The 60,985-nt window shown below is 42.7% G+C and overlaps 1 protein-coding gene and 1 long non-coding RNA gene across 2 annotated transcripts; both read left to right on the top strand.

Moving 5' to 3' along the window:
- Positions 1-9,892: 9,892 nt before the first annotated feature.
- Positions 9,893-30,328, top strand: SLC35F2 (solute carrier family 35 member F2). The gene is made up of 8 exons (XM_063148959.1): positions 9,893-9,975; positions 15,948-16,123; positions 16,654-16,781; positions 21,807-21,966; positions 23,455-23,611; positions 24,400-24,452; positions 25,126-25,280; positions 28,990-30,328. Exons 2-8 carry the CDS (start codon positions 15,979-15,981, stop codon positions 29,206-29,208), a joined length of 1,017 nt encoding a protein of 338 aa, XP_063005029.1. The 5' UTR covers positions 9,893-9,975; positions 15,948-15,978; the 3' UTR covers positions 29,209-30,328.
- On the top strand, positions 10,410-14,643 carry LOC134414411 (uncharacterized). Its single transcript, XR_010026718.1, has 3 exons — positions 10,410-10,426; positions 11,263-11,330; positions 14,593-14,643. It is a non-coding gene; the product is annotated as an uncharacterized LOC134414411 (long non-coding RNA).
- Positions 30,329-60,985: the final 30,657 nt, after the last annotated feature.

Genomic DNA, 60,985 nt, shown 5'->3' with positions numbered 1-60,985 from the left:
CAGCCTCGGGCTCTGCCGGGCTGGAAATCCGGGATCGCCTCATGGAGCTGAGCGCGGCTGGGGAGAGCGAGCGCCTCCTGGGACACTGGCGGCCAATGGCATCCTGGCCTGGATCAGCCAGGTGTGGCCAGCAGGAGCAGGGCAGGGACCGTCCCCCTGTACCCAGCACTGCTGAGGCCACAGCTCCAATCCTGTGCTCAGTTCTGGGCCCCTCAGTGCCAGAGAGACATTGAGGGGCTGGAGCGTGTCCAGGGAAGGAGGCACAAGGGCACAAGTGTGCTCAGGGACACAAGTGCTGGGAGGAGCAGCTGAGGGAGCTGGGGGTGTTCAGCCTGGAGAAAAGGAGGCTCAGGGGGGACCTTGCTGCTCTCCAGAGCTGCCTGACAGGAGGATGCAGCCAGGTGGGGTCGGCCTCTCCTCTCAGGTAGTAAATGGCAGAACAAGAGGAAATGGTCTCAAGTTGCACCAAGGGAAGCTTATACTGGATTTTATGGAGAATTTTTTCCTTGAAAGGGTGGTCACGCATTGGAACAGAGTGCCCAGGGAAGTGGTACAATCGCCATCTCTGGAAGTGTTCAAAAAACCTGTGGCTGTAGCACCTGGGGACATGGTTTAGTGGTGAACACAGTGGGGTCAGGTTAACAGTTGTCCTATATGATCTTACAGGCCTTTTCCAACATCAACCTCAACCATCCTACAATTCTATCATTTTAACACAAAATTACAGAAAAACTCTACATTTTACCTTCCAAATCTACACCTTGGCTTAAAACACATTGTCTTTAGCCTATTGTGTTCTATGGAACACACTAGGTTTATGTGGCTGCATTAGAAATAATTAAACATAGTAAGAAGTTGTAATGACATGTTGTGCCCTTTATGAGCTATGCCAGAGATGTGTCTGCATGCACCAAGGGCATTTTTAAGATGGGAAAAACCCAAACGATTTGACAAAGTTCTTTTTTTTTTTTGCTGAAGGCAAAGGAAAAAAACCCTTGGTGCTGAGGAGATTCTCACTGATTTTCAGGGTCATACTTCCAGATAAGTTTATAGATGGATCATTTTTATAAAAAACTTTTTCTGGGAATAAATTTCAATTGCTGTGATTAGAATATGTTTCCTACTCTCTCCTCTGTGATGTCTTTGGAAATGACAGTATCATGTTCACTGCCCCAACAGGAACACTGTCACGAATGTAGTTTAATACAAACAGTTGTCCATAGTTTAGAAGACAATTATTTATCAAATAGTTTAGAAGACAATTACCCAGCTGTTTTTAAGAGGGAACACAGGATAAACATGTCCAGCCTGTTGTTTTTTTCTGGGAGGTGCCAAACATGGGCAGGTCTCTTGGCATTACAGATCAATTACCAGCTCACTTCAATCCAGACTTGAAGATAAAATCTATTTCGCTTGGTCAACATTTATTAAGCCTCATTAGTCTTTTTAAACATTCAGAATTTATGCCAAACAGTTGAAATGACAATTTTTGTGGGTTTTTTTTTTTTTGCCTTCATCTAGTAGTTACAGCTAGCTAAAGGCAGCTGGCAGGCTCAGTTGCCTGGTCCTTTGATTTGGGTCATTTTTCTATGCAAGGAAAATAGAGTGTGACTAGATCAAAGCTGGAGTTCAGATATATATGTACAGTCTTGGCAGCCACCCTGAATTTATTCCAGTCTAACTCAAATCAAAATCTGGCTTGTGATTTCCAAATAGCAGAATGCCTTGTTCTTTCTTTTGGTTAAGTTCTGACTGACTTGTAAGGAAACGGGAAAAGGTGTGACTGTTCCAGATAGATCAAAAAACAGAAGTAAGTGCATATTTGACTACAAATTTAGGAAGTTTTTTTAAAATGTGCATTGTCTAAGATATTGTACTATTTACAGCCCCAGGAAACACAATGGCCTTTTCATAATGCAAAAATAATCAGAGCTATTTGAAAAAGTCTTTAGCTCACTGTTAATGCAATGGAGATAACAGGAGTTCCCTCCTTAGCATGCTGAGAGAATTGAACAACCATTGGTTTGTACATACTGGCTATAGAATCAGAGGGTGAAATCAGGTCTTGGAAGTGGTCACTGTAACCTGAGACATTTGATGTGACTGCTGAAGTTATGGCTGATATCACTGGTTTGGAGGGATGGGCAATGCTGACAGGGGTTTCGTGGTGTAAGTGGGCTGGGTGGTAGCGGTGGACTGAGAGATATTGATGGATCAATATCTCTGATTGCTGGGGAGGGGGGCAACATGAAAATGTGTGTGCCAAACAGAGATCCCACACAAAAGAAATGTAAACAAAAGAGGGCGCACAACAAAAATGACAGTTTTCATAAAGTAGTGACTTAGTAATAATGTCGTGCATATGATTTCTGTAAATCAGTCTACACATTCTTCTTCTTTCACAGATGTTATGCCAGTTTTCAGGCAGTGGATATTTCATTTATCATACTCCAACAGCATGAAAAAGCAACATTATAACACCCTGCTACACCATGGTTGTTCAGTTTTGGACACACACTCTCTGCCTGTGTATTTCCTGTGGAATTACCTAACTTGTAGCTTCCAGGACTGAAGACCAGGTAAGAAAAAGTTCTAAGAAAAAGAGCAAATAAAATTCTGTTCAATGCTATGATTTGCAAACTTATTACTACCTTACATTGTTATAAAGATGTAAAAATGTGAAACACAGAGCACACTTTATCATAAAACAGCTAAGCTTTCAGATAAGTGCATGTATTTTTAAATCTTCCCCCCCAAAAAGAGTGATTTCCTTTTCATTAACTTACATTTCAGCATAGCACTCAATTTTCTAAGGTTGCTTATATATTAAGGCTATCAGATAAAGAGATCAATCTTAATCCTAAAATATCTAAGTCCTATGATGGAATCATAATAGAAATAGGAATGAGTAAAATTATCTGGTTACACTTCTTGGTGAAAAATGTTTAGGAAAGCACTTCAACATATGAAGCTAAGTGGGTACTTAATATTTTCTTAACCTGGCAACTAAGCTCTGCAAGTGTCTCAAAGACCAATATTTTCTGACAGTCATATTGAAAACAAACAAGCAAACCAACCTGATCAGCATTGCTTATTTTGTGTCAATTTTTGAGAACAACTAAAAAAATTCTCTTGGAATGTATATTAAACCGTAGTTCAAAATGTCTTACAACATCTTCCCACAAGGTGAAAGTTCAACTGAAGTAATGCTACAATCAAGGTGCAGCTTGCATCATTTACTCATTAGTGGAATGCCTTGCCAAGATTAAAACAGAGAGTGGAATGCAGCTCCACAGGTCTTGTTGAAGCCTAACCTCTTTGCCTTTTATTCTGCTTTTGCAAAACCTTCCCCTCTCTCTCCTTGCTTAAAGAAGGTGTTTAGGAACTGTTCAGAATAAAAATACAAACTCCTAAACTCCAATATGGGTAAAAGAACAGAGATATTTACCCCACCCCCCAACTTTCTATGCTTAATACAGAAAAAAAAATCTTGAAAAAAGATAATTATTTTTGTGAGAAGGAATAATTTATTATTTATTATTTAACTAAAATAGTATTTAACTAAAATTTCTTCAAGCTAGACATTTCAATGAAATGGCTTTTGGATATGTAAGAATTGAAAAAAAAAAGAAGTAAAGCTTCTTACTTCTGCATTATTTATATAATATCTTTTCTCCACAGTATCTTTTTATATGTAGAATAGTTTTATTTTACACCATTCAAATGGTTTTACTTATGCTTTGTTGGATTGCCAAAAACTAAAAAGAAGAAAAAAAATTTGGTCTTAGTTTCACACTGAAGTTGATACTCAATTTTTGCTCTTCCTTTTGTAACACCTCATATGTTACAGAATGCTTTTCCTCCAAGTATGATTTAAAATGTCAGAATGCATATTTTTATTTCAAGAACAAAGTCTGTCCTAAGAATAAGTAACACTTCTTTCAATGTGCACAAAAATAATGAAGAATTAATAGATCAGTAAGTGAATGTGAGTCTTCAGAAGGGAGCTGGCAGAATCCATGTTTCTGAGACAATAAATATTAAAACTGCTGAAATCACTCTGCATGATCACCTTCATTGCTGTGCTCAGGTTTGGTGTCTCCAGAACAAGAATGACAATGGCATTTAGGAGGGTGTCCAGCAATGGAGATGGTGAGGGGTCTGCAGCATATGACAGCCAAGGTGGAGCTGAGGGAAGCTGGAGATGAAAAGGGGGGGTTTTTTGCACTCTTCACGTTCCTGACGGCACACGGCATAAGGAGAAAGGCTGACAATCATGATTTGCAACAAGGGAGTTTCTGAGTATGGAAAAGGATTTATATATTTATTTTGTATTGTGTATGCTTATGTCTAAGTAGGCTCTTTTATTGTGAGCATACTTAGACACTGGAAAAAGAACACAAAGAATTGTGAAATCATCAGCCTTGGAGATATTCAAGCTTAACAGGCGAGGATCCTGAACAACCTGCTCAAGAAGACCCTGCTTTAAGCAGGGCTTTGGGCTACATAGCCTCCAGGGATCCCTTGGGGGTTTGGGCTGCATAGCCTCCAGGGATCCCTTTCAATTTGAGCTACTCTGCAATTCTGTGAAAATCTTTTGATATACCCTAGGGTCCCTGTCTTCATACTATTGCATTGATGCAGCCCAAATCTGCAACAGTGCAAATCCAGTTGGATGAACTGCTGTGTGTCTAGCTAAACTCTTTTCAAATTTCACTAGTTGATTTAATTAAAGGATTTCTTCTCCCTGGAATACATGTTTTGTTTGTGGTGAATCATCACAATGCTGCCTTAGATGATGCTACCTACAACTTTTTCATCAAGGTGTGAAGGAAAAGTAGCAGTGCCAGTAAAGTGTAAAAACAATTATGGAAAGATTGTCCCAACTGTTCTGTTGGGTTGGGAGTGGAAGCAGGGGTCTCACCTGCCTGTAAAATACTATCCTACCCTCACACCTGTTTTAGCTGGGGCCTGGCTCTTCTCAGCCCTAGTCTGTGAGTGGTAAGATTTAAAGATGCACCACACAATGCAAAGTCTGGCATTCACATTCATGCCGGGAATTGTGGATTCTAGCCTTCACTACTCTAAGTTTAGTCTCAATTACTCTAACAATATCCCAGCATGGACAAGCAGGCAAACTGAAATTAATACTACACAGTCTTAATCAAGAAAGATCTCAGACTGGCAAATTTTGCAATTCAATTTACACAGATTTTATTTTTCATGTAATAGCAAGGCTGAATGCAGTGTCATAGGGTATTCTGATAAAAAAAAATAAGTCAATGTAGTAAAATGACTATTTTCTTTGTGATTTTCTTCTTAAGACTAAAATCCCAAACTATTCTCTATAGTCCAAAGAGCCAAAGATGAATGTTATAGAGGATCTACTGGATCCTGCAGATGCAGAGACAGAAGTATTCCATGAAACCACTGTGAGAATGCAATTCTTTTAAGAGAAAGAAATCTGTCAGACAGTTGAAGAATATTTTCTTTTATTTCAGGGACAGAGAGTTTTGATTAAAAAAAAAGCCTTCAACATGTGCTAAATAGGCTTAAATTTTGATAGTCCTTGGGCTTTATTATGTCTGTCTTTCTGAGACTGAATTCATGGTTTGAAGCTGTAATGTCCAGTTGTCCCAGTAGCTCTTTCAATATTATATATGTTGTGTCAGTGCTGGAAGGTTAAAGATTAGAGTGAGCTCTGTTTGGACTGGTACAAAACCAGAGTCCTTTGAGATTTTGCTAGTTATTAGTGAAAGTAACACCCATGCTGGTTTATTTAGGCCTTGGAAACACTAAATTTGCAATAAAACCCCACCTTTTTTTTTTTTGTCTGGGTACGGTTGTAAGCAGGGGGTCACATTTCAGGTGAGTGGGAAGTGAGGATGGTGTGTGAGATCAGAATTACAGATGCATAGACTTGTGTGACCTCATTCTGATTGCCTCCAAAATGCATCTGTTTTACCACTTCTGTTGGCTCTGCTGATTTTCAATGCAAATCAAGTACCTAAACTCCATTCTTTATATTTCCTCGTCAATAAATCTCACCACATATTGACATTCTCACCTCTCCTCATTCAGTTGCTTTTGCTTAGTAGATACCTTCTTTGACATTACAAAGTGAAAAGACATCTTTCTTCACATTTCCTTCTTGGTAGAGACAGCAGAACCACACGTGCACCCCAGGATATGGCAGTGCAGACATAAGATGTGTTTTTCCACTAAATTTCTTACTGTGACATTTCTCAGATTAAATTTTTTAAGAGAATTTTAGAGAATATTAGCGTATTTTAATTTTAAAATAGTGATTTCCTTTATCTGCAGATTTTCTTTTTTAAGATACAGGATAGTAAGGAGTCTTTTGGCTATCAGGGCCTTTGCAGTGAACCCATGGCAGTGAACCCACAGATCTTTTTGCATCTTTCTCCACATTTGTCCTGAATATGAGTAACCAGCACATACCCCACCTTTCATTAAAAGTTCCCCCAGGACTTTTACAGAGTAACACATCTCAGTGTTGATTCCAGCTGATGCATTCTGTGATTCCATTTGACCTTTGTGCAGATATCAGGCCTTTCCAGCTCATGACCATCCCAGGAATATCAAGTAATTCTTGGCCTTAGTTCCTAAACATTTCCAGCTAATGAGCTATGGTTTTTTTTGTTACTAGTTTCCCAATAAATTACATTGTGTTCTGTAGTGATAAATTTAATGTCAGTCCCAAGGCTGCACAGTTCTTCCAAACAATGTTCAGACATTTTAAACCAACTTCTAACCAGGAGAAATAAGAAAATAATGACACAGCAGAGAAAAATTACCTTACATCTTGTTTTATTGTTCCAGTTGTTTATCCTAATTTCACTCATTATTTTGACATTTGTTTCCTTCCTTTATTTTTCTAAGAGAAAAGTGATTATGTTGAAGATGTGGTATAAGACAATGAAAAATTGTAAATTTAAAAACATGCAGTTAGTGAAGTGAAAATAAATAACATTTATTATTTCATAATAAAACAAGAGCTTTTACTGAATAAATGCTATCTGAAAAATCGTATTGGTATCTTCCCAAAAAAGGCTTCATCACGATAAAACCACTCCATTATTCTAAGAATTTAATACATTAAACCAAATAAATATCTTTAGAAATCATAATTCTCATATATACCATGGATAAAAGAAAAAAGCCCTCCCAAAATGCTGTGGAGGAAAACATAAACTGACCATGAAGGACCTCTAGTGGCAAATATACTTCCAATCAGAAAAACCCTGACATTATGCTTGCTCAGCATTTCAGAAAGAATCACTTCTGCAGTTTCAGATTTTGACTTCAGTTCATGTAACATTTTTTTGTCTTTCCTTCAGTTGGCACAGATGTAAAAAATGTAATTTTGTTACACTAATGTACACAAAGTGTCTCTCTGAACAATGACTTTGCCCTTTACTTTTTGTCATTGTTATCTACTTTTATCACCTATTCAAACTTATGATTTTCTCAGCAGGAGGGACAGTCTGATAAGACACACTGAAATGAAATTGTTTAGCAAAAAGGAGTTGAAAGCAGATGAGGATACCAGAGCAATGTCTGTCTCGTATCTGTTATGGCTTTGCTAATTCTTTTATTTGTCCTCAGTGCAAAAGTTTGTTTTTTTAAAAAAGAAAAACAGTAAAAAAAGCTATGCTGGTACTTTTGAGTTATCCTTCATCCATTCTAGAAGATATCCAACTGTAAGAAATATTTGGATTCTTAGTTCCTTTCAGTCACACTTCAAAATAGTTTGATAATTTAGATGCAACTTTTGAATATGAATAATTTATTTTTAAAGAATTCAGTAAATGTATTGCAAAAAATTCTTAGTCAAAAAGGAGAAATATACCTACCTCTTAGTCTAGGCCCCCAAGTTCATTTGCAATTAGCTTAGTCCCCAATGTCTAACAAACGGCACTTAAACAGTTGTTGCTGGGTTTTTTTTGTTATTATTGTTAAAATTTAAATTAAAAAGAGATCAAACTTTATTTTGTTTCATATTTTTAGAATTCATAGATACCCCTCTGGCACTGCAATCTTTCTGCAGCTGAGCAGTCCAGGGTAAAGCTCTGGCCTGGCAGTGTCTTTTTGGTGTGAGGCTGCTGCAGCCTACCTGTAGCGAGGAATTCCAAGAGCTGAGCTTAAATGGAGACAAAGAGCACCAAAGGCAAGATTCCGCATCTCTGGAAAACTGGCAGCAGATTGCAGACATAGGATGAATTAAATGTGAAGATAAGAGAACCACAGCTGTGGAACTCAGATATGACTAAATACACAGGGTCCGATAAGTCAGTTTCTTTTAAACTTTTCTTTAGTTTTGGTTGTGAAGAATCAGGACCAGCATGACCAGATTCATAACTGTCATAACACTGAGACTAATCTTGGCAGACTGATTTCTTGCAGGAGCCAGAGCAGGACTTTTATTGGATTAGGAATTTAAAATTTAAATACCAGTAAACTATTCTGTTATACAAGTAAAGGAAAAATACATAAAAACTCAGTTGAATAAACAAATAGGTATGTATGTTATTAATATAGAAGTATATTTATAAATGCTTTTAAAACATGTAATTATACAGCTTTTCTTTCATAATGACCTTTAACATTACACCATCACAGAGTCAAAGAGGGTATTTGGGGTCCTCTCCCATATAGCCAATACCTTAGTAGGTATTTGAGCCTGGACCCTTGGGGAAAGGGGAGACTAAAATTCACCTTCATTAATGACAGGTACATGGAAATGTAAAGATAACCTGAAAATGGCACAGTAATGCCTCTTTGACTCCTAAATCTAATCTTATGAGGATGAATTTGAGGAGTAGAATAAATAAACACAATGTGAATGAGAGAACTATGACAGAGAAAAACGTCTGAAAAAGAATGTTATAGTGTTGGGGGGAGAAAAATTAGATTGTGGTGCCCTGTGGGGAAAAGCTGAAGGTAGAGACCGACAGTGTCTTGTGACAGAAAATCCTTTCTGCCGGCTCAGCGAAGACAGTGATAAATATTTGCCCCAATGAGGGCCGAAGGTTGCTCTTCCTGGAGACACTTTTGGGGTTCAATTCCACCACATACAGAGCATCATTAGAAGTACTGTTAAGAAACCCACCAAAGTATGCAAAATGTCACCAGGTTCTCCAGGTGAGTTGCCCTGAGATGCAGGTGAAGACAAACAGGATGTGAAAAATCCAGAGGCATGGCAAAGAAGCAGCAAAGAAATGGGAGACGTTAGAAGACGCGAGGCTGCGCAGAAAGCTGCGAGAAGTTGAACTCGAAGCGTACACAGTAATAACTCCTGTAACCGGCGGATGCGCCTGAACTGTCCGCCCGGCGCCCTGCGGCTGCTGCTGCCAGGCTCCCGCGTGCCCTGGGGCTCGCTGCCTGCGCAGGCCCGGGGGCACAGCACGGCCCCGCACCGGGGCACCGGGCCGGGCTGCTGCCGGGGGGCCCGGCGGGAGAGCGGCAACACCAGCGTGGCGCTGCTAAAGCTCCCCACCTGCACCCAGCGGCTGAAGGAAACTGCGGGGCCGGAGAGGAGAAGCAACATCAGGAGAGCTCCGACCCCCCGTGACCCTCCCGGGGGCGGCCCCTCGGCGGGCACAAAGCCGAGCTCGGCCGCCCTCCGGGGAGCAGAGTGCTGCTGTCCCGGTGCTGCTGCTCATCCCTTCCTTCCGCCGGGTGCCGCCTTCGCAGCGCCCGCCCTCCATCGCTCCCTGCCCGCTGCCGGCGGGCGCGGGGCCGGGGCAGCCGCGCCATGGAGGAGGCGGCCGCTGCTGCCGGGGCGCCGCGGCCCGCGGATGCCACTGCCGATGCTGAGGCTGCCGATGCTGAGGCTGCCGATGCTGAGGCTGCCGATGCTGAGGCTGCCGATGCTGCCAAGCCATCGCCCGGGCCCGCCGCCTCCTCTCCGCGCCGGCTGCTGGCGCTGCTTGGGGCCAAGCTCTGCACCTGGTGAGTCCCCGGCCTCCACGTGGAACCGCGCGGCGCCGGCCTCCCCGCCCGCCGGCTTCCGGGCCGCCCGCCGGAGCGAGGGAAGGACGGGAGGAGAGGGGAAGCGTCCGTGCCGCTCTCGGCGCTCCGACGGCGGCGCGGTCGGGATGCGGAGGCCGCTCTGCGCCGCCGGGAGCAGCCGCGGGGAGCCTGGACCGGAGCGGCCGCCGGGTGCGGGCCCGCGGTTACGGCCGGGGCTGCGCGGGGCTGAGCAGAGCCCGGAGCCTTCGGCCGGCCCGGCACCGGGGAACCCGGGGGAGCTCTGGCCGCTGCCTCCGGAGCGGGTGCTCTGATACCGGGGCCGCTCCGGGAGCGCCGCTGAGCTGCAGCCTGCGGATGCGGCTGGGCGAGAGCGCTCGGCGTCGCCTCGGCTGAGCGCGGAACTAGCGAGTGACGTCTTGACTCTGTTGAAGTAGGACTGTGCTCTCACACCTAAACACATGCATTTGTATTTTTTGTTCTTCTGTTTTCCGGTTTTTTTCCCTGCACTTTATCTGTTTTGTAGTTCTCGATCATTATGAAGAACAGGTCATGGGGGAATAGCAAAGGTAATAGAACAAAATAACTGAGACGAAGTGTGGAGTCCAGAAAGACCAATATCCCCTCTTTCTCCTTCCGTAAATCAGCTTAGGATAGAGACTCGTTCAGGTATATCTCTTGAAATATGAGCACTAGTTAAGCATGGAAAACTTGTGGAAAAATACCTGCCAAGCTGTACAGACCAGCTGGTACTTCAGAAGCACTACCTTCATGAGAGCAGGACTGCATCCTCAGACTTCTAGACCATCCATTTACAGCTTCACTTTCCCTCTAAAGGGGGAAAACAGTCCCTGTTTAAAAGGCTTTTTTATAAGTTTGGTCATTAATAGTTATTGCATAGGATTTGTCAGCCAAGGATGTGCTGGCTTTCCTGGCAGCTGCGTGCTCATAAACTGTAGTCTGGCTGCTGGACTATGAGATGGTGTATGCTAGCCAAGAAGAGCCTTATTCCAGTGAGCAAAGTCTTATTTTCCCTGTTGGTTATAAGTTTTTCTCTTTTCACTCCTCATGCCTGTGAGGAGAGACCCAAAAGGCAAGACAGAAACTTGAGTTGTTCAGTAATGTCACCTATGCCATTAGTTTTGCCAGCGGCTACACTAAGGGAGTCTATGGAAGGTATTTGAAAGAAAATCAATAGCTTTCACTGAATTTTAAGAAGTGTTGTCTGAGATACTGAATTGATATTTTTTCTTATTTTTTTTCCTCCAGGTGACAGCAGGCTCAGCCACTTCAGTTTTGTTTGAGGCCTTTCTGAGTCGTAGGAAGGTTTAATAGTTGTATGTAATAAACTAGGCTGGGTCTGGGTTTTGCTGTGGGGGTTTTTTTCTGCTTTTTTTTTGTTTTTTTGAGTAGAACCATTAGAAAATATATTTCTGATGCTTTTCTATTTTTTACCTTTTGCAAATTAAATTGACGTCAGTTTCAAAGCAGAACATGGAAAAACTAACTTGTGATGATATTAGTTCTTAAAAATATATTCTGTTCTTCTTAGTTAATTACTAATTATGTTGCAATATGGTTTGGTCTGAACCTGCATTTTCCCTTAACCACTAGCATGAAAAAGTATGATCATTGAAATTAAAAGGTCACTTCCCTGTTTAGGAAGGCTTCAGTAGTTAAAGCTAAGTGCAAGTACACTCCATACATGAACAGTGTTGCCAGGCTTTGCCATGTCAGTATTAGATTAGTGGCAGAATTAAAATGAATATTTGATTAGCTGTATTCTTTATAAGTTAAAAATTCACATTAAAGTTACAGGATTTAGTTAACTAATTGCCAGTAAAATTGTTAACTATGGTCTTACTAAATTTCCTTTAACTTCCTCCTATATCAATTGTACTTTAGTATCTTGGTGTATTTTTTATTCTGCATTTCACATGGAGCCAAGGAAAGCCAGCCTGAGTTTCTCATGATGTTGAGAGCTGCACATTGTTCAGGGTACACTTTAGACCAATTTGTGGCAAACTTTGATGCCCTAAAAAGTCCCAAAATGTCATTAGTTTTGCTCAAAGCCATAGATACAGCTAGCTAAGATAGGGTGGCTGAAGGGAGGGAAGGACTAATCTTAGTAGCTTGCTACCAGGCATTAAAAGCCAACAATAACTCACCCCGCCCAACTATGAAATGAAAGGCCTTTTCAGAACACTTACCTTGCATCATCTGAGACTCCAAAGTGAATTTGTCTTTTCCAGTGCATTAAAAAAAAAAAAAAAAGCTGAGAGGATTAAGTTCTGGCATGGAAAAGTTAATAATTAATATATTTCAAAATCTGATCAATTATTAATAAGAAAGTCACTGTCATTGATACTCATATCAATTACAAATTGAATGGAAACTTGTGTCTTTAAAACATTTTTCTCAGAAGAAATTGTCATGCAAAATGCAAACAGTAGGATTTAAAGTTTGCTCTCAAGTTTAGAGAGGATCAAACATATTTTTTAAGATAGGCTATGAGCCCAGTGCATCATGCCAGGAGCATGGTGATGTCATCTCAATTTGAAGAAATTGTTTTTCATGCTTTGGCAAATGGTACGAGAGAAACCATTGCTGCTTCCTGCTGAGGCTTCCACCTGGCACTGGGGAGCAGTCAGGGCAAGAGGCTGTTACTTTACACACAGCTGAGAAAGCTGCCAGGTATGGAGCATTTTGGGATTCACAGAAGACATTTTTGAGGGCAATTTTCCACTAAAGACTAAGTCTTTCTGTGTGTTTTTTGATGTTAATATTTTGAATCTGTTCAGGCAAGAAAAAATTTCCTTGAATTAAAATAGACAAAAATAGAGAAGGGCATGAGGTGGGATGAAGCCTGCTTGCTTTGTCACACACCTTTGTTATGTAGTACTGCCAAGACATATATTAACTAAATAGCAATGATTGCTAGGGCAATAACCACAAAGCAAACAGTTCTGGAGGTTCTGGACCTGCCTCTGTTCCCAAATGCAGAAATGCAAGGAGATAATTCCTTAGGTACTTTGAACTGGGGAAATTTGATCATTAGAAAAGCTGAGGATTAGTGGAGTTACTCCACTGCAAGAGGGCAGATGGGTCTGTCTTGTTTTCAGTAAATGATGGTTGGAGTAGCTCAGTTGTTAACAAATTTGAGTGGCAGCAGGTTTTCCCCATTTTATCCTCCCACTGGAACATGGTTGCTGTCCAGTTTGCCAGAGGGCTGCACGCAGAGTCCAGGCCTTTGCTGTAGAGATGGTGCTGTAGTTCAGGAGGAGCAAAGTTGCCCCTTGCAACTCATATCCTAGACAAAAATGTTTAAAGCCCTACCACACCGAAGTCCATGTTCAATGAGCCTCCTTAAACAAGCCTGTGGGGTGGTATTGCCTGTGCTTCTGCCCTTCTCTGTGGCAACACCCAGCAGGTGGGTGGAGGGGAATTTGTGTCCAGATCAGGGCTTCTGCCAGCCAGGGCAGCTTTGGGCTCTCCTGGTAGCATACTGACAAGTGCAGTTCATTTTGTGCAGCACACAGGCTTTGCTCCAGTAAAACTGCAGCAGTTTTGCCCAGTCATGCCTCTATTCATGTCTGATCCCAACCTCCACACTCTCCTCCCAGCTAGTCCAAATGCAGGATGAGTTTAGTCCAATAAACTGCTACAGGCTTGCTATGTTACTTGAGTGCTGATGGTGAAGAAGAAACATTTTTCTGCTAGTTTGGGGCAAGAGGCTTTATTTCAATAATATTAAAAATGTGTATATTTTTAAATGCCTGAAAACAAGTTTTGTATGTTGTTCACCACAGGGTGTCTTCCTTTGAATTTCAGTGGGTCTTCTGTCATTTTACCTGCTGCAAAGGAGCCAGAGTTTGCAGGGCTGGCAAAGGGCAAGCTGGAATCCTCATCCATGCCTGCTTGAAATTTTAGCTAACTTATATCACATTTGTTCTAATGGCAACTGGTTAAATTCTTTACGTGACTATAAAATAATATTTCTGCATCAGCCAGAATAATTAGCCAAAATGTTCACTAAATAGCATAGACAATTGACAAGAATATTAAGAAATTAAAAACATATCAGTTAAAATATAACAGAAGTGAGGTTGCTTCAATTTTTTCTCCTGCTGTTTTTAATGAAAACCACCCACCACCCCCCACCATATGTATTTTAGAGATCCGTTTAGAAATGAGAATGTTTTTCTTTCACACACCAGCAAGAGTTACTCAGATGAGACTGGACAGTACCTTACAAGATTGTCACATGATATATAATACTTGGAGTGTGAATGTGCTCCATTCCTGGGATTGGCAAGGCAAGCTGTAGCAAACATGGGATTCAAATCTCTTGGAAGTACAGTGTGCCTGGACTTTGTAGAGATTTGCTGTCTCATCAGAATGGACTTGGAGAGCAAAATGTGCCCAGCAGCATTTTCAAAGTCAGAAGAGCTTGGTGTCAGGCTGAATTGATAAACAGGAATCGTGCAGGTGCATTGGAGTCTGTGCTAGGAAGATGCCTCCCTTCCAAAAGGAGGGATTGATTGCATGATTGTGGTCAGGTTTAGCACTGTCAAACACACTCTTCTAATTGCCTGGCAGCTGGATTGCACAGCACAGCAGGGTGAGCTGGTCCTTACTGTGTTGGGTCACCCACCTTGGGAAAACAGGCAGTGATACTCTCAGGTGCTGTGCCTGACACGTGGGTGGCCTGCCAGAAGTCAGCGTGGAGAGATGTGAGCACAGGGTAGGTGCAGAATCCTAATGAGGCCCTTTCTTTCCTTGCTTGATTAATTTGAGTGGAAACAAATTTATTGATTCTGCAGACAGTTAAATTGTCATCAGTAATCTTCAGAGTAAACAGATTAAATGTGAACTTTGCAGACCTGTACAGATAGCGCAGGGCTGACCTTCTGTCACTGTGTATTGTGCATGTGCAGAGCCTTGGGGTGGTACAAATTAGCATAGCTCCACTGGCAGGAGAAAGAGCAAGCCAGGAAAACCCCATAGAGTTACATGCCCCTGTTTGTCTTGGAGCATCTGGAATAGGTCATCTTATATTAAGTGAAGAATTGCTACTAAAAGAGCATGAGCTTTTTTTTCCCCCTTTTTTGTCCCTGCTGGCTGTGGGTGGGACTTGAGCTGTAAATGCAAACATGATCTTACCCAAAATGCATTCTTAACTCCATCCTCAGCTGCAGCAGAACATGATGTAATAGAACTGAAAAAATCCACAATAAATATTGATTATAATAATTCATGTTTTAAGCAATATTTATTTTATGGTGAGAGCAAGCAATCACTGGAATGACCTCTGCAGGAATGTTGTGGAGTCCCCATCACTGGAGGTTTGCAAGATGCAGCTGGACAGGGTGCTAAGTAGTCTCCTCGAGGCTCCCTTTCCCAGGAAGGTTTGGACCAGATGATTTTTCAAGAGCCTTCCAAACTGAACTGTTACTTGGTTTTATCATTAATACTTTTGTGTTCCACTGCTCATCTTAAGGTCTCAGCTCACTAAAACTCAGGTCTCAGACGAGCCTGAAGGTAGTTGTGCTTTATCTCCTTGTTGTAGATCTTTGTAGATGAGTCAGGATGGAATTCGGTGGAGACAAAGGATTTAACTCAAAAGTTGCCTAATAAGAATAGGAGCTGCTATTGGGTAGAGCCTGCCCAGGTGACCTGTTTGCAGATCTCTGCGAGTAACTGCAGTCTCCATGGCTGGTGGCTTGAGCTGGCCTCACTTCTCACGTGGCTGTTCTGAGGTCAGGCTAAACCTTCTGTGCACACAAAACCCTGCTTACCTGTAGCTAACAGGACAACATTGGTAGGGAGTAGGAAAAAAGAAAAAAAAGCGTCAGTCTAAAAAAAAGCCATTTTTCTTGTAAAACTAGAAAATATTTTTTTAGAAACATGAATGTTTAATTCTAAGCTTACTGTTGTGTCTTTTATGTTCACAGGCATATTTGGAAAACTGTAATTCTGGGCCAGATGCTCTCCATGTTTATCTGTGGGACTGCTGTTACAAGCCAGTACCTGGCAGACAGATTCCATGTGAATACTCCAATGTTGCAAAGTTTCATCAGCTATAGTTTGCTGCTTCTGGTTTATACAACAACGCTGGTATTTAGGACTGGTATGTGAAATACGGGATGGGAGATTCTCGTTCACCTTTTTTTTTCTCTCTACATTTTCCATTCAGAATTCGAAAATTAAGACCTCAATACTCCTACTAGTTTTTGAAGTTCCTGCTTTATAGCAACACATGGAAGTTAATTTCACAGGTTAAATGTGCATTTAATTTGATGTAATGTCATATCTGTTCAGAGTTTTGTGCTCTGTGGTTTGAAATCTTATGTTATATTAGGTAAAATAAGTTTTGTTTTAACGCACTTTGTTACCAGAGGCTATTTAGTATTCCTCCTGTTCTTATTAATTTACTCTTTAGACAACTCTAGTCTTGCTGTGTTTAGCGTCATGTGGAAGAATTTCTGTGCTTTTCAGCATTTGCATTGTCTCCTCCCAGGCTGTGTTTCCTGTTATTGTGTCTCAAGCAGGGGCAGACAAAGTCAATCTTGGTATTATTTATGTTTCTAAAAAGCAAAATTCCCGTGCAGTGTTTGGTTGGAAAGAAACACATATTGATTGCTGCTTTCTTCTAAACAGGCAGTGACAGTCTCTGTCAGATTTTGAAACAGAGGTGGTGGAAGTATCTTATTGTGGGACTGGCTGATGTTGAAGCCAATTACACGATTGTAAAAGCCTACCAATATACAAACCTCACAAGTGTGCAGGTAAGGACCAATCTCTCTTTTTAATAAAAGCTGTTGCTTTTATTACAGTTTTGGACTGGTTTCTAAAATGAGATTCATAGGACAGACATGGAAGCTATTTAAGCCTGAAAAGAACTTTCCAGCATCTTTTTCTCTCTGCAGTACAGGGAAGAGCATCCTGTATCATGAATAACCTTTCCAGGAAGCAGAGAAGATTGGCTGGTAGAGCTGTGCCAGCTCTTGAGTTGAACCCTAATGATTTAGATAAAAGCACTTCTAAGAGTTTGCTGACTGCCGCTCAGTTTTTTCTCGTGACACAAAATAAAGATTTATGACCAGATACAGTCGCTCAGTGCAGGTTCTTGCTGATGACAGTGAGGTGGATCTTTTGCCTGGAAGCTGCAGGAGGCATTGTGAGATGCAACCCCACCTGTGAGACACACTGAGTGTCAGCTGGTGTTGCTGCCCATGCAGGGGGGTACCAGCCTTGTGGCTTTTGTATGTGGCAGTTCAGGGCCCTCTCTGAAAGAGGTGGAAGGAAGTTCAGCATAAATAAAGTAATAGTAGACATCCTCTCCAACACCAGTGCTTGATGCTGCATTGCTGCATTGGGATAAATATTGTGTTCTGAAAAAGCTCTGTAAACAGAAGGGCTAAAGCTGGGGTTTCTCTGTCACACTGCACAGACAAAAGCTGCTGGAAGAGCCAGTGCTTTCCTCCTTCAGTCTTCTGAGCTTGCAGGGGCAGTTTCCCTGAACAAACTAACTCAGAACACTGAGCAAAGTGGGAGTAAACCCTGCCTTTGGCTGTACTGTTAGTGAGCTGTGTCAGGCCCAAGTGTACTCACTGTGTGAGTGTGGTGTAGGGAGTGTGTCCATGTTGTGCCAGTCCATGCCTGCTGTTACCAGTGATGGGGATCTGTGGCTGGGATCATGGCCCCACTTGACTGAATAAAAAAAAATAGGTACATGAAGACTTGGCTGTTAGTTGGAAAGGAGCCAGTGTTTTACAGAGTCAGAGTAATAGGGGTTAATGTTTAAGAGAATTACCTGTAAAGCAATAAACTCCTGCACTCTGGGCTCCCTTTAGAGAATTGCAGTAAATTTTCATTGCACTACTGAAGATCGATTGTGTCTCTTGGGTTGTTTTGTCACATTTCCACTTCATACTTATGTGTTATGACTCATTAGATCTTTAATCTCCTTACAAATAATGCCTAAGAAATCAAAGTTTTAAGAGTGACTTGTTTCAGTCTCAAGATCGAGTTAAGCTGGTAAGTTAGACACTATTTTGACCTTATAGTTCACAGCTGAAGAAGCCAGGGCTTTGATCCAAGTTCTCAGAAATAGTGAAGCTATTCCCATGATTTCTTTCATAGAAATTAAGAAAGAATATATATATATATATAAAATAGATTGTCCTATCCAAAAAACTCAAGCTTTTTCTGAGCCTTTTTCACTTTTGGTAACCTTGCAACTGATCAGTTCAGTAATTGCGATTTTTTTGCAGTTGCCCTGAGGTTTCTTGCACATTCTCTGCAGTCACCAGTTTCTCTCCATTGTCAGAAATGAGATACAGTGAAAAAAAGCCCACAGCAGAAGCCTGTGATTTGCTTTAGTGCGAGGCATTTTCTTTTTGTTTTTGGCAAGCGATTTTCCAGCTACACCAGTGGTTCAGAGCCTGTGGTTCAGAGCACCCAGCCTGATGGCCTGTCTGCAGTACTGGCTGTGAGTGGATTCCCTGGGACCATAAAAACAACACAGGGTTTATGGCACCTTCCCAAAAGCAGTGTAATCATTGTTAAAATGCTGTCTGGCTGGAGCTTCAGCTCACCACCATGAAACGTAGCTTCAAAGATAAGTTTTTTTCAGCTCAGCAAGGAACTTCCATGTATTTTTCTCACACACACACACACAAGCAGAACTGGTTTCCCTTTAGTTCTCAAATACCAGCATTTTACAGGAGGGGTTTGGAGATTTTTAGGGTGGTAACAGTGGGATGACAGCTCTCGTTTCTTGGTAAATACAAAGACTTTGGTCCACAACTGAACTGTTTGGCTGTGGCTGAGGCAATGCCAGGATACTCCTTGCTGCCAGTGTCCTTTTTTGCCTGTGGCAGGACTTGACTGTGCTGCAGTTTGACTGCCTGTTATGGCATGGGGCTGAATTGGGAGAGGTTGAAGAAGTTGGATATCAGGAAAAGATTCTTCCCCCAGAGAGTGGTTGGGCACTGGAGCAGGCTGCTCAGGGAAGTGGTCACAGCACCAAGCCTGACAGAGTTCAAGAGCATTTGGACAACAGGCACAGGGTGGGACTCTTGTGGTGTCCTGTGCGTGGCCAGGAGTTGGACTTAAAGATTCTGATAGGTCCCTTCCAACTCAGGATATTCTGTGATAACAATTATGTGATTTATATTAAAAAAAAAGCAGTATAGCTGTGGTTTGATGTTTTTAACATGTTATTGGGCACATTTACAATTTGCTTTGTAGATAATTCAGATAGAAATGTTTTTCAGGCAACTATTGACAAATTGTCAGCTGATGGGAGAGTGCCAGCCTCAATAGGAGAAAATAAAGGATGAGCCCCTGGGGCTCAGCTGGAGGCTGCCCTTGGGGAGCCTTGTGGGGAATGAGCAGGACGAGCAGTTGAGCATTCTTGCTTACAAAGCTGTCTGAAGCTGGCAATTATAAGCAAACCAATGACCTCCAACTGTCTATGATAATTTATTAACCATTATATTAAAATGTCTTTTAATAATTTACTCTACTTTTAAAACCTCCTATAAACATTTTGGCCAAAGTGTGGCTTGAGTCAAAACATTTGTAAATCAAATCACCAGGTTATCTGGTTCCCTCCCCCCACCTTGTTAAAAATACAGGCTAGAATTGAATAAAATGAGAGTTTGAAGAGGCTATACTGAAGTAGTAGTCAGTACCACAGTGTGTTGTAAATGTTGCAAAACCTCAATAAATAAACTTTATTTTTTAATTGGTTCCATTGATACAATTCATTGTGGTATTACATCTGCTTTGCACTTCTTTGATCTTGATCCTGTACAGAAGAGCTCTGTAATGTACTAGATGAAAGGAAGGTAAGATCCAGTAGATGGAAATCAGATTTCATCTGTAATTGAGGGTAATTGTCTCCTGGAACAGATTACCAATGTTCTTCATCATTTGGTGCCTCTGTGCCCTGGCTGCAAGTCCTCTAACCATGGTACTGTGGTTCTCCAGTGTGTTCTTGGTCTGGGTGCAGCAATTCCCCATCTTGCATTACTGAATGAGCTTCTGGTTCATTATGTACTACTCTCTTATATCCTAATTAAGATGTTTTTTAAAAGGTTTCTGCTCTTTCTGTCTAGGTTAAAAAATTGTTTGGAGGTTGGAAGACTACATGCTAAACATCTCAGTTAATGAGAGTGAAAGCTTACTTATTAGTAGAAGAGTTATGTCTGTTTTTACCCCTCTGGTAGATATACCACCAGAGGGGTAAAAATTTTGCTTTCTAATGCTTGTAGTACTTCTTGTTGTTTGATACTAGTCAAATTTGAAGGAAATTTTAGAGGTTTTCTCAAGTCTAGATTAAAGGTGAGATAGAGAACAAGACCTGTGGCAAAATAGAAGGTCACAGTGTGATATTTTCCATGGTGTTGTATTGAAATACTTGGTATCACATACTGAGACTTAAGTACTTGTAATGTCTCATAATATGGCCTGAAGAAGTACTTTTACACTTCATAGACTTTACAAACTGGACAAGCTGGAGGCAATCCAAGGAGCAAAGACAAATAGATGGAAGGATTAGAGGCACTGTTAGGATTTAATCTTTAATAGCTGCTCTTAGCACTATGCTTCTAAGACTTTACTATGTATAGTTATGAACAAGTAGAACCAGACTTATCATCAAAACGTTAACAAGTTTGGTTGAAGCCCTTGGGGAAATGACACAGCACAGAAGTTAACTGCAGTGGTGCACTGAGGCAGGCAGAGTCTGGAAATAAACATTAAGAACTAAGAGCTCTTGTCATGATTGCAGGGATTATACCCCAGTCCTACTGATCTGGACATATTTTGTTGGGGCTTCAAGAAGCCAGGTTTTAAGGAGTGACATTTGAGAGTAATTTCTCAGGAATCTTTGGGAAGTTGACTGTATGTACTGCTGTAGGCTGTTCCCTTATGTAGTTCTGTGGCACTTTACTGAGACAGGTCAGGAAATACACCTTTTCTTTCCTTTCAAAATTCAGAAACAAAATCTATTTTGTTGAATTAAATATTAAACCAATTATGATTAGCACAGTGGTCTTGATGGTATTTGATTATTTTAGAACAATATGCCCATTTTATGCTGCAGTGTTTGTTCTTCTGTATTAAGTACACAGCTGAGTTCCTGTCCTAAAGGGGAATAGGTAGAAGATCCTTGGAAGTATCCAAGGCCAGGTTGGAGTGGTTGAGTGGAAGGTGTCCCTACCCATGGCAGGAGGGTTGGAACTAGATGAACTTTAAGATCTCTTCCAATCCAAGCAGTTCTGTGATTCTGTGGGTGGGTCAAACAGCAAAGCAAAGATACATAGAAACTTGTAGAGAAAAAATAAAGAAAGGAAGGATAAGTCAGAGCATCAAACCCAAAGCTGCAGGGTCAAGTCCTTGTCACAGTCACATCAATGTAAAATTAGATTACTCGTACCCATCAATAGTTCCATATTTTTGCTTTGTGTGCATGGAGCCCCGGGGAGCAATGCTGTTTCAGAGCAGCATCCTAGCATTCGTTTGTGAAGCTGCAAAGATTGATTAGATCCATCATTAGAAGAGTTTCTAAATCAGTGCTTTCCCACCAAGAGAAAGAGGACCCCTGTTCCAGCTCCTTCTTCACTTGCAAAATGCTTTTAATGGTGAAAAATGGGTCTCATCCCTCTCTTCTACTGGGGCTGCTTTGCAGGTTTCATTAACATCGGATGATTGGAAGTAAGATCCTGTGCATTTCCTTTCAGGGTGTTGCAGTCTGGATTTGGGGTGAGTTTCTAACTCAAACAATTTTTCTGTACACACAGCTCCTGGACTGTTTTGGGATTCCTATACTGATGGCTTTGTCCTGGTTCCTTCTCCGAGCAAGATACAAGCTGATACATTTTGTTGCTGTTGCCATCTGTTTGCTGGGTGTGGCGACAATGGTGGGTGCAGACATTTTGGCAGGGAGGGAGGAAGGTGAAGGTAAGGAGTCGTTTATTGTTGCGGGGGAACAGCAAAGAGATGGTTCCTGCTCTGGACAGGAACTTGTAAAGCAGAAATAGTAGCAGATACAGTTCTGTTTTAAAAGAGAACATGTTGCTGTTTTTATTTCTTGTCTGGGAAGAGGAGATGTTGATTTTATGGGGAGCTGTGGAATTTCTTTGCTTGTATGTTTGGAAATTTCTACCACCTTAAAAAAAACCCCACTTGTGTTAAGTTTAAATTTTGCTGTTGTTCATTAGACAATGTGATGGAAAGTCTCATTCCCAAAAGCTTGGTCACTTTGACTCTCATGTGAGATGGTTTAATAGAAGAAATGGGCTATGCCTGCAAGCCTTGTCTTGTTTATACAGTATCAACCTGCTGGCAGCCAGACTTTTCTGATTTGCAATTCTCTGGGTGCAAGTAACACATAAAAAGTTGCTCACAGCAGCTGACTTCTCCTGGGACCTCTGTGAGGGTGGCTGGGCTCTGGGGCCGGGAGCCAGCAGGGTGCAGATAAGGGCAGGTTTTGTTTTTTCTGACAGATGCCTAAATCAACCCCTATCATAGTGATCTTATTTTGAATAAGAATTTTGAATTTTCAGAGCCACAGGCTATGAGAGAAGGTAAATTTCAGGGCATTGCCTTCATCAGGCAGCATAGAGATAAGAAAGTGTGCTGTTATTTTGGGGTCTTACTGTAGGTAAGATAGGACAAACTGAAGTTCAGCTTTACTACTATGTGGTACAGGTATCTTGGAGGGAGAAGAATATTCCCCTGAGACATTAGGAATTTGTGCTTTATTTGCTGACTTGAGGATCCTTACTGCTGCTTACCCTCATATTTTAGACATATTTTCTCAGTGATTGCTTAGGGAAGGAAATTTTAAACCAATCGAAGGATTTGAACAGCAGTGATCCTCTTGCTATTTAGCTGATGCACAGAGACATTTAATGGTGAGTGGTGGTAGCACAGGGAGTCCCATTTGCAGTATAAATACATTGCAGCAGGACACACAGTACCACCCCTCTGCAGTGCCCACTTAGGGCATGTCATAAACCTGAAGCTGAGTCCAGGTCCCTCAAAAATCAGTGGGCTGATTGTAGCAAGCCTTGAATCAGGCCTTACTGCAAGAGTGGGGACAATATTCCTGAAATGCAGAGAGCATCTCTAACTGGGATTGCTCAATTCCCTACAGGGCCTGAGGTCAGCAGAAGCAGGATTGGACCGGATGATACAGCAGGGTCTTGGCTGGGATGAGATGTAAATGCTGGGTTTAGCTCCCTCCACACTGTGCAGGGTGAGGTGAGCAGGCAGCAGAGTCTGTGCTCAGACATTCCTCTGCACACACAGGAAGGGTTTCCTTCCCCCTTCCCCTGGAATGAGCTAGGAAGATAGAGATGTTGAAGATAAATTTGCTTGTTTTTTAAGGAAAGTTAAAAAGTATTTGCGGCATTACCCTTATTGTGGATTAATATTTCTGTACAGGTAGTGACGTGGTGATTGGAGATGTCTTAGTGCTTCTTGCTGCTTCTTTGTATGCCATTTCTAATGTGGGTGAGGAATACATTGTGAAAAATCTGAGCAGAGTGGAGTTTCTAGGAATGGTGGGCTTGTTTGGGACTATTATCAGCGGTCTACAGCTGTAAGGATCTAATATTTATTTTAAAACTAATTAAGAATATACTACAGATGATTGCTTGTATACCCTGAAATGATGTTATTAAATTCTTTGTTGCATCTCTATGTGGCCTATATGGGAGTCCTTCCACTTGAATTGATTTTTGTTGCTGATCAGCATCTGTTTCATATCCTTTTTATTTGCATTGCTCCTATTGCAGCAGTTCTAAAGCTAAACTCCTGCAGTTGAACACATAGGATATTTGGCTGTATTTTTTATTTTGTTGATGTTTGTGAGGACACTCAGTATGCTGAGGACTGTTCATAGGACTGTATTTCTTAAAGAATTTTCTCTGTGGAAAAGATTAGGAGATAATTGTTAGCAGGAGATCTTCCATAATAAGCTCAAGTTTAAAATGAAGCCATGTATACTCTTACAAATAACCACATTTGAGTAACAGCCCAGATGCACTTAAGTCTGTCTAATGAATTCTATAGTCCTCATTTCTCATCATTATAGTTAATAATTTCCTCAAATGGTATATCAAATAAAACTGAATTGCTGAAGGATTAAAACGCCTGTGAAGAAGGCATAAAAATTAAATAACAGTGCTCTTGACTTTCAGGCACTTTAATTTTTATGTCTTTTTTCATGCTTGTTAGATGTTTGAGCTAGTGTCATTCAGTAAAATTTGAAACAAAAAAATGAATGGCTTATAGATTAAAAGTTTCTTATATATTTGGTAATTAAATTCTCTATTTTAGTATGATTTTTTCCTTTTTTACTATATTATATCTTTTCTGTAACTCTAGAGCCATTGTGGAACATAAGGAGATAATGAAAATTCAGTGGAACTGGAAAATTGGTATGTGTATGACAAAATAATGTGCATGTTACAGAACACTGGGAAATGATAATCATTTAGACTTTGAATGGTGGGGCTTTTCTTTCTCTGAATAACAAGCAGCATTAATACTGTATTCAGCAAAGAGAGAGGGTCTGCAGGATTGAACATTAAAACAGGTTTTGTATTTTGCATATAACTTGAAATAATTTTTCAAAATAAATTGAAATTAGTAAAAAATGAAACCTGTTTAATTACTGCCATGTTTGTTGTTGAAACATCACAAGAACACTCTTCTGTTGTCCGTCCTAAATGAAGTACAGGAAAAGTGGGCACATTTTGACTTGAACACAACTAAACGTTATCAAGAAGTGTGGCTCTACATGTCTTCGGTCAGCTCTTAGGTTACGTAGGAATGAACAAGAACTTACGTGTATATATACATCTACATCTATATATATATATACACATCTTGTATATGTACATATATATATATATATATATCTTCTATACTGTCTTGTATAGGTACAGTAATTCTTGCAATGCAAGGTAGTCTTTCATGCTTCTCTTGCATGTACATTCCCATATCTTGTAGGAGATAGAAATGCATAGCTTTAAGGCATCTTAAGGATGTCAGTGGTCTATAAAATCATGGTTCTGTGCCTGAGGAGTAAGGTGTCACCTTGCTTTGCAGCTCTGCTGTTCACAGCCTTTGCCCTGTGCATGTTTGGGCTGTACAGCTTCATGCCAGTTGTGATTAAAGTTACCAGCGCAACCTCCGTCAACCTGGCGATTCTGACTTCAGATCTCTACAGTCTCTTCATTGGGCTTTACCTGTTTTTTTACAAGGTGAGTACATTCATTCCTCCACTTTGACATTCTTTCAGTTGCGTTTCTACTCCAGAATGATGAATAAAGTGTAATGTTGTTAAAAGCCCGGGAAGAGTTGTTTGCACCTGCACATTTCTGCAGTTTCTGTCATTCATTGTTGGCAGGTGTCAGTCAGGAGGAGTCATGTCAGTTAATGGCAGAGCCTTGCACCATTAGCCAGAGAGCCACTCTCAAACCATTTCACACTTGAAGGGATAAGTTAATGTTAAGAGATAGTAAATAATTTCCTGAGGTGTAACAATAATAGAGTTCCCACTGAAAACCCTTTGTGGAATTGTATGTTAGATCTGGTTCATTACTCCCAAGTGTCGAAGGAGAGGGTTTGAATCTCCCTGTCCTGAAAGGCATTTTGTGTCTGAAAGAGGACTGGTTTGATTTTCAGAAAATAATACTTTGTTTCAGAAGTTTAATCTGTTCGTTTCCAACATTTTGGGATGAGAATCAAGCTCTCTTAGGGCTGCTGCTAAGGAGAGACTAAAGGATCTGAAAAAATACAGATAAATGTATTATTCTCTACACTCTCCAAAAGGCAGTTACTTCTGTTGTGCTCTAAAATATTTTTGGCAGTGTCTGCTCAAGTTAAATGACAGTGCTGAAAGGATTTCATTCCACCCTCCACTTTCCATCCAGAATCACTTGTGAGAACTTAGTTCATTAAAGTAATTGGAGTAATTGAGTCAGCTCGGTGACTGGAAGGGCTTGTGAGAGTGAGAAGCTTGTGAACTTTGCTTAGGAGCTTAATTTGTATTATTCCATGTGGTTGCTTTCTCTTCAGCCAGAAGCTTTTAGGTCAGATTTGTTTTCTGAAAATGAAGGCAGTGCAGAGTCTGGTAATGGTGGGGTCTGACAGCAGCTAGATTTTCCTTTTCAAGAGTCTCTTAGCTCAGTTTTCCTCCCTGTTTTGGGTTCCAGACTTTGCTCCAAACTACAAAGCATCCATTAAAAATGAATGCAGGAAGGAAACCATACTTACGGTGTAACAAGTAAATCCTTTCTGAGTCATTTCCAAATGTGGATTTTGGTGCCCAGATAGCTTAACTCAAGAAGTGATTATAGATTTATATTCATTATAGTGAAGAGAAAGAAGAGCTTTGGGGGAGATATATTAAATTTTTATTTTTCATGCTTTTAGCTTATTTTGGAAGGCGGTTTTTCTGGGAGCAGGCTATCTCATAATTTTTAACAGTGAGGTAATCTGGTACCAATAGGAAAAATGAACAGATGAAGACTTTGGGATTATGTTGAGAGAACTTCAGGTATTTATTGAAACAGGAACTTGGATCTGGGATTAGAAACAATGAAGTAACAAAAAGGGGAGCAATAGTAATGCCACATCTTTAGTGATCAGAGGATCTGAGATAAGTTATTATCTCATCTGTTATCTGAGATAATCATGAACTAAGAAAGCCTAATTTTGACATGGCTCTCAGCAGTAGAAAATCTTATTGCCAAGTTAACCATATCGTTTCTTTACCTCTGGGGCAAAGGAACCAAGTAGGATGTTTGCTGGATTAAAAAGCACTCTGGATACAGGAATCTACAAACAAAAAATACAGGGAATTATTATTCCCTATTAATTAGTATTCCCCATTATCAGATGATGTTCTCAACAAGCAACTGGAGGCTTGGCTGGGCTGTAGAGTGGAGAGAGCCATGGAGAGCTCTGAATTGCCATGGTCTAAACCTGCTCTGAAACAAGCAAACAGAACCACAATCAGTGGCTGCAGCAGAAACCAGGCCCAGGAATTGATAAAGTTTTGATTTGTGCACAGTGTTTTGCTAATGCACTTAACTTTTTGGCCCCAGCCATGTCAGTTTCAAGTGAAATGTGAATTTTTCATGCTGGCTTTGAACTCTTTTTAATTTTTTCCTTTTACTCCATAATGAATCCTTGCTGTGCCTCCTAATGAACTCATTATATAGATACCTGTAATCCCTCAAGAGATACTGAGAAAGATCTCATCCATTAGCTGTATAAAGCACTGTAGAAGGGAGAACACATCACAGACACTAGATGGAGATACAGTCCTCCACTAACATTTGAAGTACTCTCTATGCTCAGCAGTGGGAGTGAGGATATCAGCTGCACAACCTATGACTGAAATCAGTGTCTGAAGCAATCAAGTTGTTGCAATATATGAAATTAAAAAAAAAAAGAAGAAAGAAAAATCCCAGGAAAAAACCACTAAGTTCTCCTCGAAAGGGGAAAAAAAAATGTAGGTCTGATAGGGCAGCATGGGTAACGTTCACCTGTGTCAATAAATGTAAAAATACAGGCAGGCCTTGAGTCACAGCTACACTGCAACAGCTTTGGCACTCTGCCTTGGTGACTGTATCCACTCCTGGAGGAATTGACTCATCAGGATCAGAGACACTTCCAGGCTTGTGGGCACTGTGCTGTGAGGGATCTGCAGTTCCAACAGTTCCAGTTCCTGCAGTTCCTGTGACTACCCAGCCACAGGTCCTTGCACACAGGCACATGCTCACTCAGGGCCTTAGGCTGGAGAATTTGTGGTTGGATACAGCCCCAGGCTCTGCCCATTTGCTCGGAACAGGTCAGTGGGAGATGTGACCATGGGCGGTCCTGCTGCCTCTCTCAGTCTGCTTTTTTTTTGGTGTGCAGCCATCCAGGAGTTTCCAAGCCAAGTGACTGCCAGCTAGGAATTGCAGTGCCTAAATTCTAGATGCCTTAGTCTTTTTTGGAGGAGAGTCCACTGTCTAGGTCCGACCATTAATTTCATCCTGATAAACTAGAACATATTTTTCAAGCATGTCTAAGGAGGCTAAGGAAGTTAGAGGATATTGACAGAGGATATGCTGGTCCTTCCTCCTAGTATTTAATGTGTGTGGTTTGACAAAAGGAATATGGAGGATTTTAATAAACCTGCTGAAAAATATTCTTTTCTGTGGATAACTTCAACACTTGGTATTATTGAATCTGGTGTTATAAAGTAAGTATTTGTCTTTCTGTCAAGGTGGATGAATCTTGGCAATTACTGGAATTTTAACAGGCAAGTGAACAGCAGAGTGCCTGATGTACCTCGGCAATTTGTACTCTTTAGCTCTCACCACTCTTCAGAGCTTGCAAATGCCAGTCTTGTAAAAGGAGCCCCAGCCTCTGTCCCCTCAAGTACCTGTTGGGTGTAGGGAGCAAACTGGTTTTGATCAAGCAATAACACTCATCTAGCCCTGCAGATGGCTAGAGATCTGTGCAGAAAACTAACCTGGTGGCTTGCAATAGCACAGAGATTCATCTTTGCCAGAGCTTGAAATACTTGCATGTGCTGGAACAAAATTCTCGTGGGGGTAGAGTGTTTCAGTATTCATGTGAGTAAACAACTTTCATTCAGTATGATGACTGTGTTTACACCCATTTGTTCTCCCTGTTAAGATTCTTGTGTGTAGACCCCAGGAAACTCCCTGTCCAGCTGTCTTGGGAATGAGGTGCAGAGAAAATCAGCCAGTGGCCCAAGTCTTTGAGTAAATAGAGCTGTTGAATTCTGGTTTTCAGACCTGAATCCAGCTCACGGTGATAATCCTCATCAAAATAATTTTTACAAGGAAGGGTAGCTTTCACATTCTTGAAACAAGGCAACATTGTGTTCTTACCTGCCGCGTGTTCTCACATCAGGCGAGACTTAATGCATCTCTTTTTCTCCTCTGCCAGTTTTCAGGTCTCTACATCGTGTCCTTTGTTATCATCATGGTGGGCTTCACACTGTACTGCGCCGCCCCCCCTGCCACGGCAGAGCCCACGGCCGTGCCGCAGCCCGGCCGCGCCGGCCTGGACAACGCGGCCCTCAAGCTGGAGGAGACCGACGGCGAAAGCCCAGAGGTGGCTGTGCAGTCCTCCAGGGAAGAAACTGAGGTGCTCGGCACCAATTAAAGGAATGGCAGCACTTCAAAACAGATATTTTTTTTTTAATTGCCAAATTTCCCTCAGTATTAGTCCAGAGAACTGTCCTACTGCCAAGGCACATGTCATACTGTGCTGGGTTTAATGCACTTGATAGACTTTTAAGGCCAGATCCTCAATCAGTGAAACTGTATTGATTTGCCCTTGCAGAAAATCTGGCCTTTAGATGAAGACAGATTATGTGAGTCTCTGGAAAGTGAGAGACTGTTATTTTTAAATGCTTAATTAACTTAACAACAAATGCTTGGGGGAAAAAGCTTAAGCCAAAGCAAGCTCCCAGGTCACTTAATGGGAGCAAATATGTTTTATATTGCATTAGGGACCTAAATCTGCACGATGCTGTCTGAGGGCTTCATGATTTCCACCCCTCACTGCAGGGTGCCCTCAGACAGCATCTTGCAAAAGCTGCTCAGCTTCTCCCAGGACCTGGTTCAGCAAGCCACAGTACATTCACACACCGTCTACGTGCCAGTGGACTTCATTCCTCTGCAGAAGGATTTGCTGCCTACATTCCACCCAAATGTTTGTCTCTTCATATTGCTGCAGTCCCTGTTGCCACTGGGGCTGCAATGGTATTTTATTTTGAATTTTGCTAGTATGGGAAGTTTGAGTATGTGTTTTTATAATTCTTCCTGTTTCTCTCTGTGGCCTTTTTTTTGGTGCATTCCTGTTAGCTGTGGGGGAGGCAAAGGCAGGCTCTTCCTCGCTTCAGTAGAACTGAAAGTGGGCTTTTTTTCTGGATGAGGTTTAATGGAAGTTCACTTCTCAGTGAATTTCTGCCTGAAATGGGACACATTTCTGCTGAAAGAGTTGTAATAAAATTGGCATTTCTTCAAAAAATTGAATCAACAAAGCCAACTCTCATGGCAACAATAATGACATAATATCCAAAAAGTTAGGTGCTTCCAGTAGATACACTAGCAATTTTCATACCCCTCTTTATATTTACAATAAATGATGAAAAAATACAAGGCTGCAGTTTTAAGATCAGTAAAACCATACTGGGGTTTTATTTTATTTTATATTTTGTACAAGCCTTAAGAGCTCAGGTGTATGAAGTAAAAAAAGAATAAAGTATTCAGCAACTGGACACTTGGTCTTGGTTTACTCATTTTTTAAGCTAAGATTTCTTTACTGTTCAGAATTGTTTTCATTAATTTTGCCAATTAAAGAAACCTTTTACTGGCTAAACTTCGCTCTAGAAGGAAATGTGACATTTTCTGAAGATACTGGTGATCAAATGACACTGAATGGGTTTGTGCTTCTGGTTTATTCAAGTAATATTTTCCTGGAAAAATCTTACCTGGTTGTTATTTACAAAAGGAAAACAAAGGTTCAACAGATACTGCAGCAACAGTTGTTGCTTTTTCACTGTGTCATTCATGCACAGAAGTGTGAACAGGTGCTGTTTTATGGAAAGCATTTGGGTCCTCTCCCATGTAAAATGCTCTTTTTGAGGGGGGACGGTATTTATTTTATTTTCTAAAACGATGTGGTAGTAACATCAGAACACAAAGCAGTGTAACATAATGTAGATTTTATCTGAAAGTGCATGGGAGTGTGTATTGGCTGAGGCTTTGGTCTTCAAAACATGGGACCATCTTGTGCTGTGGTGAGAGTGCTCAGGCAGCAGCTCATCTTCTCAGCATATAGACCACTGAAACCAAAATTGTGTAAAACATGGCTTGGATATTTTAAAATCCACAGCCTAGCGTTTTTCTTCCAAGGCTTTTAAAATCTGACTGTAATAACAGGTTGGAATCAGATTCAAGCAAATTGGGCCAGACAGGACTTCTGCAAGGAGAGTAGAGTAGTGTGGGGCAGCTTAGATTCCCCAGCGTAGACATTGGGACACCTTAGTGATTTGACACTTATATTCTGAGTTGAAAACTTTAAAACTGTTTCACAGATACAGACTGTGATTTAATTTCTTATGCTGTGATTTTACTGCATGCAAAAGAGTTCCTGGAATATTGTGGGGCAGCTGAGATTCATGTGTGCTAATGCTACCAAGAAGGTCTTTCAAGCTCTCAGTGAGGACAAGGTTGATATTTTTTGTCAATCCAATCAGATGACTCTGTGCTCTTGCCATCCTCATGAGGGCTCCCATTTATCTCCTTGTGATCCTGCTGGATGCAGACACCTCCTGTGGCAGCCTGGGACAGTGGCCAGCCACATACTGGTGGTCATGCACACCTAGTGTCCTGCCTTTCATCACCTTAAATTTCTACTGCATCCCCATGGAATGGCTGTCTGGGTGGAGAGGAGGCAGAGTTGCCTTGCAGAAGAGTTCTGCATCACAAACCAGCACCATGGTGTGGTCCAAGCTCTGGGCACATGGGGTATTTGAAGCCTGACCTTAAAGGGTCCTCAGCATGGGGTGCTGGCCCCTTGAACCTGCTTTGTGTGGGAGGGGGCCAGATATATCAGTGGTCCTTGCTGTCTGTCCCATGAATTAGAAGGAAGTGAGTGCAGACTGTTGAAGAAAGATGCATTGCTCCAGAGCACAAGTGACACAGATATTGCTCGTGGGGAAACAAGGAATCACATATGCCAGATCCTCTGGTACCTCTGAGACAAGGTGAGTCTTTAACATAAATCTTTCTGGAATATTGGAATAAGCTGGAGAAAAAAAAATAAATCTATCTGTCACTTGCATTAAACACAAGAATCCAAATAAAAATGTGTGACATCCAGCCTTCCTCCAAGGTTTGGTTACAAAACAGCAATAGTTATCTGGCATCAAAATGTCACGGTGTGTTGGGAAGTAGGAAATTAGTGTGGCATTAATTGAGTCCTAACATCTCTAGAGCTTGAGGGAGAGGATGGGCTTGTGGACATCAGCTATTTTAAGGTTTTTGACCCTTTCTAGGTCGCACATACTCAGTTCTGTACAATGTGATGTTTGGAACAAGCACATCAGTTCTTGTCAGCACCACTCATTCACACTATTTATTGTGGGATATTTCATTGTGTTATATATATGCTTGTCTTGGAACAATCTATTTCAGTCAATTTAGGAGGTTTGACAGAGAGAAACTGCACATGCTCTCTGATCAATCATGAACAATTTTGAGCAGGCAGACAGAGACTCCAGAAAATGCAGAGTGAAGGATGCTGTGACTGGTTTGGTCATTCACCAAAATACAGCCTTCTGGCAATTTCAGTGTTATACCTGATGAGAATCCAATGAGCTGTGATGTTGGAGATTTAATGTTTAACTTGAGGCTACACCTAAAAATATATTCATCAGACAAACAGCATCCAAGGTATTGGAACCTCACCCTCTCAAGCTCTCTCTTTGCAGTCCTTGGAAGGAGAAATTCAGCCCTCCCTTAGAGATGCCAATATTTAATTATTGAGTTTGTTTGTTTTGAGTGGAGTCAAGCCAAACCTAGAGATCCCAGCCAAGTGCAATGTCCCATTCTTATGGACATTGGTGTCTGTAGTAAGGGGCTATACAAACTGAACCTTTTACAATTTATGTGAGAGATAAAAGAGGCACAGAGAGATTTTCTTAGCAGCTATGGGAAGCCCGTGGCAGGTTCAACAAGGTTTTGTGTGTAGTGGTATCTAAAATGTGCATCCTTCACTCCTCTCCTGACGCAATTTAATTTTTCTCTTGTTTAAGAGCATTCAAGACTGAAAGTTATAGATTTTACAGAAAAAAGCCAGAGGGAAAAACCTGATTTCTTGTACAACATGGGTCAACATATTGCTTCTGATTGCTCACAAGTAAAAAATACAGCACTGTACCAGCTACTAGGAAGAAAAGTAACTCTATCCCAGCCTAAATCAGAAAAAGGTATAGGTTTTAGTAATGTTGCAGCATTTCTTTAAAATCTTGATTAAATTCTCAAAGCAATATTGAATTCATCCTTTGTGGAAGTAGGAGGATTGATTTTATTTTCATGAACTGGCTCTCGGATATATAAACTGTGAAGAAAGTTACAGTTCTCAGAGCTCTCTGAGAGTAAACAGCCTCCAAAAGCAGGTTTCCATGCCCTTCAAGACTGATGTATTGCTAAGGTGCCAGCTGGGAGCAGTTGTGATATTTTCATCTTGAATGTATGGCCTGGGGTCAATATCACTGAACTGAGGCTCATGACATCACCCAATTCAAAACAGACTTTGTTTCACCAGCTCATCTCCAGCTTGTCTCCCTGTGTCAGTACCAGGAGCAGAGCTTGTGCAGCAAGGCAGAAGGATCACTGGCACTACGGGTGAAATGTGTGTTTCATCTCCATAAACCATAGTACCAGTCTTCAGAGTACTCTGAAGTGAATTGAGACTGCGTTACAGACAACTTCCAAAGAAGGCATTAAAGAAGGTGGCTTAAAAAAATTAGAGACATATTATTACTGTACAAAATTAAATGCTGATGTTTATTTGAGATGTTACGACGTTTCCATAGAAATACCAAAGTTTATTATGTACTGATGCCTGGAAACAGTGCAATATCTCCAGAAGTACCCATCACTGAAAGTTTATGTAATCAGCAGTGGTTGAAGTTCTCTGGAATATTTTTGATTGTACAGCAGTCCAGGGCAGTGCTGCTGCTCTTCAGCACCATCTGTTGACACTGTTTCTAATTATTTTAATTAGGAACAGCGATCACACAGGCAAAAGTGCAGCTTCCCCAGCACAATCACGTAATTCAGTAAATGCATAACCAAGAGGGTGATTTGAAATGGGATAAATGTAGCAGAAAAAGGCTGCACAAGAGTATGGCTGCTTGCAAGTAGTCCAGAAAAAACTGGTTTTGCTTTGATCCATTATTATTATTTAATAAACTGGATAACTCATCCATAGATCGTTGTAACAAAGTTTTATGAATGTTTTAAATTTCAGCCTCAAACTATTGGGTCACCTTTCCTTGTCAAAACAATGGCAAAATTCAAACTGACTGAGAAGTCTTGTTCAGAGTTAAAAAGATGGCACCAATCTCAAACAAGCCAATGCTTCATGGACTGATAATAATATATGTATATGCACAATATCTGTACCCTTGAAAATCAATGAGCATTTAAAAACCTGCACAGGTAGAGGATACATTGTGTGTTCTTGCTTTGCTGTATTGTTTGTGGCAGAATTCCTTCAAGTCAGTTGCAAGGAGGCTGTGCTGCTCCCTGAAGCTCAAAAACCTTTGCATTTTGTTTGCCTCTGTGTCCAACAGTGTAAGTGCCTGTTGGACTTCCCTGGAGAAATTGTTTTCATTTAATAAAGTTTATACATTGCAAGTGTTTAAAAAAGAAAACCTACTGGGTAATCCTATCTCTTGCAACATCTGTAAATTGATTTGCTTCTTGAGAGCAAGAATGATTTGTAACTCACAGCAAAGCTAAAGTAGCATGACTAAATTAAGAGGAGCATTCAGGCAGCTGGAACGCAATTACAGCACCAATGCCCTTGCTGTGTTAATGTGATATTAAGGTTATGAATGTAGTGAAACTGGAACCAAAGATGTGCTTGCTTCCTTCCTGTGGTGTTTGTCTGCTCGAGCTGCCATGGAAATGTCCGTGTTGGCTGAACGGGACCTGAGGAGGACCTGCGGGTGTTGTGCACGCAGACGGGAGATGCCAGCTCAGCTCATGGGCAATGACACACACTGTGCTCTGTCAGAGAGAGTTTGCTCTTATCCCCCTTGCTTTCCTCAGTCTGAGGGAGGCAGGAAGTGAGTTGCTGTGGAGAGCTGTTGCTCTCTTTGCACAGGAGCACCAGGAGACAGGGCAGGGGGCTGGGCACCCCTCACCTTCACCTAACTCTTGCAGGAGCTGCTGTAGGGCTTCCCCTGGGGCAGCAGGAAGGGCCTGCAGGAGCCAACCAATGGGTCTCAAACATCCTAGCTCTTGGCTGGGATGCACTGCAGCTGCAGTGGCTTTCCCAGGGTCTTGGTTTCTCATGGAACATCATTTGCCAAAGGTGAGTGTCCCCTGGTCTCTGCAAAGAGCATTTACTGCAGCAATAAAGCTGCCATGGGCCCTCTGCAGCATCATCTGTGCTCACAAGGACAGAGTGAAAGTGTGGGTGCCAAATAATCTTAACTGCAGTGAAACCTGGGTCCAGCCTCACTTTCTGGAGCCCACTTTGGGATATACAGGTGATGACTTCCTGGAAGGGATTTGCAGCAGGCTGTGAGGAACATGTGGCAGGATCTGGACTTAGCTCAGCCCTCCACTCTGGTGAGGATCTTAACCAGACAACAAGTGCAGGGTTGCCATGTAAATCTGGGATGCTTCAACTCTGGATGCAAAGCACTGTATGAGACACATTCTGCAGAGCCAGGTCACTGACACAACTTTATGGATGTGTTTGCACCAGTAAATAGAAGAGGGCCTTTTCTGGCCCCTAAGCCAAAACTGCAGTTTCAGCCACAGCTGAGGTCTTGTGTGGAGGGATAGAATCTAAGAAAATAAAGATAGTGCAGAAGGTAGTCTCACACCTGGGGAGTTGAAGCTGTTCTAATCACCAAAGATTAGGAACAGCCCTGCCCTTAACAGGCCACAGCTGTGTCCAATAAGAAGACAGTGCTACAAAAGAGTGGGTTAGCTGGGTGAGGAGGGAGTTGGAGTTTGTTGGTTGTGCTGTGGAGATCAAGGAGCCAGTGCTATGAGGAGCTGCCCATGCAAAATCACTGAGAAGGTATGGGAGCTTCACAATAAGATGACAACAGTCTTGCTTCTGCAAAGTGGAAGGTATCCCCATCTTCATGGCAACTGATATGAAAAAGGTCCTGAGAGACACCATGAAAACACCACATTTAACTTAGTTTTTGCATTTGTTTTCCCCCTTCCTGTTTTGCTTTATATTAATATATTTCTTAACATTTCTTGCCATGAAAACATTTCTCAGCAGAAAGGAGAAAGCAGTGGGAACAAAAGAAATCCTCTGTCAGGCTGGCTGCCTCACAAACAGACCTGCAGTAACAGCAGGTTTTGCTGCTGAGAGACTGTAGATCATCATGGACCTTGCCTGGTGCTCACACTCTGGTCTCCTGGAGTGGTGTGGAGCTGTAAGATGTGCTAACAGCTGCCTCCCCTGCCATGGTGCTCAGCCCTCATCCTCCCTGGGCTCAGGGGAATGGCTCAGCTGAGATGCTGGTTTTCATTTTGGGGGTTCCTTAGTTGCAGAGTCTGAGAAAGCATGAAGGATATGTCATAGTCAATCAGCAGAATGGTCTCACCTCATGGAACTGAGGATATTCACAGGCCCTGGCAGGCGGTGGGAAGTTCTGTCTGAGGCCCACAGAGGGCTGTGGTGGCCCAGACCAGTGCAGCCTTATCCTTGTTCACCTGGAGCAGCCCTTGGCTGAGTTTGGTCCCAGAGGATGCTGGCTTGGATGATCAGAGCAGCAAGATCCAGGGGTCAGCAAGGAAACTGAGATGTTTGAGAGCCATTGATTGGCTCTGCATGCAGGTGATGTGACACAGCTTGTGTCCCTGCACCTACACTTCCCTCCTTAAAGGCTGGGGCTTCATGGATCTGCCTTCCAGGATGAGCTGCTGCTCTGCACTGCTCTGTGTCTTCCCTGACTTTGCCTGGGGAAGTTCAGCCAACACAGGCCACAGTTTGCCAGTCCTTACTTTATTTTCCATATTTCACCCAGTGAAGACTCTGGCAGATGTTAGTTGCACCTTTGGTTATCACAAGCAAGGTCAGTAGGGAAGGATCCAGTAATTCCCCCACTTCCTCATACGCACCATGATCCTGTTGGGACACCTTTTCAGGAGACTGAGCAAGGTTAAATGTGAGAGGCCCACCTCACCCATGCTCTAGGTTCTTTTTATAATGTCCTTTGCTGCTCTCTGCTGTGTGATTTCTGCAACAAATCACTTGGATGTCAGGAATCTGCACATATTTCACCCAGGAAAAACCAGTGATGAGCATTAGTGCAGATTCATTAGTGCTGTGTGAGGACAATCTCTCAAATGTCAAGTTGTGCACACTCCTGGGCCCTGTTTCTTCCAGTAAGGTCTATTTATGTTAAAGGACAGCATGGGAATTTTCAGAGTGCATGCTCTTCATCCCTCATCCCTTAATGCTGCTCTGCAAAGTCAGTATTTTCCACTGTGAGGGGCTGCAGTGTTTGGGATAGGGAGAAATGAGTCACCCAGAGCAGGGGGTGAGATGCTTCAGAGGCTCATGAGCTGCTACAACTGCTGCTAATAAAATTTGTGATGTTGTATCACACACCCATCTGGGTTTTCTGTAGGTCTTCTCAAAACTCCTTGGAAGTTTGAGATGTCTGCTCTCTTTTGTCTACAATTCCTTCACAGATTTTTCATTCGTTTTTGAACAACTGCTGGGAAAAAAGGTACTGCACTGAGGGAAAGGAATGATTTATCAAAGCATGAGAGACATTTCAAAAGATGAATGCCCCAACCCAGGCTGTTAACCTTAAGACTCCAACATGAGGATTGTGGTCTACTGAGAGTTGGTAACATTTTTTGTAAAGAAAAGGACCTTTCACCTCAGTATTGAATGAGGAGAACTGAAGAACTGCTTTCCTTTCTTTCTGCAGGAGAGTACAACTGTCTTTTAGCAGCATTATCAGGCTGCTGGCAAAACTTGGAGTCAGGTTTATAACAAGCTGAATTAAGACTGTTTTTAAGAAGACCTGCATTTTTCTTTTTAATTTGCTTGTAGTGCTAAGAAGTTTTCCACAGGGTCTGCCTCAATTTGCCCCAGGTCATTTAACCACAGTTCAGTTAACAGAAGTGATGGATTAATTTCATTTAAATGATCCAATATTCAGTTTTGATTGTAATTTGGAGAAGCTGCATGTTGAGTTACTCATTACTGGATTGACCTTTAGCCTTACAGAAAAACTGAGGATAGTGCCTCACGTCCTCCAGAAAACGCTGATGTGTTTGTGTCCACGAGGTGCTTGCCATGTATTGAAAACATGACAGGCCTGAAAGTCAGTGCAGGACAGATGCTGACCTGTGACCAAATCCTTCACACTCTTCCCTTAAAGCAGGGAAGAGAGAGCAGATGACAACTGCCAATTTAACCCCTCGGAGTAAGGAATTGCCATGTGGATGCTTCTGTTGGATGAATTTTGGTCACATTCCTGGTTTGACTGACCAAAGCTGGCTAAAAAGAACCTGAATGCTCTGGTCTGCTCTTTCTGCCATCAGCCTCAGCAGGGTCAGTTTTGGCCCACAGGGGCCATGTCCCCATCAGTGTTTGCTGGCAGCAGGGTCTGGCAGGGCTGTGAGGTCCTGGATGGCCCTGCTGCCAGCAAAGCCTGGCATCTGCCTTTGCAGCCACATTCACGGCGTTCCTGTTCTGCCCAGCCCCTGGCAGCCTTTGATCCCGCACAGCATCACGATGCAGTGGAGTTGTGTCCTTCTGGGACCACTTCCCATCCAATTAAGCTTCTGTGTGCTGTGATCTCTCTCTCTCAGTAGTAAGCTGATCCTCTGGCAGGGTATTCCATTGGAAATTAATTAGTGGGAGCAAAATGTTGTGAGTACATACACTGTTAAGATTTTATTCTAATAACCTAGTTAATCTTATTGCTTCCTCAAGAAAAGGAAAATAGTGTGAATTCCAGCTCTTTGATCAGTGACATTTTGATGCTAAATTGCCAAGATAAGAATCCAGACCAACAGTGTTATACAAAAGCAATTTGAAAGCCTTCTGGTAGTTTTTTAAGTGCCCTTTCTGGAAGATGGACCAGACACTCAAAAAAATGTCTGTGCCCCAACATGATACCAAAAAATATTTGTGCTATATGAGGTGGGGCAAAACTTGTGCATTACCCACGGTAACTGGATTGAATTGCAAAATACTCAAGAGTTTAATTACTTTCCTTAGGCTCTGTTTGTGAGTGGAGGCTTTTGGGAATCTCAGTGATGCAGCTCAGGCTGCAGGAAAACACCCCCTCTGATGCCACTGCTCCTTGCTCTGCTATTCCTGTGCAGCCAAAGCAGAACATGGTTTTTCTCCTAAGTTGAGCAACATTTCATGTTTTTCTTCTTATTCTTTTCATTCATATTCCTCAAAAATATGCAGGGACTTTATCTGCTTGGTACAGATCTTCACCATCTGCCGGTGACACTCAATATTCTCATTTTGTTTTGAAGTGGGCTAATTGATTGGAGATCATGTTGCAATGACAGATCTGAAGGCAGGCTGTAGGAGTCAACAGAGGCAGCCCCTTCTAACTGGAACAGATAGAGCACCATTCCAGGAGGAAATAATGAGTTTGACCATTTACATGGGTATTTACATGAACAACCCATTTAACACAAACATCAGAGCAGAAGGGCTCCAGCATTCCAATGCCTTGCAGCCGTGAGCACATGGGAATCCCGGCCAGCCCAGCAGACAGCAGCACTAACAGGAGCTCCCTGTGTTCTGTAGGACAGGTCAGCAGTGCTCATCTGCAGGTTTACTGCACCACAGGAGATGATTTAATGCTGGCATTTTGAAATTGGTTGTTTTACTGCAGTAGCACAAAGGCAAGGACGTGGGGTTAGGGGAGGTGGGATGCTTTTCCACATCTGGGACTCTACTTACAAGCTTGCAGAATGTTTTACTTTGATTCTGAGCTTAGTTTTCCCCTCTTTCCTTTCATGTAAACCTTTTTATTTTGACATGAAATCACTAATGCAATCCACTGGACACTTACTGTGGGCTGTCATCATCACCAGAGTGCACAGAAATATTAGCTGTGGATCAGCCTGGAGTTGTCTGGGGCAGAGGGCATGTGGCTCAACAAAAATTGTTTGTGAGATCATTCTTAGCAGAGTGAGCTTAGACAGGGATTTTTTTATAAATCTGGCATGAGAGCTGTGACATTTGTGCCCTCTGCTTGGTGGAGGTTAAGCCTGGAATACTCCAGGATTCTCTGTGCAACCCTTCATCAGCTGATTAAAAAATTCAAATCTTTCTGAACAGAAAAATAATTGGAAAACCTCTGTCAAACTTCTCCAAGTTCAAAAATACAGTTCTGATAATTTGCAACATCATAGCAGCCTCCAGAGACTGGGATAGTACTTGTCTGTTAGATACCACCTGCCTCGGTACCCTTAAGCTCTTTCTAATGGAGGGGAGCTGTAAGGAAACGTGATGTAGACTGCAGTCTTGTACCTGATTCCAAGCACTGGATGCCTTGAATAATCACTTTTGGTGTTAGTTAGTTTGGAAATAATGTCAGTTATTGCTTCAGACAATTTCTGTCTATCTCAGCATATTTCTGATGGTGGCCTTGTGCAGTTAAACTTCTGTGTTTTGTAAGTGGCTGACATTAGCTGGTCAAACACCAAATAAATTTGTTTGCAGTGACTTTACTGAGCTCTGTTTTGATCTTTAGATCCTTCTTAGGAGTGCTGTCTTGCAGACAGCACACTTCAGGTTCCTGTCCCTGTCTGGAGAAAGACTTTCAACTGCAAAGGTGTTTTAATATTTTCAAAGCTGTTTTTCATCCTAGATAAAGATCTATACTTGCCTACAGTCAACACATTTGAAACACCACAAGCAAAACAGAAGCCATCAACAAACTGCATTAATAGTTTAGAAAGGTATTTAATTATTTATGATGAAGCTTCAGCATATTCTTCATATAAAACTTCAGTGTAAAGTAGTTGGCTTCAGATGCACTTCTCTCAGCTCACTACTGGGGACAGTTTATAGGGCTTTTATTTATCAGAGAGCATCAGGAACACTTAGTTAACTTGGAAGAAGTGTATTTAAGGCATTTTGCATGCAGGGGTGTTGGTTGCTGTTTGGGTAGGCAGGAGTCAGCCCAGGCTTCTTTGGTTTCTGCCTGCAGTACTGGCACAGAGGGGGTGCATGGAGTGCAGGTTACTCAGAGAGCGTGGAAATAAGGTATTTTGTTACAGGTTCTCAATAACACAATGAAACTGCCACTGTCTGAGCCACTGTACTGATAGCTGAGACCCCAGGAGCTGAGCCAGGAGACTCAGTCTGCCACAGCTCTGGTAATTGGCTATGAATGGTCATTTGATCTTCCAAACTCAGGTTTTCCAGGTATTATAGCAGCCCCTTTGTAAGGGTTTCTGGAGTTAGAAACAGCTTATAAGGGGTTTGTTCCTCAACAATCCTAAAGGGCTGGGAGTTAAAAATGGACTAGGAATACTAATATCTAAATATTATTATCTAAAAGTTAATTCATCTAGCCAGACAAGAATGTAATTTCCTCCCTGATGTCCATTGAAGGACCCTTTAATGTGCAACATTGATTTTATGTTGCAGCACCAACACTTTAATTGACTCTGCCAGAACAGGTGTCTCTGTGTCACTCTCCTCTGCATATTTGCAGCTTTCTTGGGGAAGCTGGAGATGGTATGAGAAAGTCATGGACACAGAGTTCATATTTTGGTCCTTGTCTCAGGTTTAAATCAAACGTGTGGGATGAGGTGAGGGCAAATGAGGAAAATGGGCTGAAATGGTAAAAGAGATTTGCAGGAGATAAAAGCAGGTTTCTCAGAAGCACTTCTCTCACCACCAGCATCTCTTTTGTTATGTTTAGATGCTCTTACCCTGCCTTCCCAGTAAATTGTTCCCCTTTGCAAAAGGATCTTAACATTTCCTGCACTCATAGCATTGCATCCAAATGGACAATTCCAGAGACTATCAATGAAGTTTCACAAACCCTCAAATTTATTAAGGCAGAAGATCTTAAACACTCACTGATTTATCAAAAGATCATTGCTAAACATGGAAATTGAATATTGCCTTCCTGAGGTCCAAGTTGGTGCCTGCTCCCACAGCCCTGGGGCGTGCTTCATCTTCTGCAGAGGTGTCCAGATGTGTCACCCCTTGATAGAGCTTGGGTCACTGCATGAATTGGCTGGTAGTCTGTCTCCTGTCCTCAGGGAAAACACCATAAACAGCAGGAAAATTAGGCTAAAAATGCAGATTCACAGGCAGACTTTTTGCACATTTATTGGTACAGCCAGTGGATAGAAAAAGAAAAGGTTAGAAATAAAGAATGATGTAGTCTTATACAGTAGCAGAACTAGAGGGAGTGAACTTCATAGCTTCTGCTGGGAGTTCATCTTTTCTTTGACTATTGCTAGCCTATACCTGCTGGGCACCACTTTCATCTCTGACTCAAAGGACACTTCTGAAGAAATTTCCTTCCCTGGCAGTTTTTAAACTTGAAAATATCTCATAATCTAAAGGATTTCAAAGGAGAAAAAGAGACTCTGGACCCACTTGCGAGAATGTTATCATGCTACCCTCTAAAACACTGTTTTCCCCTCTGTACATGAAACAAAATGGCACTGAAGAAAAGAGAAGACAAGAAGTCCAGTTACCAAGTGAATGAGCTTGGGAAACAAAGTACCATTTGGAGACAGGTTTATTTAACAATATGCCTGTGATGGTTTTAGCCACATTGGTGGCTAAACCCACTTTTAAACCTGTGGGTTCTGAAGATCTGAAATTAGGGTCTTGTTTTTTACAAAACGTAAATTTCTTGCCCTTGTGCTTGCAGAGGAAATATGATCAAATGAATAATAACAGCCTAAGTCAAGAGAATGCCTTTGTTATTTAAAGAAAATTTTGTTTGGACCCGGGGGAATGTGGCTCATGATACTTAAATACTTGAACCTGGCTGTCGCAACCAACTCTCTGTTTCTCCATTTAAAACTTCCACAACCTCTTCACAATGTAGTCATGGTGGTGACAACACTCTGGGACCTGAGTCTCCCCTATTTGTGCAAGAATTCACAGTAATGGCATACCTTTGAGCTTTGGTGTCCTGAAACTAGAGGAAAAAGGAAGTCAAGCTCCATATCCAATGGTACATTGATTTAACTGGCTTGGATCCCTTCTTCAAGAGAGCAGAGACCTGGAGTTGATCTGAAAGTTATATTCATATTTCAAATCAAGATCCAGCTCTTCTAGCAACATGTCTATTGTGTATTCAGGAAATGGAAAGTTTCTCACATTTTTTCAGCTCAAGAAAGTAGATAGATGGAAGCACAATCATTTGCCATTTTGCAGGTATCTTATTTTTGTTCTACAAGAAATGTGTACCATAGAAATTACTACTGCATAAGAGGTCACTAAGGTATCATATTGAGGCATGGTGAGATGCAAACTTCTTGAGCAGGCTTTTCTATCTTTCTCATATGAAAATCCCATATGGAGAATAGGGATGTTATGGAAGCCTTTCCTTTAGGTAGAGCATGAGAGCTCTTGGACACTTTTGTCTCACATGGCAGATAGCCTACCCCTGTGTCGCAGACATTTTTTCACAGAAATCCTTTCTTTGGGATTTGTGCATCTTCTGGGAAGCAAGGGCCCCAGAGGAAGAATGTAAACAATGATTATCAGCTGCTGTGGAATGCAAGAGGATGCACCTGTGATTGGTTCATGTTCCATGTGTACAGTTAAGGGCCGATCACAGGGCAAGCTCTCTGGAACACAGGACAGAGAACTCTCTTGTTTTTAGATTCTTTTCTATTCTATTCTTAGCTTAGCAAGTCTCTGCAACTTCTCTCCTTATTCCTATCAGTATAGTAATAATGTATTATATATCATATATCAATAAATCCAGCCTTCTGATCATCAAACAAGATTCTCATCCTTCTCTCACCCCAGCGACCTCCACAGATCGCTGTAATACCCCTGTCCTAGGCAAATAAGCTGTTCCAGACCAGCACTCCCTGCCTTCAATGTATCCCCAAATAAAAATCACCTTTCCTGTGTGGATGAGGGAAAAATCACCTTTCCCAAGTATAAGGAAGGTCAACTGCCTCTCTGTTCACTGTGCACTTTGTGCACACACGTGGCAACCCTTTGGCATGTGGAAATTTGCTCTAGAGGCCCTTATCACCTAAGAGACAAGGTTTTAGAGCAGCACCACTACTATGAACTCACTAGATGTCCATGCACATCCCCTTGGTTCCTGGGGCTCTTATTTGTCATTTTGTTGTGAGAAGGAGCCTGGTTAAATGAAAACCAGGGAAGAGCTTCAGCACAAGTTCAGCACTCCTGCAAGGAGCTGTTGCCACTCTCAATATCATCAAGCTCGGCCAGAGGAGGGGCCGTGGGTCTGTGGCTCAGCTGAGCAGCTGCACAACTTGGTGCAGATTTTGAGGCTGTAAATGAGTTTTAATCAACACTGACAATTGCGTGCATTCATGTCTTTTCTGCAGAAAGTGTGCAGGAAGTCCTGCAGAAACAAGAGCAATTAGTCTGGTTAAAAACAAGGCTGTAGAGCAGGCAAAGTGGGGTCCAAGAAAATAAGCATGCTTTTCCATTGAAACAATTGGCTACTGTAGTTCTATAAAGCATTTTCTTCATTTCCAATGCTATTTCCATTCAGTGAGCTCTCTGCTACTTGCTAATTAAAAAAAGAAAAAAAAAGGAAACAGAGCCATGGTTTTCATTTTAAGGGCTTTACCTGCCTTTTTGAAGTAAGAAGCTCAAAGCAAAGAATAAGTTGGTAGCTTAGATTCAGATCTCAGTGCAGATCTCCTTCCTATCAAAGACATTTGCTAGCTCAGGGGTCACTGTCACTGCAGAGGGGACACATGGGGTGTGCAGCCTGCGAGATAATTCTCAGGTTACCATGCTGTGCAGTGCCTATCAAAAGCTTAATGTCGACATTATCCATACCCTCCCCCTGACCAGGACCTGTTTCATTCTAGAGCCAAAGTAGCTTCCAGCCAGGTCAAAACAGATGTGGTAGCTTAAATTTTTCTGGTCCCACACACATTCTGCTCTGAGAGGCTGATGCTTTACTGAAGGATTGGACATTTGCCATTCTTTGTGTTTGCCTCTGCTCTGTGTGTTTTGACTTCATGCATCCAAAACACCATCAAACAGAAGTGGAATTAACAAATCCTTAGGGGATTTGCTCAGGGTTGAGTGGTCATATCAGCATGCAGAAGCTTCTGGCCACAGCAGCTGCCTTCATTTTGGGGAGCAAGGGAAGACTGAATGCCCCCTTGGTTAGACATAGAGGAATATTATTGCCTGTGGGCAAAGTGATGAGGATGGTGAGACACTGGAACTGGTTCCTGAGAGAAGTTATGGATGGCCCACATTGGAAGAGTTCAGAGTCACGTTGGACTAGGCTTTGAGCAACCTGATCTAGTGAAAGATGCCTGCCCACGGTCAGGGGCTGGACTAGATCTTTAAAGGTCCCATCCAACCCAAACTATTCTATGATTCTATGATGAAGGGAGGAGTTTGGACCCTGCTCTAAATGAAAAGCCTCAGTAAGAAGGAAAAGTGTGGTAGCTGCTGCATATTTGTGAGAGAAAGAGGGAAACCATCAAGGTTCAGCTTTTTAGACAACCAGAGAAGTACTTTCTGTGAAACTATGAGAAAAAAAAACAAAACGTGAAACTTTGGGTGAAGGAGTCAAGGCCAGAGACAATGTATGTTCCTGATTGTCTCTTACTGTATACTCATGGGAAAAAAATGCTTTGCATACTTGGAAAATAACATACCTCTTAGCCTTTCTTCCTAGTAGAAACACTTTGCAATTTTCTTCAATTCCTTGGATCAAAAGAAGCAACTACCCAGGTAATTCAGGTCAAGCTACAGTCCACAGCCCTGGATTCCTTGTGCATCACAGCAGCATGGTGGTGATTGCTCTGGTGCTGCATCCTGGCTGTCCTGAAGATGAGGACTGGCCAATGAAGCCAAACAAAACCAACGTGTGGAATATTATCACCAGTACACAGCACATGAGTCACATGGTGTTGCACGTCTTTGAGTGCAGAAGTTTCCTCTGCTGGATTATTTGAATTAAGCACATTATATTTGATTGTGTCAGTAGAAAAGATTTTTCTTCCAGTAACATTTTTAGATTACTTATTCTTCCCCATGTATTTACTTGCAGTAAATGCAAAGAAAACCTATATGTTTGGCTATCTCTTTTTATACTGTTGAGTATAGATATAGATTCTTTAAGACAGGGATATTATTGTTTTTTAACTGCTTGGTGCATCCTGGTGACATCTGATCTTGAAACATTACCAACTGTAATAAAACATGAAGGTAATAGTGTCTTTGGGAGGGCACTTACTGAAATGACTTTTTAGGCACTGTCAAGCACTTTTATTTACCAAATAGATAATAGACTATAAATTAGAAGTAATAATTAAAAATTTGAACTTATCTAAATGTAATTTCCAAGGAGATAAGGGTATTCCTGTTCATAAAATCTACAGTGCTCAGTCAGAAAGATGACAATTGTGTGATTCAAGTGATCTATGATATTCTAAAGCAGCAAATCACAAAGCTGTGGCAGTTAGTAACAGCTATCAGGTGACAAAGAAAGATGGATCAAACCATGTTTCTACAAAACATGTGCATTATGAATGACAAGTATTAATAAATACCTCTGATTTTAATGCAAATAAGCATCTCATTAATAAATATCACATTTCACTGAGAATAAATACAGTCTGTCTTTCTTGCTAGTGTCTCAAAGGCTGAGAGCATAGGTCTTAAATCTTCTAAGTTTTGACCTCTCAGTCAGGATCAGTTTTTGGCCATGCCCTACCACAGCCTGTCCTTGGCCAGCCACAGTCTCCACAGGCAGCAGCTGAAGCAAGGGAGAAAAAAAGGTGATGGAGATCCATCCTCCAGCTCCTGCCTTCAGGAGATCTGTGCATGGAGTTGGATAAATCCTATCCTCAGTCTCTGAAGGTTTGGGGAATGGAGAGGCTGGCTCTAACTTTCTGTTAGGCACTTAGTGTAAATGGTTAAATTTACATGGTAGAGAAGTGGTTTGAGTGGCCAGAAAGGAAAGGGCTTGGGGTGCATCTCAGGGACTGCAGGGGAGAAGATGCCTCACAGCCACACTCCACGGTGGAAAGCTGCCCCACAGTCATCAGAACAAGATCCAATTAACTGGGGGCCTGGGCTCACCCCAGTGAATGTCCTGCTTGGTCCTCTGCCTGAAAAGGGGAAATTAATATCTCACAGCAAACCTGTGGGAAGCAGTGATGCTGTAGCTGGGGACAGGGAGAGCACTGCCACAGGGACAGCAGGGGAAGAGGATCTGCCCAGGCTGTGCAGGGAGGATTGCTCTCCTCTCCCACCTAGGGCTGCCCTAACTCACCTTCCCCTAACTCAGCTTGGCCCTCACCACTCACCTTGGCACTGGAGTCTCTGGGCTCTGCTCCAAAGCACCACAAACCATCTTTCTCAGGCTGGGCCCATGAGTGTCCATGCAACAAGGACCCCCAGGGGGCCTCCTCTACGATCTCCCTTGTTGCACTGCCCAGGGCTCCCTGGGCAAGGAACCATTTGTGTCTCCAGCTGCAGCACTGAAGCATGTACTTGGTCATCAAGACCTGTCAGCTGCTCTCAGTGGGGAGGAATGTGCAGTGTAATGAGCACTCAGCATCCCAGAAAGCACCAGAGGCGGGCCCTGGCACTGGGTGGGATGCTGTGCCCCTGGGTGCTACAGCCATGGCACCACTGGGGCAGCCCTGCAGCCTGCCTGGCACGGCAGGGCACAGAGCCAGGGCACAGCCTGCTGCCGCTTTTGGCCTCCCTCACACCCCTGAAGAGGTAGTGGAGGTTCCTCCTTTGTTTTCTTTAAAATAAAAATTCAAGCCTTTTTCCACACCCTCTCTGCCTTCCCCACACCTTCTAATACTTCTAATACTTGTAATTGATTCTTTTTCAGTTTCAATTTTGTGAAATAGAAATGTTTCTCAGGGAGAAAAATCTGACAGCTCTTACCCTAGAGGGTGCTCTATAATCCTAAAAGTAGGAAAAAATTAAAATCAGAAATAAAAGGAGAAAAAAAAAATCAAAGCTATTTGGCTGTCACCAGAAACCCATGAGTGCATTTGATCTTGGGAAAAAAATATGTTAAAATGAAGTAGAAAACCCAGAATAGGATAATGGAAAGACAGGTGTAAAATTAGGGCCTGGTGCAGCCTGCAGCGAACCAGGGACAGCTGAGCCCTGAGCACCATGAAGAGGTGGCTGAGTGCTGCTGCAGGGACAGTGAGGGCGACTTCTTGCAAGGCTGATTTTAGGTCATAAATACCTTGAAATTAGTATTTTTCCCCCTCCCATCAATAAGTGAAACCTAAAAAAAGGCAAAAGGCATCTTTCTTAAGTGGAAAACATCCTTTCAAGTATGTTTGATAGTGATCTGAGACACGGCTGCCAGTCCCGGCAGGCAGCAGCATCCCAAGCACGCTATTCTTGGATCTGGAAAGCGTAAGTAGGTCAAGTTACAATTGGTTCTTATAAACACCATCTCCACTAAAATCAGAAATCAATACGAGGTCAGAAATTTGCAGAATGTTGAATCAGCAAGATAAAGCGGATGGGGCTGGTTAGAGCAAGCTGGTAATAGCACCGAGGTTGGGGGTTCGATCCCCCATGGGCCATCCACTCCAGAGCTGCACTTGATGGCCCTTCTGGGTCCCTTCCTTCTCAGAACATTCTGTGATTCTGTGGGTTCATCTAGCCTCCAAATACCTGTACTTTTGGCTCATCCCCCTTTTTACCAAATGTGGTTTTGGTCCATATGCTATCAGTAGTTGGAGACTTCTCCCTGGCTGGGGAGGGACCATGAGCCCCCAGCAGGTCTGGCAGACACAAGACAGAAGTACAAGTTGAGGGATGCTTTTTATTTACTCATCCTGAGGTAAAGCTAAATAGTTAATGAGATTTAAAAAATAGTTGCAGCTTGTCAAGTGCTCTCCCCTGTCTGTGCTCTTGCCTCTCTTTCTTTCTGGGATGGAAGCATTTAGATATGGAGGGAGTTAATTTGGAGGCTAAAAAGCAGATTTGGTGTAAAATGTGGGTAGAAAATCCAGTGTAGATTTTAATTCTGCATTTCCTTCCCCTCCACCCCGCCCCCCATTTTCATCTGCTCAATTTTATTCCATATTTGATCCAGTTTTTGGGTCTGGCATTACAAATTTGTTTCTACTCTGTTCCACACAAGTATTACATTACAGCTCAGGGACCTCCTTCACATCCAGTTGAGCACTGCCTAATTATAGCTCAAGCTGGCCTTGTAAATAGGCACAGCATCTTTTCCAAATCACGTTCCTCTTCATCCTTTCATTACAAAGGCAGATGAGCTGCAGTTGTTTACAGCCACCTTGGTGGAGGAACTGAGACCAGAACATCTTTATCAGCATTGAGCTCATACTGATCATGGAAAAAACATCCATGCTTGATTGCAAACAATGAGAAGGGAAGAATACACCAAAACGAGGTTTTTAGATAAGCTTGATAAGCAGGGAAATGTCTGGAGACTGATCAGTGAGCTCTTAACAGAAAAGACTGAGGCTTAGCTGAAGCTGAAATGAGAGATCTCTTATTTGTAAGTCTGAGCCCTTTCCCTGATACTGCAGCTGAGTCAGTGGACTGATTTAACTCCTTGCCCTTGATGAAACAGATTCAAAGTTCTGACATGTCTGGGGTCCCATTATCAATCAAAATCCAGGTTGAATCTTTAAGAACTTCAGTTTTCAGTTGGTATGAGTGTGTCAAGTCTTGCGATTCATAATGATTTTCACAGTGCCTTTGAAGTCTGCCTTGCAGCTCCAGCATGAGGAAGCATATTAGAAACAGGAATATTTCACTTAAACTGAAAATCATATGTGCATAGTTAGAAGTGCTTGAAAATAGGAGTCTTGAAGTGCAAAGCCATCAGGCAAATGACCTCCTAACCCAGCAATTCGTGTTTCACCTGTCAAGAGAACGTTCTGGTTTCCAGGTCCTAATTCAAAGGGCAGCAACGAAATCACTGCTAAGTTCATAAGTAGCCCTTGGCTATACTGCAGCTGTTAATGTGGGAATAAAATTGTGCTTCCATTTTAGCTGACACAAGATACAGCTACAGCTTGGGTAGGTCCTGCCTATGTAACTGAATATATCTTTCATTCTGTGCTGCAGGCTGTTCAAGACCACGGATTTGGAAGACTGGCAAATCATACCAACTTAACTCTAAAATGAAATCTCTGCTAAATTTATTCATTAGCAACACACCAGCAAATGGGTATTTCTTGCACCATATTAAGCACTGCCACTACAGAGAGAAAAGTCTTAGTCCCTGACAGTCATAAATTAACTGAGTGAATGACACCACAGAGATAACAGTTTGCACTGCTGGCTACAGTCCTGGTCATTCACAATCACTGAGGTCCTGAGAGTTCTTCAGAAGGAGAGCTCAGAGCACAGGGAGTCTCCTTCTTCTCTGATTTTCCTTGTTGATGCCTTATGTTTTCATGCTACTGACCCTCTCCAAACAGGGGCAGGAGATCTCCTCTGTTCCTGATGCCACTTGTGCTATTTTCTATTGTCTTGCCAACAGTTCTTAGCCCATCTATTTCTATGCCACTGCACTTCTCCTCTCTCTGGAAACTTTTTTTACTGGGATACCTCCAATGTGCAACTACAGCTGCTGGTTTTGCCCCTTTGATGATTACCAACTCAGCTTTTGAAAAATTGTGCCTATCAATGCCATTACCATTGCCAAATGTTATAAAATTCTTGTATGCAGTTGGAAATTGCTTTATTTCAATGTACAGGTTGGAGGCAAGTTATCACTGATGTTATAAAAATGCATGTCTCTTCTCTAGCTGTCTGTCTTCTCTGTTTTGGCTACACTGTGCTGATGTGGAGCAGCCCAACCAATACTCCCTCTGCAAGGACATGCACTTCTACAACTGAGGTGGTAAAGAACATATTACTGAAGAAGACATCGCAGCAGTTAAAAGAACCCCAGGAAACCAAACACAAAATAGAATCAAAAGGACCAGATTAACAAAAACCTCGGGGCCTAAGTCAATTAGAAACCATTATCATAATTTCTTGGTAGTAAGTTCAACCTCCTGCTTCTGGCAAGGCCAGTCTGGCTGCAGGACTTTTGAGGCCCATTGAGGATTCCTGGGAGCCTTTTCTCTGTGTGTCCCTATGGAGTACTTTGCCCTCACTTTGGCTGACTTCTGACATCCTCCAGCAGGTACCAATGCTGCAACAGGCTCCACTTGTTGGTCCAAGGGCAGCACCTTCCTTTACTGACCCACCATCAGGACGAGACTCTGAGCAAAGAATGACATTGAAGACCTGTGGTGAGATGGCCAGCGATCCCAAAATTAATCCTGTCAGGCTAGCCATGGTAATGATCATTGGGATCTGAAAAGGGACTGAGACAGAACTGAATTGCCCCAAATCCAATGTATCCCATCAAATGATTCAAGCCAAACAACAGTATGTTCCTGCATGTTGCCCATACTTGTCGTGCTCCAATGTTTGGCTCCTGGGTTGGAACAGGGAGCATGGGTTGGCATCACAGCTCACTCAGAGGTCTCCAGAAGTGCCACCTGGTTCTCTTGGACCATATATTGGTGTCTGCACCTGTGTCCCCATGCCTCCAGGAACAGGGTCCTCACTAAATTCAGTGGTGGCACTAGTGGCTGTTGTGACAACTGCTTGACTGGAGTTCAATGAGAAATGACTGCAGTATTCACACGGGAAATGAAAGACCTGGAGTCAGTTCCCTTAGCCTAGGGAAGACCAGTTTGCTTCTCCCAGTGCTGTAAAATGCAGTATTGAAGGCCCATGGGATGATAGGGATGTGGGTTTGGGGAAAATGGGGACTATAACTGAGGTACAAAGTGTCCTTAGCCTGTCTTGGCTGAGTATGTGTGACCAGACTGCAGGAACACGGGGCCATGGTCTGTCCCTTTGTCTCTGTGGGCCGTGGTACGTGGTGTCACCCTGCTACACACAGAGCCAGGGTTAGGTATCCGACATTGCCATTTCATGTACTGCCTGAACGTGTGGCTTCTGGCTAATGGAATGGAAAGCTTCTAAAAAGCTGAAACGGGTTACACTTCACTGAATTGGCATTTTCATGACATTTCTTGGACTACAGAAAGGCCCTCTATTGGTCAGTGGCAAAATCTCAAATGGCTGGAACAAGACTATATTCATTAAGGGCATCACCATTTGAAGATAACATGCCTGCATAACAATATGCCTGTGGCCTGATTCAGCAAAGCTCCTCAAGTGCACTCAACTCTGAGTGAGAAGAGCTATTCTGAAATCAGCAGCTGACTCACAAAGAGCTAAACATGCACTTAAGCACTTGTTGGGATGCTGCAGAGTGGCTCCTCTCCTGTGGGGAGCTCGGCACCCAGCCAGGCAGGGGGAGGAGGGAATGGGCACCCCCCACCCCCAGAGCTGTACATTTATTATATTGTCACTTTGTCACTAGGCAAACAAAGAGGTTGGGATCTAAGAGCCAGTGGCACTGGTGAGTTTTTCCTTCCTTGTCCTGGCTCCCTTCAGTTCCAAATTGGAGTTGGGTCTCAGGAAGCCCTGAAGTCAATGTCCCCTCCTGTGGTGCCAGCTGGGCTGCAAGTTAACTGCACACCCACATTCCTTCCACTGTATAACTAAGGCATTTATTTAAATATCTTAAAACACTTTGCTTGTATGTGAAGAGGTATTTTTTCAGGCCAAGAACACTTACAAGGTTTTTGTGGTTTTGTTTCTTACTTTGATTTCATCAGCTGTATCCATTTTGGGATTGCCTCTTAGTAATCAGACAAGGACTGAAGGTGACAGTGGATTATTTAACCAGTGCCCTCAGTGAAGAGTTATCTAGCCCTCCTAATCTTTCTCCATTTGTTCTCTTGATTTCCATGCCTGGAAGAATAAGAGCACCAAACTTCAGCTGAAACATTATACTGGAGGATCCTCACTGTAGAAATAATTCATCCAAACAAGTCCTTCTGGATTAGATAATGCCCAGGCAGTCCTTAATGAGATTTTGAAGCAAGAGCTGACAGGTGTCCTGTGGCAGGGATGGATGCACATTCCAGGGATAGCTGTGGGGGAGCTTTGGAGCCCAGAGCCATGGCAGCCCTGGCGTGATGTTGCCTTGGCCACGCTGTCAACAGCAGGCCCTGGCTGTACATTGTGCCTCGGCTGTGGGACAGCTCGCAGAACACGGCTGGTGTGGATGTGCAGAGCTGAGAGCTCCAAAGAATTCTTCAGATGCTGCTGCAGCAGCAAGGACTAATGACTGAAGAGGCAGGCTCTGCTTCAAACTCAGTGTCTATGAAGATTAGCTTTCAACCCTCTATAAACCATGGGAATCTGTCCTTTGCCTGTCCATAAACACCAAGCCCTTCAGATTATCTCCTCATAGGAATGATAAGCTCCAAAGGTCTGGTAAAAGACCCATATTCACAATCATAAAAAGTCACAGTACCAACAGGGAAATCTTGCTACCTAGAGAAAGAGCAGAGAATTTGTAGTTGGTAGTTTCTTTATGAAAAATAATTTTTAAAATAGATTTTAAAAAAAACCAACTTTCCTAGATTTTTACAGAAGACATTTACAGAACATAAAGTATATGAACAATACAAATAATGCTTTTGAATGGGAAAAAACCCCAACCCTTTTTTTTTATTAGTAGGTAATATTCTCAGGCTTTCCTCTTTCTGTCTCTTGAATGAAACAACCAACATTTTTTCAAAGAAATTTTTGTCCAAATGAAATAAGTAGACATGAAAATATTTTCTTTTTTTTTTTGCAGTAGCTTGTCCTGCAGGTCCATCCAATATTCACAAGAGTGTGAAAGGTCCAAGATATTGACAGAATAAGTATTGCTTGAACTAAAAACCTGACAGAGTCTCTCTGAATTTCCTGGGGCTTAAATCAGGCCCTAGAGGGAGGTTGTTTTGCCAGCTGTGCTGTTTCTCCCTGAGCTCACTGCAGCTACAATTTGCAGTAAACATTAACTGCTTCTCTACTGAAATTTTCACATTTGCCTAGGAACATATTTTAGGAAAACTAAGAAATAGTACAGTATTTAGAGATCAGATGAATTTATGTAAATTCATCACCTCAGTGAACCATTCTCAGGAAGGATAGTGAGAAATAAACCGTGAATAATTCCTCCCCAGACCAACCAAGAGGAAGATGGAAGAAGAGGCATTTTAAAATCTCACTCAAAGTGTCAGCGATTTTCTCCAGGCTTTCTTAGCTTAAATGCTTTTCAGCAAAATAATAAAAAAAAAAGGTTTCAGGGAAGTTTTCAGAGGAATGTTTACCAGAAATTTTCAGGGAATGTTCCTACTGGAAAAAGGTGCATGCAAACCCCAACACAGCTAATTTAATACTCCTGACATTTTCCAGTAGCTGGGATTATGCAGAATGAGGAAATTATGGAGCATGAGTAAGGTAAAAGCCAATAAAGCACATGGACCTGCCTCCTCTTCCTGCCTTCCTGTCACCAAGCTGGTTTTAGGTTATGATGTGCTAGCTAGGCTGAAAGGCTGGGGAGAAATTAGGAGTTGCCAGTCTGCTTGCATTCCCTTTCTATGGCAGAAAGCAGGATATTCCAGTGGTAGGGTGTGCCTCCTATCAGCCATTCCCAACTGTATAGCACACCACCCTTTAGAAACACCGGAAATTAGGAGGGTAGCTATTAATGATTCACCTCCTCTGATCTGCATGGATTAGTGCACCTAGAATGTAAGCAGGAAGATGCCATGAGCTTCCCATAGTTTGGCTTTCTCAAGTTGCCTGACTTGGCTTTCACTTTTACAACACCATGGCATCATAGCAGAGGCTCCATGGGTGCTGGGCAATTCCCCTGTGTCCTGTTTGCATGCTGCTTCCAGAAGGCACTGCAATGGCACTGGGGCTCCTGAAGAGCCTTCGTGAGAGGCTGGACAGATCCACAGCCCAGCTTAGGGAGGGAATGCTCTTGTAGCCTGCATGGATGCACAAAAGCCAGGGGCAGGCAAGTGCCCAATGCATTCCCCAGAAGACAAGCCTGTGTCTCTCCTTTGGAGTCATGAGACCTGCTTGTGTGTGGCACCTCCCTCCAGAGCTGCCATGTGGCCATGGCCAATCCTGTGCCTGAATGGCCCTTGGCACCAGGGGCTTCTCCACTACATGCCTCTGCCCCACAAATCCAAGCGACAGACGAGGGCCACGAGACTGTGACCTTACAGCACTTCTAGTGCTTCTTAATTCCAGGAGGTGACATCCTATCAGACCTTCTTATCACATTCCAGAAGTTTATTTCAGAAATATTTCATAGACTGTAAGTGGGACAGCTGTTCCCTTGTGACACTGTTAATAGCATGAATCCCCTTTGTCGGGAGTCCCGGAGCTGCTGCTCCTCTCTCAGGCTCACTTTAACACTTTGCTTTTAATCCCAGCCCAAAAGAGCTCAAATGAAGGCTCAGCAAGGGGTACCAGGTGAGGAGGCTTGGAGAGCTGGGCAAGGGACAGGAGTGAGGGGACACGAGGCTGCAGTGAGGCTGACCAACCTGGCACAGTGTTAGCCCTGCACAGCTGTGCCTGCGCTACTGAAAAAACAACCCAGGGCCATTATTTGCCCTGAGAGGGGGAGGTATGGCCCAGCTGCCCTGCCCATAGCTCTCTTCCCTCTTAAGATGGGATGATCATATCCAGACTGTGCCAGTAACATGCTGCAGAAGCCATGCTTGGGCACATCCCTCTGTGGGGCTCAGCCTGTGGGTCCTGTGCACAAATGGTGCCTTTGGAGTGGGAAGCACAGAGATGGGGCCATCTGTGTGGCAAAGGGGGGGATCTCTGGGGTTTTAGAGGGGAGCAGAACCCTCTACTCCTCCTGTGTGTCTGGAAACTTTGCTGAGAAGAAAAGGACTAGCAGAGACACAGTCCTGCAAAATCCATGGGTAGGTGAATCCTGTCACATCTTTTTTTTTTTTTTTTTTTCAAACTGGAGCTTAGCTAAATTTTCAGCAACCCAGTAAATAAGGATTTGCACCTATCCATGTGTGCAGTGTGGCAAGCTGTGCATTGTTCAGTAAAAGGCCTTGCCTCCTATGGGGAATACTTTTGGGTCTGTGATAAACCTGGTGGGACTGAGATCAAATAATACAACACGCCTTTTTTCTCACTTGCTATGTCATGTGCAACCTGATAGCCTGCGATGGGAATCTGAAACTTGTGAATAAAACACAACAGAAAGGGAATACAAAATACAGAGCAGTGAGTGTGGCAGACGTGCAGAGACAGTGGGCACTGGCTCTGATTTCAGAGGAACAAATTTCCTTCCTCCACAGAGACAGGGCTCAATGGGTACCACACACGTCATGAAGTGCCTCAGGGTGGGCACTGGGGATGCTGCAGACAGATGGCTGCAATTTTTGTCTCTGTTGTGCACTCAGGAGGTCGGTCAGAAAACTCATCACCTCCTGCATGTCCTCTGTGATGAGTTTTGGACAAGACATGCACTAATGAGATTGCAACCCAAATCCAAGGTTGGATTTACAGGTGGGATCAGCAATATTTATTGCTGAGATTATGGTTATTTTACAGGCATCAACCTGCTAAAGTGCCAAAGGTGTTTATGAAATTCATGGCTTAGACAATTACGATAACCTGGATGTGAGCTGAGTAGTTATGGATTGAAGAACAGAAGACTGTTGAGAGGGAAAGAAAGCAGCCCAAATAACCTGATTTTAGAAACAATCTCTTATTAATGAAACTGAGATGGGACTTTTGTGCTCTTGCCTACTGCATTTTTAAATCTGTAATTGTCTGAATTGCCGCTGAAGAAGAGATTTTAAGGTTGGTTGGCAAAACCCAGTTATTTATACAGTCATGTTTTTATTTGCAGTTTTCTGTCCAAAATAAGATGTATTTCCCTGACATTTCTAAACCAGCTCTGTTATGCCTGGTTAGTGCAGTAAAGCCAGAAGCACCAGCCTTGGTGATTAATCACAGTGAGTCCCATTCTGGGTGCCACTGCCAACCAAGTGAAAACTGATGGTGGGGTCAGTCATGCTAAAAAATACTTGTTACTGGATGTAGAAAGCTCTGTGCCCTACATCTCTCTCCAGCTGTGTTCAGCCCTGTTCTAACTGGACGTGGTGTCTGAGTCCTGCCAACCTCACTGTAAGTTCTTGGGGCCCAACAGCATTTTCTAAGTCATTGTGACCTGTCTTTTACCAGTTTCCCCACATTTGAATGGGGCTCTGCTTGGCCACATTTCCCTCCAACCAAGTTTAATATTTTAAAGAATTAAAAAAAAAAAAAATTGCATTTTTTGAGGGCACTCATGGGGCAAGACCTTGTTTTTCTGCCAAGTCAAATGGCCTGGGGGACAGTAAGCAGAGAACGAAGTTTTGCCTCTGGGGGCGGGGGCAGGCAGGTTCCTTGGCCCAGGGTATCCCGAGCATCCTGCCCCCCTGTACCACACACACTCCTCCATTACTCCTTGGCTGACATTTCCTCAGCACCTTCTGTTCTCTCAGGGTGGTCATACCCCAGCCACGTGCTGGCAACCCTCAGAAAATAATTGGCACAAAACCAATAACTTCTTATTACGGTGAGGGTTGCATGTAGGAAACAGCACAGTCTGGCAAGGTTCTTGTGCCCTTAGATTTCCCAGGTAATCATCAACAACTTCAGCCCTCATCAGTGTGTGGGGTGGAAAAACTGAACTTTAGCTCAAGCTAATGAAGCAACATTCTTCTAATGTTTCCTGGAATAACAAGTTTCTTGACTGACCTGGCACAGATTTCTGCTTCTCTCCAAAAGCATAACAAGCCCCACAGGAGCTCTGCAGAGGATCAGAATGTGGTTCCCTGGCTGTTCCTGCTGGATTAAGAGATACTTCTATTATCCAGGGTTGACACAGGTCAGTGTCATGTCATCGAGCCTGAGCAGTTCTATTAGGTGTCAGATGGTTGCCTAGCTCCTATAGGCAAAGTACTGATCCTGTTAATATTATCAAATCAAGCCAAAGAGTGCACTGACTTGGACCCCTGACCCTCTCTTGCAGGGAAGAGTTACAATCATAGAATCATTTAGTTTGGAAAAGACCTCTAAGGTCATAGAGTCCAACTGTTAACCCAGCACTGCTGTGTTCACCACTAAACAATGTCACTCCAACCCCTGGTGACATATCTACACACTTTTCGAACAGCTCCAGGATTGACAACTCCACCACTTTTCTGGACAGCCTGTTCCAAGGCTTGGTAATTCCTTCAGTGAAGAAATATTTCCTAATAAAATCTAAACCTTCCCAGTGCAACTTAAGGCCATTTTTTCTTGTTCTGTTGCTTATTACCTGGAAGAAGCGACCAACCCCCACCAGGCTGCACCCTCCTGTCAGGCAGCTGCAGAGAGTGCTGAGGGCCCCCTGAGCCTCCTTTTCTCCAGGCTGAACACCCCCAGCTCCCTCAGCTGCCCCTCACAGCACTTGTGCTCCAGACCCTTCCCCAGCTCCGCTGCCCTTCCCTGGACACGCTCCAGCCCCTCAATGTCTCTCTGGCACTGAGGGGCCCAGAACTGAGCACAGGATTGGAGCTGTGGCCTCAGCAGTGCTGGGTACAGGGGGACGGTCCCTGCCCTGCTCCTGCTGGCCACACCTGGCTGAGCCAGGCCAGGATGCCATCGGCCTTCTGGGCCACCTGGGCACACTCAGACTACCCACCTGGGAAGTGTCTCCTGTGATGCAGCAAGGTCTGGAAGATGGCAGATAACATGCCTTCCAATAACCACCTATGAAGTGTTTTCACTGTGTAAAATGGTTAGCACTGAGGACACACCCAAGGGTGACGGGAAGGTGGGTGCCCTGCTGCAGCTGCCATAAACACTGAGTGCTCACTGCCAGGTCACCTTCACTGCTGCAGGATTATGTCCATGACCTTATCCAAAGAGAGTCATGCTGACAGCTTGTGAGAAATAGCTACTTACTTTTCATAGTTTAGGAAGGGTTATTAAACCTGATCAAAAATACAACAGAAGACTGAATAAAGAAAGAAGGTTACAGCCTGGAAGCGAAAGATTTTCCTACCATGTGCTCAGCCCCCTCACAATGGAGGTTTCCCCTTTTTAACCCCTTAACCCCTCCCAAAGTTCTGTCCATCAACCCCTTCTTCACTGTCCAGAGGTGGAGATCTCTTCCTCAAATCCTGACTGGAGATCAGATGTCGCCAGAGTGACAAGCTGGCCCTCCCAGATGTCCCAACTCCAGCTGTCCCTTGATAACCACCTGAGGGGGTAAAACATAACTATAAATCTATAAAACTTTTTATAACCTATATGCATGATATTTGTCCATTCATTGTGAGAGTCAGTCATCGCATTACTCATCTATCATAAGCTGGTTTGGTAGTGCACAGGTTTGCTATTAGCAGTTGCCCAACCAAGCCCAGAGAGGGCAAAGCAAGTAGTTTCCTATTCCAGGGCAGGGAAAGAAAGATAATGTATTACAGAGGAAGAGAAGGGAAGGTATGATAGCTGAGCAGGGAGTGGATCTCTGGTTTTCCCCTTAGCCACATAACACTGAAGTCTGTGGGTGTGAGAGTGGTTGTCTGTGTGCTGCTCACTTGCTCCTCTCTGCAGTTGTACACCCTCAGGTAATGAAGCCTCCATCTGCTCACACAGAGATGTGTGAATTGATTTTGCAGAAAGCACAAAGGGGGTTTAACTATTCATCAGTGATGCACAAACTGTGATTTCTAAGACAAAAAGAGGGCAAAGAACATTTATCTCAAACAATGGAGGAAGCTTAACCTTAGTGATGCAGCTATTGAGTGTTAAAAGACTTTGCTCCCAATACATTACTGGTCAGTAGTCCTGTTAAAAGTTATTGTTCACTCTTAACACTTGTCTTTCCAAGACCCAGAACATATGTCCATCAAAACAGACTGGGACAGCAATTATAAAAGGTGTGAATTTTGACTAAGCAAGAGGAAAGAGGAAGCACGGGCGGGGTCTAGGTTGAAGGTGCTGTTTTGGAAGGTTCCACCAATTTGGCTGTTCAAACTTTTTTCCTGGATTAAATCCTGACAGTCTCAAAAGTTTTTCAGGTGCATTTCATAGCCTGGAGCAATTGTCTGAGTCCTGGAGAAAGAAGGTGTTACTGAATTATTGAGAGTAGCCAGGTTTTACTTCTCAATCATTCCATAAAATTCCATAAAAGTACATTGCTCTGAGAAAGAATAACAATTTATTTTCATTAGTTGTTATGAACCTCTGCATTGTCTTGAGCCAAGTTTTATATTAGATTTCATCCCACTCACACAGGGGCAAGGACTGCTGTGATTAGAAAGTCATTAGACACCTCTTGACTCTCTTTGGCTGTGTATAAACACCTCAAAAATGAAGGGTAAATCCACGCTGAGGGAGGATCTGCTCCTGCCTTCCCCTCCACCAAGTCAATCCAGCCCTTATTAGTTCTGTTTTTCCTAATGAACACACAGCAATGCAGCTCAGTGCTTTGGGTTCTGCTCAGCCCCTGCTAAAGCCCACAGCAAGATTCCTCTGGAATTCGGTGAGAGAAGGATGAGATCCTTCATGAGCTTTTCTTGCTAAATAACACTGGCTTTGGATTTGTCTCAACGGATAGTACTGAAATGTGAGTGTCAGCATCTCTGCAAGGGGTGTTTGAGGTAGGGCTGGGCCAGAAGAGATGTTATAGGTTCTGTTTAGTGGCAGTTTATCTATTGATCATATTTATTTATATTTGTAGAGGACACCTAAATCTTACAGAAGCATTAGGGCTTCTAGGTCTGTTGGCTTCCCCCTGTTCCAAGCATTGTCTGAGGGTTCTTGTCTACAGCACCCACAAATTCAGACTACTGTAAAACCTAGAAAATAATCTAATTGATGGTGAATGCTAAACTGTGCTTTAACAGGGTTCATGCTGTTAAAAATAAAAGCTTATAGAGATAAGCTTTTATTGTAGTTTAAAATCAACAATATTCCTGCTTCTAATACAGATACCCAGATTAGTGTG

This window comes from Melospiza melodia, chromosome 2 (assembly GCF_035770615.1).
Source record: "Melospiza melodia melodia isolate bMelMel2 chromosome 2, bMelMel2.pri, whole genome shotgun sequence".
Lineage (NCBI taxonomy): Eukaryota > Metazoa > Chordata > Aves > Passeriformes > Passerellidae > Melospiza > Melospiza melodia.
Note: the sequence above shows the minus strand (reverse complement) of the source record. Positions and strands in the feature narration are given on the sequence as shown.

What these genes read in the sequence shown, in the direction of transcription:
- SLC35F2 (XM_063148959.1), top strand. Translation starts at nt 15,979, where the DNA reads ATGCTCTCCATGTTTATCTGTGGGACTGCTGTTACAAGCCAGTACCTG. An exon ending in ATTATCAGCGGTCTACAGCT is followed by an intron (nt 23,612 to 24,399) that starts GTAAGGATCTAA and finishes CTGTAACTCTAG; the next exon opens with AGCCATTGTGGAACATAAGG. An exon ending in TCAGTGGAACTGGAAAATTG is followed by an intron (nt 24,453 to 25,125) that starts GTATGTGTATGA and finishes CTTGCTTTGCAG; the next exon opens with CTCTGCTGTTCACAGCCTTT.